A 60,948-nucleotide genomic window follows, 5' to 3' on the forward strand; every position below is an offset into this window, starting at 1 on the left:
TGAAGTGCTTGGTACCCAGTGAATTACTCTAATATAACTCGTATGATTAAATACAATGGCTTAAAACATCATAAACTATATGTCCATATCAGGATCACATATGTGAAGTGATCATAAAACTCTCCCCTGACACCACATTTCAAGGGAATCTACTTTCTCCCAGTCAGCTTTCTTCATTGTAACCCTTTCACACCCATTCATAGTAATGGAGAATGATATGGCCTAAATTTATCTTGATCTCCAGCAATGCATCCTTATACTTCAGGATCTTTTCTAGCTCCTTCAAGGCTGCCCTTCCCACTTCCTGGTTTCTTGGTTGCAGCGTCCCTTTTGGCTGATGATGGAGCCGAGGAATAGAAAAGGAATAGAACAATTTCAACAAACCTCCGCTAGTACAAAACAAAATATGTGTCAAACTTCAACAGTATCCCCCCAATATTGAGGAGTGTTAACCTGCAACTTTTGTTAGCACGGTTACATGCGATCCTCCTTATGTTTCACAAATATCTGCAGGGAGCAACCTAATAAGCTGGGTCATTAAGGAGACCATTCTGGCTTCGGCAGTCCTTTGACGTTGTCCTCTAGAAAGCGGAGAATGGCTACCGTGCCCTGGGCTACTGATAGTTTTCTTTCCGCTTACAAGTTCCTGATCTGATCAGCACCGCCGGTCCTTCCCTAGAAGCAGAGAATCATCTCTTCCCAGAACGGCCACAAAGAAAAGAGCTTTTGACTCCCTCCACGGCAATTTCCCATGGAATAAATGGAAAATAAATGGCACGGCCAGATCTCTGATAATGCTGGGGCCTTTTTAAACATTCCTCCTCGAGCTAATTATAACATGTTCTAACAGAAGGGAAATGAGCATCACCACTCTATTCAGACGCCCACTCAAAAGGGCTTTGTGAAAAGAATCTGCTTTTCCATTGGTGCAGCCCGTGTTCCTTTGCAAGCAAATGTTTGCCCCTGGTATCCGCTGTTGACTCTGGGACATCAGGTTGCAGGACCAGATTTCTCCATTGGCACCCATCCCTCTTCCTGCCAGGAGGGTGCCAGCCCTTGCATAGAGCACACCTGAGCAGGAGGTATAGAAAATGAGGATGAGAGGGGGATGGCCCAATGGGAAAGGTTGTGTGGAACTGAGGACACAAAGGAGGAGGAGGAGGAGGAAGAAGAAGAAGAAGAAGAAGAAGAAGAAGAAGAAGAAGAAGAAGAAGAAGAAGAAGAAGAAGAAGAGAAAAGAAAAGAAAAGAAAAAAAGAAAAAGAAAAGAAAAGAAAAGAAGAAGAAGAAGAAAGGAAGAAAAAGAAGAGAAGAAGAAGAGGAGGAGGAGGAGGAGGAGTTTGGATTTATATCCCCCCTTTCTCTCCTGTAAGGAGACTCAAAGGGGTTTACAATCTCCTTTCCCTTCCCCCTTCACCAAACACTGTGAGGTGGGTGGGGCTGAGAGCTCCAAAGAACTGGGACTAGCCCAAGGTCACCCAGCAGGAGTGTGGAAACACATCTGGTTCACCAAATAAGTCTCCACAACTCAAGTGGCAGAGTAGAGAATCAAACCCGGTTCTCCAGATTAGAGTGCACCTGCTCTTAACCACTACACCACGCAGGTCCACAAACAACCCCATCCCCAATGGGGAGATCTAAATCTCAGGGCTTTAAATTATAGGAGGGCACAATTTGGTTGAGCATGAAAAGAACCTAATGGAGAGCAGGGCTGGCAGCTTTTGGAAGGCACAAATCTGGCAAAAAAGTAGGGATTCAATTTCGTGTGCGTATAAAGTGTCAAAGTATAAAGTGTAGATTGCTTATGTTGACCTCTTAAGGTTTTCCAGATGTTGAGAGGTGGTTTGTCAAGGGGCAAAGAAATATTTGCCAGTTGTTCTTGGCATGCTAAAAGGCAGCCCCATAAAATTCTTGGCAACACCTCCGTTCTTCCAGGGTCTCTGTTGCATCTTTCAAGAGCCCCTGTCAAATACATCTGGAAAGTCTCATATTCATTTGCACCTGTCTGATGAATGTCCCTTGGAAGGGTGAAAAAGCTGCCGGCGCTTTCCCTCTGAGCTGCCTTGCTGTGACATTTTGGGGGGGCCACAGGCTGGGCATTGTGAGTCACAACTTGCCAGGAGGGGAATGAGTGAGAAACCAGTCTGACCTTAGCAGGCCTTGGGCACTAAGCATGGTGAACCTTGATTGCTACTTAGATGGGAGACCACCAAGGAAGTCCACGGCTACGGCAAACCACCTCTGAACAGCTCCTGCCTTGAAAACCCTACAGCACAGGTGTCAAACTCGCGGCCCTCCAGATGTTATGGACTACAGTTCCCATCATCCCCTGCCAGCATGATGGGAACTGTAGTCCATAACATCTGGAGGGCCGCGAGTTTGACACCTGTGCCCTACAGGGTCACCATAAGTTGGCGATGGCTTGAGGGTGCTCTTCATGAACCCTACGCATTGGTGGGATCCAAAAATTTTAGTAACAGGTTCCCTCGCCAGCCACCCCCCTCAGCAAAGGGGGCAGAGGCGTACCTAGGCAAACCAGAGCCCTGGGCAAAACCTGAGTTGGATGCCCTCCCATGGGCAGCCACCCCACCAATGCACTCCCCAAAAAAATATTTTTTGCACCAGGTCATTTCTAAATCATCATCACATTATAGAAAATGCCCCAACTCACAAATCTGAACACAGCAATGGTGAAACACACAGGTTCTTTGATAGAGACTGGTGAGATAAAAGGTACGAAAGGCTGAGAATCCATGAATTGCAGGACCTGGAAGGGATTAACCCAGTTCAGGGAGTTACATTATTAGTCGCAATTGCGATATGGGACCTTCACGTTCAAAGGCAGGATGCCTCTCGGGGAGGTGAGGGTGTGGAGACGGAAAAGCGGACCCAATTAGTAACCCCCTCTCGGCACACACAAATAATTAGTAACCCACTCTCGGGAACTGGTGAGAACCTGCTGGATCCCACCTCTGACCCTACGGCCACCACGGTCCTCCACGACTCCCTGGGAACAAAATTTAAGGCAGTCTAAATGTTTTTCCCCCGGGAACAAACATTTTTCAGGAAGAGCGGGGGAGCTCAGAGGAAGGAGACCGGTCAGCAGCAGCCAGAGACTGATCAGATTTATACCTTTGAAGAACATGAGGAAAAAAAGGCTCCTAAAAATCTGCTACTGCCTGTTCCATGGAGTGTGTGGGGTGGAGAAGCAAAACAAACAATTCACAATGCGCGAGTAGGAGGAAATGCCCTTTGCAGGCAGCTCCGCTCTGCCTGTTATCTTGAGAGGCTTTTTTTGTGAATGAGATTTATATAACCGGCTCCAGCTCTTTTATCTTGGATGTTTGTGTTTTCTTTGGTTCCCTGAGAAAGGGCCCGTTTGCGATGACAGTGGGGGCAATCAGTGATCTGTAGGGCACATGGCCAGCCCATGGGCCAACCCAAAAAACTCCTGGGACTTCTGCAACAAAGAATAGTCATGTGCAACTCTCCTCAGCACTCTTCCAACAAGACGGTGTTCCTTTTCTACAATGAGATCCAGAGGTGGGATCCAGCAGGTTCTCACAGGTTCCCGAGAGTAGGTTACTCATTATTTGTGTGTGCCGAGAGGGGGTTACTAATTGGTGATTTTGCCACGTGATTTTTGCCTTAGTTACACCCCTCCTCCGCTCCTCAGCAGTAGCGCGCAGAACTTGAAGCAGTCTAGCAGGAGGTGCACAGGCGTGCGTGGCAGCCTGCACCTGCGTGCATTTGTTTCCTTGCCACAGCCCCGCCCCAAAATGCCCGGCCACACACCCGTCGTGCCTCGCCCAGCCCCATTGGTGCTACGCCACTGTTTGAATCCCACCACCATGGGAACCTGTTACTAAAATTTTTGGATCCCACCACTGATGAGATCCTTTCCCCAAGGACTAAGATCACAAGGAGAGGCCCTCTTGACTGCCCCGTCAACCAAAGAAGCTCATTTGGTAGGTGTACAAGACGGAGTCTTTTTGGTGGCAGCCCCACCATTATGGAACCGCCTCCCCGGGCAGGTGTGCCCGGTCCCCTCGCTTTGAGCACAGGGGCCCCCCAAGGCTGTGTACTTTCACTACTTCTCTTCTCTCTGTGTACCAATGACTGCATCTCAAATGATCCATCTGTTAAAATACTGAAATTTGCAGATGATACAACAGTGATTGGTCTCATTCGAGACAATGATGAAACCGCATACAGACGGGAGGTTGAACAACTAGCCTCGTGGTGCCACTGGAACAATCTAGAACTGAACACACTTAAAACCGTAGAAATGGTGGTAGATTTCAGGAGAAAACCCTCCCATCTACCTCTGCAATGCACTGAACAACTTACAGTATCAACAGTAGAGACCTTTAAATTTCTAGGCTCCATCATATCTCATGACCTAAAATGGTCACCTAACATCAAAATGTCATCAAAAGCACAACAAAGAATGTTCTTTCTCGCCAACTCAGGAAGCTCAAAGAGCTGGGAGCTGCTGATACAGTTCTACAGAGGAATCATTGAGTGCCAATAGTACGCACCCTCTATAACTGTGTGGTTTGGTTCTGCAACCCAACAAGATCGACTACGAACTTCAGAGAATAATCAGAACTGCAGAAAAACACCGGTGCTAACCTGCCTTCCATTGAGGACCTGTAGCCATGCTGCGGGTCCAAGAACAATGAAAATATTTACTGACCCTCTGTTTCAACTCTTACCTCCTAGCATTAGCTACAGGCACTGCACACCAGACAACTAGACATAAAGAGCAGTTTTCCCGAATGCCATCACTCTGTTAAACAAAATAATTCCTCGATAATGTCAAACTATTATTTATTATATATTTGTTATATAATTACTGCGCACTACTTTCATCATTCCTATTACCCATCTCCACTCCCAATTATGACTTTGTATGACTATAGCCTGTGCTGACATTTCATTTTGTGATTTTATTTTATGTTTTTATTACTATTGATTGTTTCCTGATTGCTTACTAGACCTATATGACAATCATTAAGTGCTGTACCTTATGATTCTTGACAAATGTATTTTCTTTTATGTACACTGAGAGCATATGCACCGGAGACAAATTCCTTGTGTGTCCAATCACACTTGGCCAATAAAGATTCTATTCTATTCTATTCTTTTGATCTTTAGGAGGCAGCTAACAATGGTTTATATCATGATGGCCTTTGATTAGCCTGCTGACATAAGGATTGCCAACTTCTTGGTGGGGCAGGGATCTGCAATTTCAGCTGATCTCCGAAGGACAGAGATCCGTCTGCCTGAAGAAAATGGCTGCTCTTAGAGAGTGAACTCCAAAGAGTGTGGAAACGTCCTCTGCCGCCACTCAACCTGACCATTTCTCTGCAACCTACGCACCTTTAAGTGCCACACAAAACACAGGTGTTCTACAAGAGGAAACTAACAGCCAGTGGACTAAGACTCCAGCAACTGTTCTGAAAGGAAAGACCAAGAAAGTTACTAGGTCAATAATCAGCAGTTCGGGTGGTGGGATGGCGTTGCTAATAATGCTGTCTTTATCCACGCTTGCTTACAAGACAGCAATTCAACCACACAGCAGCGTAGACAGACCTGACACACAAATCAAAGAACGAAAACAGCAGGGGACCCCCTGCAAGGCCAAGGGAGTGAGGCATAATCTGGAACGCCCTGCTCGACAATCAAAGTCTTCCATGACTTTGCTCGATGGCCCTAGGCAAGCCAGACAATCTCAGCACCATATCTGCAAAATGAGGGATAATTATACTGGTTTATTTGACAGGGTCATTGTAAAGATAGCAACAAGATAATCAGCGTAAGGAGCTTTGAACGCATGAATGCACTGTGTTAAATGCTAAGAGTCATTTTATGTGCCCCAGAGGCAAAGGACTTGGGGAAAACCCACAAGCAGGGGTTCCGGTTAGATGTGCAATGTCATCTTCACAAATGAGAAGGCTGAAATCAGAAACTGCCCTGAGTTCTTAAAGGACAGTGAGAATAAAACAATAGGGGAGAAAATGCTTGCCACCTTGAGCATCTTGGAAGAAGAAAGAGAAAACAAATGCAAATGGGCACCCGTGTCAGAATGACGCAAGGATCCTTCCAAGGACAGAATGTCTTTGGTGATGTCTTGGAAACACCTGCCGGGTTTTTGCATTTCAATACTAAACAAACGGGCATACACCACTGCCTGGCTCCGCTCTTTCCCTCCCTCAGATTCTCTCAGACAATTGCTGGAGATTATTTTTGCTTCACCTGGCAGAGCCAGCAGTACCTGTAAGCAAAAGGTGAATCGGGTGGTGCACAAAGAGGACCAGTTCCAGCCTGCATCCTTTCACATCTGCAGTCAGCTCGCATCTTTCTCCTCTGTCAATATGATCACGCCTACTCTCTCTGCACTCTGTAGCAAGAGAATCCCTTTGCCACAATAAATGGTCAAGCATGGGATTTAAAATTCACTCTTTGCTCTTGCTCTGTCAGTTGTCCGCAAACCCAAGACGTAGTGGCTTAGAGCAGGTGCACTCTGATCTGGAGGAACCGGGTTTGATTCTCCAGCCTTTCCAAGCCACTTGAGTTCTGGAGGCTTATCTGGGGAATTCAGATTAGCCTGTGCACTCCCACACACGCCAGCTGGGTGACCTTGGGCTAGTCACAGCTTTTCGGAGCTCTCTCAGACTCACCTACCTCACAGGGTGTTTGTTGTGAGGGGAGAAGGGAAAGGAGATTGTAAGCCCCTTTGAGTCTCCTACAGGAGAGAAAGGGGGGATATAAATCCAAACTCCTCCTCCTCCCTCCCTCCTCCTCCTCCTTCTTACCTCTCTCTTCTTCCCTTCTTCCCTTCTTCTTCTTCTCCCTTCTTCTCTTCTTCTTCTTCCTTCTTCTTCTTCTTCTTCTTCTTCTTCTTCTTCTTCTTCTTCTTCTTCTTCTTCTTCTTCTTCTTCTTCTTCTTCTTCTTCTTCTTCTTCTTCTTCTTCTTCTTCTTCTTCTTCTTCTTCTTCTTTCCTCGAAAACCCCACTGGGTCACAGTAAGTTGGCTGCTACTTGATGTCAAAAATAAAATGAAACATCCTGCAAACATAAAACCAGTGCAGACAGAGAGGAGGAAGGCTATCCGTCATCTCTTTCTTCTGGCAGCAGGTTTATGCAGAGGCACAAATGGAATTCCATGGTGCAGTGGTTAAGAGCAGGTGGACTCTCATCTGGAGAACCAGGTTTGATTCCCCACTCCTCCATCTGAGTGGCGGAGGCTTATCTGGTGAACCAGATGTGTTTCCGCGCTCCTCCATTCCTGCTGGGTGACCTTGGGCTAGTCCCAGTTCTCTCTGAACTCTCTCAGCCCTACCTGCCTCGCAAGGGGTCTGTTGTGGGGAGAGGAAGTGGTTATGAGCAGCAGACTCTAATCCAGAGAACTGGGTTTGCTTCCCCACTCCTCCGTGACTTTGGGCCAGTCACAGTTCTCTCAGAACTCTCTCAGCCCCACCTGCCTCACAAGGGGTCTGTTGTGGGGAGGGAAAGGACTTTTTATGCCCCTTTGAGACTTCTTATAGGAAGAGAAAAACAAGAGTATGAAAACCAACTCTTCTTCACCTTCTAAACATGGAGACCCCCAGCAATTCTTTAACTCTGCCTTGTTCGCATTGGTCCAAATCACTCGTCTTCTATTGCTAGCAGGTTTCTGTCTCTCATCTGACTTCCCTCGCTTGGGATTCCCCACTATCCCGCTCTCCCCCTACTCATTTTGAGCCTCAGGCCAGACAAGATGCATACAACATCCCCAGTCCAGAACTCCACACAAGCAAGCTCTTACAGTCCTATTGTCATTCAGGATGGAGACGAACCAGCTAGAAAGCAGCCCGGAGGCCTTGCGCGATATTCCTAGTAATTATCTAGTAGCCTCAGGCCGCGCCCAGTTCTTCTCCAGCCATTGCTGTACCTTTCCTTCCACATCCTTTCCAGCAGCTGCCCTTTGATGATTCGCTAGTATTTGATCTCCAAAGATCTCAAGGATAGGAGACAGTTTTGAAGAACAGGCCAAAATGGGGCTGGATCTGACCTGTGACTAATCTGTGTGAAGTTTTACAGACATATCTCTTTAAATAGAAGACGAAGATGATGAAGAAGAAGTCGAGGAGTAGTAGTTCAGATTTATACCCACCTTTCTCTCCCATAAGGAGACTCAAGGTGGCGTACAAGCTGCTTTCCCTTCTTCGCCCCACAACAGACACCTTGTGAGGCAGGTGGGGCTGAGAGAGTTCAGAGAGAACAGCCCAAGGTCACCCAGCAGGAATGTAGGAGTGCAGAAACACATCTGGTTCACTAGAGAAGCCTCCACCACTCAGGTGGAGGAGTGGGGAATCAAACCCGGTTCTCCAGATTAGAATCTACCTGTTCTTAACCACTACACTACAGCAGTGGCGTAGGAGGTTAAGAGCTCATGAATCTAATCTGGAGGAACCGGGTTTGATTTACAGCTCTGCCGCCTGAGCTGTGGAGGCTTATCTGGGGAATTCAGATTAGCCTGTACACTCCCACACACACCAGCTGGGTGACCTTGGGCTAGTCACAGCTTCTCGGAGCTCTCTCAGCCCCACCTACCTCACAGGGTGTTTGTTGTGAGGGGGGAAGGGCAAGGAGATTGTAAGCCTCTTTGAGTCTCCTGCAGGAGGGAAAGGGGGGATGTAAACCCAAACTCCTCTTCTTCTTCTTCTTCTACGTCACACTGGCTCTCAATAGTTTTGCTACAACATGTCAGAGAATTTCAGAAAAAGCTTGTTATAGTGTTGGGGATGGTGGACAACGACATCAAGTCACAGTCAACTTAACGGAAGGTTGTAGAGCTGTCAAAGCAAGAGACTTAGAGGTGGTTTGCCATCGCCAGCCATTGTAGATCAACCTTAGATTACCTTCAGGTTTTCTGTCCTCATACTAACCTAGGGCCGGCCCTGCTTCGTTTCCAGGATCTGCCAAGTTCAGGCTAGCCTGGGCCATTCAGGTCAAGACAGGTGGGAGAGATCATCGTTAAGCTGCCGTTGACATATGGCAAACCCCTAGGGTTTTTTAGGCAAGAAACTTTAGAAATGGCTTGGCGTTGCCAGTGTGTGTGTAGCTGCCCTGGATTGCCTTGGTGACCTCACATCCAAAAACCAGGGCAGATCAGCTTAGCTTCTGAAATCTAATATGATTGGGCTATCTTAGCTGCTCTGGTCAGGGGGCGAGTGTATACAGGTAACCACTTTATCTGCATCAAGTCCAGTAGCACCTAAGAGACAGACCTGGGCATTATATGGCCTGCGGGCCACATCCGGCCTGCCGGATGACTCCTTGACTGGCCCCTGGTTCTGCTGGGGAGCTTAGGCGCCTTTGAGCCCCACAGAAGCCGGGTTGCCTTGGCTGCCGGCTTCTGCAGGGTTTCTCTAAAAAAGCCAGCCTGCCTTGCTGGGGGCCGAGAAGCCTTTGAAAGCCCACAGAGCGGTTGCCTTGGCTGCGGCTCTGCGAAAACTCAAAAGCGCCGCCCCTACTACCCTGGCCCGGCCCTCCACAATATTTTCTGTTTCTTATGCGGCCCCATGGAAAAAATAATTGCCCACCCCTGACCTAAGAAATTCACAAGATCTTTGGGGTACATACAATTTCCAGATAGCTCAAAAGATTATACCTCCAAAATCTTGTTGGTCTTTACTGTGAGTTGAGATTTCTCTATTGTAGATCAACAGTTACCAGTGGTGGGATCCAAAAAATTTTAGTAACAGGTTCCCATGGTGGTGGGATTCAAACTGTGGTGTAGCGCCAATGTGGCTGGGCACGGCAGGGGCATGGCTGGGTATCTCTAAAAGGGCATTCCTGGGTTGGCTGTAAGTAAGGACGAGCCGCCATGCCAGTCCTAGCAGGAACAAATGCACGCAAGAGGTTTAGGCTGCCACGACGCCGTGCACCTCCTGCTAGACTGTTTCCAGTTCTGCTTACTGCTGAGAGGAGGGGCGAATCCAAGGCAAAAAATCACGGCAAAAATCACTAATTAGAAACCCTCCTCGCACACAATAATAATAAATAATTAGTAAATCTACCTTTCGAACCTGTGAGAACCTGGGTTGATCCCCACCTCTGACAGTTACCCTGTGAAGTATACTTGATCTGTTCCTCATCTGATGTATTTTGGCCTTCCCAGCCTCTTTTTTTCTTAGAATCATAGAGTTGGGAGAGATCCCAAGGGCCATCCAGTCCAACCCCCTGCCATGCAGGAACACACAATCAAAGCACTCCTGACAGATGGCCATCCAGCCTCTGTTTAAAAACCTTCAAAGGAGGAGACTCCACCACTCTCTGCGACAGTGAGTTCCACTGTCGAACAGCCCTGACGGTCAGGAAGTTCTTCTTCCTAATGTTTAGGTGGAATCTCTTTTCCTGCACCTTGAATCCATTACTCTGTGTCCTAGTCTCTAAGGCAGTAGGAAGAAAAGCTTGCTCCCTCTTCGACATGACATCCCTTCAAATATTTAAACATAGCTATGATGCCCCCCCCCCTTAACCTTTGCTTCTCCAGATTAAACATCTCCAGCCTCTCTTCGTAGGGCATGGATTCCAGACCTTTTACCATTTTGGTTGCCCTCCTCTGCACGTTCCAACTTGACAATATCTTCCTTAAATTGCGGTGCCTAGAACTGAACACAGTGCTCTAGGTGAGGTCTGACCAATGCATAGAAGAGTGGTTGGATACATACTTGTGGCTGGCCAGAAAAGGTAATGAGGTTATATTGTTGTGGTTTCTCCAGGTTTGTGTATCTGTGGTCTGGTAGTTTTGATCATTCTGGCCGTGAAAGCCTTCGACAACACATTATACGAAGTGTAGCTTTGCCGGCTCAAGAGCCAAGGCCCCAAAGTGGCCGAATTCAGCTACGAACTAAATGCCGCTCTGGCAGAAAGATAAGAGTTGCCGGCTGGATGCTGTAATATATTTGGCACATGAGAAAAAGGCCTGAGGGGGGTGAGGGCAGGGCAGGGCCCTGTGTTCTGAAGATGCTGTTCCCAGGCCCATTAGAAGAACCAAATGGTTCAGCGTCTGCTGCCAACTTCAGGAATAGTCAGTAATGTTTCTTCCTTATCGCATCAGATGGTTGCTTACCACAAAGGTTTGGGGGTGTGGGAACAAGATTTGCACATTTCTTTGCCGAACAGATAGAGTTCAAGACAAACGAATAGCGAATCTAGGATTCGGCAGAGCGCCAGGTAAGTGCGCGGCAGGATTTGGCTGGGACAGGCCTGAAAAGAATTTCCAGGTGCCCTCACCTGCCTCGGCAGCCCTTTCCCTACACCTTGAGGTGAGAACAGCTGTTTTGGCATAAACAAACAGCAGCCAGTACTGGAACTAAATGAGGCAGGGAGACCAGGTTCGCTCTGGTTTGCTTCTCTGGATTAAAAGACCAATTCTTTCTTGAGGCAGAGGGAGGGGTGAGCGAGCCATGCAAGAGCACCCATCCGTCCCACTCAACCTGTTTCTCAACCCCCTTTGATAGATGTGACATTCCGATCTTTGGCCAAGAACACTCTGCGATGGGGCAAAAGACCAGACAGGCGCCAAAACAAAGTCTTTGCAAATCAAAGAGAATTTTCCAGCCCAGGCCTAGTATTTGACACCCCGTTCTAGTGGCAGAAACATACTTCTGTGGAACCATATGAAGAAATTCCTGCCTCTTGTTCGCAGGACAGCCACAGTATCCACATAGTACTGTCCACGTGTGAGAAACCACTACAGAGGACCTCCGGAAGAACTGGTTGACCACTGTGTGAGACAGGATGCTCGACTAGATCTGATAGGAGGCGACCCTTTATATTATATCAGATAGTTAGTGTACCATACTCCCATCAGTCCCTGCCAGCATGCTGGCAGGGGCTGATGGGAATTGTAGTACATAACATCTGGAGTGCCAAAGGGTCGCCACCACTGGACTAGATGGACCACTGGCTTGACTCAGAAGGCTCCTCTGACATTCTTAGCATTTCCAAAGCCCTTTTTATTGCATTCACATGTTTAAGGGTCCTTCTAAGCAAAGAACACATAAAGTTTGGGATTGGATTTGTCATGTGCTCTTTTTACTAGTGAGACAGAACTTAGCGGTGGCCCAGCAGGCTAGAACAGCAAACCTAACAGAACTGAAAGGCTACTTGGGAAAGCAGCAGAAACACAAAGCAGAATTTAAAATGAAAAGACTTCAAGGCAAAAGAACCAGCAACAGCAAAGTTGTAATTCAGAATACTTTGCTCAAAATAAAAAACAGGAACATACAAAATGCAATGGAAAATGGTTAACCACCAGCAAAGGAAAGGCGGGGTGGGGGGGTGGGGAAGAATACAGGAATATAACTATTTAGGAGCAACAACAGAAGAGTACATTGCATTTATACATCATTTTACATAGCAGAATTGACCAAGCTCATGACACCCCCCTCCCCCCCCCCCACAATGAAATAAACAAAGATACAAAGGCACAGATCTTGAAAATCAACATTGTGGTTACAAATGCAAACAACATAAAATTTTGAACTTTCGGTATAGAAACATTAAGGGGGTTAAGCCATTTAACATTTATGTAAAAGTTAAATTAATATCTATTTTTTTCCAAGTTCGACAAAAAAAATTAAACTTTTCGTATGTTAAAAATTAATTTAAAAAACTATGTTAAACTAAACAATAGGATTCTTCTCCCTAAAAAGTCACCCTCTTGGTTCAGAGACCTTATATAAGATCCACGCAATGGGCTTTTCATACCCATTCTGAGAGTTCAAGATAGTATCCCTTCCCCATTGCTGACTTTTGGACAGGAAAGGAAGGACACGCCCCTTCTGTACTTTGGGGAACACACTGAGATGTAGCCTTCAAAGAACTGTTGAAGGCTCTCATGGCAGGAATCACTTAGCTGTTGTGGGTTTTTTATGGACTGTGTGGTTGTGGTCTGGTAGTTGTTGCTCCAACGGTTTGCCCACATCTACGTTTGGAGCAAAAACTACCAAACCAGGGTCCCATGGCCCAGAAAACCCAGAACAACCTCCTAAGAATTGTTGGGAGATGTTCCAAGGACTAGTTCTACTGGTGGAACCCCATCATTTTGAGGGAATACATTCTTGGAGCATCATGCATACAGGAGATCCATGTTCACTTTGGATGGGAGTGTTCAGTGTACACAAACAAGGATCCCCTACTGTATGTGCAAAGCACCAAGATCTCATAAAATATGGCCGCTACTATACACAGGGAATTTGGGTACACCCTAGAAAAGCAATGGGCTTCAGCAAGGTTATATCAGCATAACGAGACACTGAATTCCTCCCATGTACCCCTTGGGTTTCTTCAGGCCTGGGATAAATTATAATTTCAAGATCTAAGGGTATCTTCCACTGCCAAGATTTGCAAAACCTCTTCTTCTTCTTCTGGAGTAGGTACGCCTTAGAGTCATTTCCAGAGACTTACCGAAAATGACTAGGCTAATAAAAGTTAAGGATTCCAAATATATACAACAGACCAGAAAGACTTGAGTAACTGCTCCAGACAAGGGAATTAAGGGCCACCTCTGCTTGGGCGCCTTCGTTAATAAAACTTAAACAAGAACTCCATAGAGAAGTTATCCCCCCCCCCTTTCTGTCCAATTAACATGGTTCTGCAACTTATTAGCCTTCTCGTTTGATGTTATTAGGAGGAGAAAAAGAAAACAATTGCACAAGACTGGTTGCGTGTGTGCGTGTGTCTTAAGTGCCGCCAAGCGGCTCTGACTCCTGGCACTCTTATGAATCAGTGTCCTCCAAAATGTCCCATCATTAACCACCTTGTTCAGGTCTTGGAAACTGACGGCCGTGGCTTCCTTTATAGACTTGCTAGGGAACAGTAATACTAAACAAATGTTAACAATATTCCACTGTAGCCCAAAAACAGATGTAGAAGTTTCCAAAAAGAGAGAAAGCGAGAAAGACACACTGCTTGGAAGAGTAATGGCAAGTCTGCTAAGGGGAATTTTGACAAACCGAATGGGAAAGTATTGTCGAAGGCTTTCACGGCCAGAATCATGAGGGCAGTGGTGGCGAACCTATGGCACGGGTGCCAGAGGTGGCACTCAGAGCCCTCTCTGGGGGCACGTGCAAACAGATTTCATCATGGGGGGGGGAGAATCCCCCCCCCACACATCTAGGCTGGCCTGGGCCACTGGGCTCGATTATTAGCATTAAACCTAAGACCTAGTTTTGGGGAAGCAGTGTAAGTAATTCTGTTAAGTGCTGTTAAACCCCACTGATTCTCATGCAAAGAACTAAAGCGCGATCCTTTACTTGGGAGTAAGCTTGGTTGCTGGCAGTGGGACTTGCTTCTGAGTAAACCCTCCTAGGGTTGTGATTCACCCGTTCAAAGAGTTGCATGGTTGCTTCAAAGCAAAGATAACGACTACCACCAAGCTTACTCCTGAGTAACGCATATCTCAGAGCCAACCGTTTTTTCTAAACTAAAATCTCAGTATTCAGGTTAAATTGGCACTTTGCGATAAATAAGTGGGTTTTGGGTTGCAATTTGGGCACTCGGTCTCAAAAAGGTTAGCCATCACTGCATTAGGGTGTTGTGGGTTTTCTGGGTTGTATGGCCGTGTTGCAGTAGCATTTTCTCCTGACGTTCTGCCTGAATCTGCGGCTGGCTTCTTCAGAGGATCTGCTGTTAACTACCTTGCTCAGGTCTTGCAAACTGACGGCCGTAGATTTGCTGATTTATCTTCAGAGGATCTCCAAAGATGCCAGCCACAGAGCAGGCAAAACCATCAGGAGAAAATGCTACTGGAACGCGGCCATAAAACCCGGAAAACCCACAACACCCTGAATGGGAAAGGTGTCTCAACAGCACTCATCAGTAATAGACCAAATCTGGATCCCCTTGCCTCCTTCTAAAAGGACACATCTTGAAAGTTCTACGCTGCCATCAACCAACATTAATGTCCCTCCATTCAGCCTCTTACAGTGGTCCTGTTCCTCCCCAATTTAAGTGTTTGGAAGTATCAACTGTGACTTGGGTGCTGTGTGGTTTCCGGGCTGTATGGCCGTGTTCTAGCAGCATTCTCTCCTGACGTTTTGCCTGCATCTGTGGCTGGCATCTTCAGAGGATCTGGGAATTGTAGTCCATAACGTCTTCATGATCCTCTGAAGATGCCAGCCACAGATGCAGGCGAAACGTCAGGAGAGAATGCTGCTAGAACACGGCCATACAGCCCGGAAACCACACAGCACCCAAGTGATTCCGGCCATGAAAGCCTTCGACAATACAAATCAACTGTGACTATTCTTCCGTTTTTTTGTTTGTTTGTTTATAATGGGTATCAGGCAAAATCCAAAAAACCACATGGGATTTCTGTTCCTATCCATCCATTCTCCGGTCCAATCACAACGCAGGGCCTTCATGCTTCAATGAAGGAGAAGAGGAGCTATTAAGAAAATGTTTCTTTATTTTACAGACGAACAGTGTCGGACACAGTCACTTCAATGACACATTATGATCGGTTCTCTGAGCTTCAGCCCTAAAAACTAGCCTTATGTCTCCAAAACAGACCTGGCAGGTCTTGCAATTACGAGAAGTGCTACAGAAATGTGAAATCCACCACAGAGGTAACAACTCTTTCTCCCCCCGCCCCGCCGCCCGTCTTTCAGAAATATCTCAAGTCAACGGCAATTCATTTCCTAGAATTTAGAATACAAACCACCAGAAATGGTTTTGTAACACAGAACACAGTTAGAACATCTGCTACAAAGCCACCCACAGAAATATTAAACAGGTCGTCATGAAGAAATACATCATAATAATAATCTGCATCTGTGAATCACCCCCCCCCAATAATTATCTACCATTTTTACCATCACAAACAGGCAACAAATAGTCTATAAACTGTCTCTTTGTTCTGCTTTAGCACAAATCATTGGCTTGGAAAGGACAGTTACCACGCTTTTCAGCACAGCAAGAGAGTCTTTTACGAGAAACAAGGAAAGCTTCTGGAATCTATGGCAAGAGAAAGGTTTAGACACATCTTCCTACCCCCCACCCCACCAATAAGGGGAAAAAAGGTTATTGCTGCCCCAAGCAAAATAAAGGAAAAGGAAAAAACAAACAGTGCTTGAGGCAAAAAAGATTTATATCTTCTACAGACAATATTTTTCCCTCCAGCATCAATGTTTTTTGCTTTTCCTTCATCCTGCCAAAAAAACAACTGGATGTCCTCAAAACATTAGGAACAGGTATTTGTGAGCCACCAACTGTTTTGAAATACCTAATCTCCGTGGGCATCAACTCACCCCATTGTTCTTTTCTGGGGCACAAGTTGAACATGGTGCTGCCCAAAGCGAAAGGAACAGCCCACCCATACAGGCCTTTGCAATCATACTGCTTCTCATTTAAACTGGACTGTGACCCAGGTAGGTAGAGGATGCTTGATGCTCCGGCATCAAAGGAGGGAGTTTCTTGTGCAGATTTTTCCCTTGGACTAAACTGACAAGCCAACTGCAAAGGAAATTCAAAACAAGAATACAGAGACCTCTTGGATGGGTCTAGGACCGTGGTGGCGAACCTTTGGCACTCCAATTGGCCATGCTGGCAGGGGCTGATGGGAATTGTAGTCCATAACGTCTGGAGTGCCAAAGGTTCGCCACCACTGGTCTAGGAAGATGGAAATGGTGGACCTAGCAGAAATCAAGAGGTCTTCCACTGTCAGCATGAGCTGTCCCTGAATGTATTGCCTTGAAAATGCGAGGCAATTCCAGTCTTGCCTGCAGGAGGAGGGATTCTCTCATTTGAGAACATGCCCAAGGGCTCCCCAAGATAAATCCTTTCTCTGAAGCCGCAAGATCACAGCTGCTCAAAAAGATCTAGTCCTTGTCTCCAATGTTAAAATGGAGATATTTCATTACTAAACTTTATTGTTAAAATTTAACTGACAGCAACAGGAGGACACATTTTAAGCAGGTGCTCAACCACTGATGGCTAATTGAATTGATAAAATGTACCAAAAGCTGATCCTTTTTTCTGAAAAGTACCCCAAAGTTAAAAATAAATAAATAAATAACGTGCTCGTTGTGCAAAAGGACTGATGCGTTGGCTTTTGTTTTGGACATCTGGGCTTATTCAAAGGAAAAAAAAGTTACTTTAAAGGGCGAGATATTATTCCCTCTTCCGTAATGATACAAGCTGTTAATATGACAGCGGAATAATACATTCTTCCTTACAAAGTCATCAAGGGCTTCCAGGATACTGGAATGACTGGATTTGTTGAGGGCTCCACAAATCTAGCTAAGAAAGAAACATGGACGCTCAACAAAATTTTCCCAAGGGCCAACTGTTGGCTTACATTTATTTCTAAGGAAAAGGTGAAACTTACAACTCAAGGCATGTCTACCCTATAATATTTAAGCCTTTTCTCAAACCCCATGGTTCTCAACCACAGTAGTCCAGGACTTGTAATTCTGTGAAGGGCCTGGATAGGAGACACACCGTTCTCTGCCTTTACAGAACTACAACTCCCAGGATGCTTTGTAGGGTCAACGTTCTGTAGGGAGCCAACGCTCCTTTAGGTTGGCTGTTGTTAGCCAGAATGTGAGCAGGCAGAAAGGAAAACACTCGGAGCTCTTTCTGAAGTGGAAGAGTTATGGCCCATGGCAGCTACTTCCTTCTCAATTGCCCTGTGATCTTTGGTATTCCAAAAGACCACATTCTGAATGAAAACAAAAGTTATCTTGCCAACACCAACTAATAACCCAACCACCATATGGATATTGATGGGATAAAACCACTGTGCGGCTGCTCTTGTGTTTCAAAAACACAGCCTTGTTGAGATGACCCAAGAATCAGGATTCACAGAACTTTGCGGGGTCATGAGCTTTGGAAGTATTACATTCTGGATGGCAGGACTTCCCAAGGGCAGTTTAAATCCCACCCCGAGGTGAGTCAGGATTTTGGGACGAAAAATTCAAGCGTCCCCCCCCCCCACGTCCCCCCATCTCCCAGGAACGACGAAGCAAAAATGTTACAATGCAGATGCACGCAAATAGCAATTCATAGGAAATGCAGATTTCTCCCCAACTCTAACCTATGTGGTCCCAAGTTCCATGGCAATAAGTAGTACAGCACCAGGGTAGTTACCAAGAAGAGTAAAAAGAAGAAAGATTGCAGCATACATTCCAAGACTTATCTTCTTGCTTATAAGCACCCACAGTGAGCCCGAGGCAAAACTTGTGCCGTGCCACACTCTTTTGCTTCCCTCACCCATGGAAGCCTTCTGGGTTGACCAGCACACAAAACCGCCAGAGCGAGTCTATCGATGGGACATTAGTCACAGTGAGAAAGCAAACGGCACACGGATTGGATTTCTCTTTTGGCGCTGGAGAAAGGCCAACGCCAGCCTGCACACCATGCCTGCCGGCGCACGAAAACTCACTGCTCGGGGCTGGTCTTTGTGCGTTTGGAGCAAGTCGGGTGGAACGTGCTTTTCTGCCGGCGCACCAGCATCAACTGGAGTTGCTCAAAACGGTCGCTAACGTCACAGACAGGACGACATATAAAACATTTATTGCAAGATGATAGCAAAGCAAAACTACATGGCAGTCTCAAGGAAAGGAAGCTTAAAAAATAAAAAAGAGATCTCTAAATATTATTATTATTAATAATAACAATAAAAATAATAAGTTCATGTTGGAGTAGCCAACTCTGTCTGGACTGATATCGGAGCTGGTCCGCAATGAAAAGTCACATTTTATTTTATTTCGCAGGTCCCTGTCCGTTAGTGTTCAGGAGTGTGACATTTAGGAAAACCTTTGCCCCCGATGAAACCAGCAGCACGGGATCTTTTTTTAAATTTCAGCAGAGATTGAGGCCTCCGTGGAATGCTGGCAGCTCTTAGAACCTCGTTTTCCTGGGATGGACAAACTAATTCACTAGCAAAATGAAGAACCGAGAATTGACTCCAATGAGCGCAGCCACTCATGTAAACGTTAACAGAACCGTCTCCGACTGGGCTCCTTGGTTCGACGAGCAACTGAGACATTCTGAAGCTCTTCTCTTCCCACGATATTGAAATTTATACTCAGAACTCTCCTTCTCTGCAGCTGGGGATTGGAAGCAAGGAACGGCGGTGGAAGCAGGGCATGCGGGCTGCGGGATTCCGGGGGGCGGTTTCCTTGGAGGCCCAACGGCTTGGATTTTTAACGAGGAATCAGAAATACTCGGGTTTTTCAAAACTAAAAATTGTGCGCTGCCTTCGAGCCGTACACGCTGACGTTTTTCTTGCTCTTAAGACTCTTGGGGGACGACTTCCATCAGTTTCTGGAACATGACTGTTGTAGAGTCTGTTAAAGGAAAAGGGGGAAGAAGGAAAGGGTTGGGGTTTTTTTTTTGAGAACCATGGGTGTCTCAGGAACACTCCATTCATAAAACAGTTCTTATCAACAAAGTTTGTTGCTGCTTCCTCTCTCTCACCAGCCCCTTTAAATCATCTACATTTATACAACATGGTAACATAAGCCCCTCCCCTCCACCTTAAAAGGTCCAGCTTTGGTTGCCCCTGCCCCATCTGAGGCTACTAGTGATCACTACTGCACAGAGGATTATCGGCTGCCCTCTCCCCTCCTTGGAAGAAACCTCATAAATCTCCCGGCTTCCAAAAGAAAGCTCCAAAATATTTCTCCTGGAGAGACCCGTCTCATCCAGCACACTCTCTTTTTGAACTGTTACCATCCGGCAGACGATACAGGTCTATCAAAACTAGGACAAACAGGCTCAGAGACAGCTTCTACTCTAGAGCTGTGGCTATGCTAAACTCTGCGGCTTCGTGTTGATGTGTTTGGGGCTGTGTAGGGATGGGTGGAGGAAGGGGAAAGTGAGGATGGGGTATGAGTCTGAAGTGGTGTGCATCGAGGAATGCTGCTGTAAATTTTCGTTGTGCGTGCACAATGACAATAAAATGCTTATGCTTATGCTAGATGGGTGGCAACCCAAGAACTAACGTGGCACCAAAACTTTGCAATTCCCTCCCCAGGAAGATTCGTCTGTCTCTCTCTGTTGATGTCTTGGTTTTGTCTGGCATACCTTCCTTCCTGGTCCGCCTTCCTGGTGTTGCTGCTCTTCATTCGTGTTTTTATCAAATTATTTTATAATTTTGAATTGTTTTTTAATTGCTGAAACGCTTTCACATTCTTACATTTCCCGCCTCGGAGACCCCGACTGGGTAGAAAGGTGGCATAAAAATGTTTTAAATAAATAAAATGAAAACCGAGCTGAGAATGTATCCCTCTTTTCGGGCCTCTGGTTATTCTGGTTTTTCAGGCTGACGGGTGTTGTTTCAAGATGTTTGCACAACTTGTTTAATCTGACCTGCTGCTCATAGCCAAGAAGCCTGTGTCCCCTTTCAGCTTTTTGCAAAGAATGCCTTCTCTCCAGCTGAAAGACAGCACAGCCAACCACAGCTGCCCCTGGGCCACCGGGCTGGGGTAGTAAGGCACACGAGCAGTTAAGAGGATCGCAGGTTTCAAGCGAAGACATTAAAAAGACATTTGACACTCCGTTTCCTTGAAAACTGTAACCTCTGCAGAAGCAAGCCTGCGAACAGGATACAATGGGCTGTATAATTTGTTACCCAGCGGCTGTGAAAATGGGCTATTTCTAGGAACTGAGACTAATAACTTGGAACGGGGAGGAAGGAAACAGAGAAGCCCCAGTGTTCTCAAAAGAAGCTCTTGATTGCCCCATCCCTAAAAAGCCGAGAAGTGTGGGCTCTCCCGTTGGCCTGCATTTCTAGGTCAGCCGCTTCTTACTGTCTTGGACAAGCTGGAGGCAAACGAGGAAACCGTCCAGGGAGGCTTTTATGATTCTGCTGTTCAAACAGAAGCCGAGTTTGCAAGGCTACAGAGAAACCACCTGGGCCGCCAGCCGCAAATGCTCTAAAGGGTCTGCTCTGGGATAGACACAGGCCCCTTCTGCACAGGAAACTCAAACAGGTTATCTGAACCCGTGTTGCCTCTCTGTCGCTGTTTGCACGGCAGGTGGAGGGGCCATCCGGGATTGCTGGGATTCCGGCATCAAGATGCAGATTGGTTTGCACAAGAAGAAGAAGAAGAGTTTGGATTTATATCCCCCCTTTCTCTCCTGTAGGAGACTCAAAGGGGCTTACAATCTCCTTGCTTTTCCCCCCTCACAACAAACACCCTGTGAGGTAGGTGGGGCTGAGAGAGCTCCAAGAAGCTGTGACTAGCCCAAGGTCACCCAGCTGGCGTGTGTGGGAGTGTACAGGCTAATCTGAATTCCCCAGATAAGCCTCCACAGCTCAGGTGGCAGAGCTGGGAATCAAACCCGGTTCCTCCAGATTAGATACACGAGCTCTTAACCACCTACGCCACTGCTGCTCCTGTGTTTCCCTGCAAACCGTGCGTCTGAGAATCCCCCTGCCTGAAAATCCACACGCTTACTTGCTGACACAAAATGGCGGCCGCCAACAGAATCCACTCTGATGGTGGCTGCCTGGAGAATTCACCATAACGGTGGACCAGGGCAGGGGAACAGAACACCTCCTGCTTGCCGTAGTTCGCACAGGCAAGCAGGAAGCGTCTGAAACCTGGGTTAAAGGGAAAAAGCCACTACTGGAGCAACTTTCATTTAACCCGGGCTCAGCCAACTATAGTGGGCTAGAAGTGTTTGGGGAGCAAGTTCTGTGAAAACCCCCCCCCCCCCCCCACAACACTTTTTCTACACCCCTGAATCTGTTCTATGTGGCCTGTGCGGAATCACTCACAGATAACAAACTGGGTCGCGTTGCCCCCATCTTGAATGTCTGACCCAATGCTGGAGACCTGGTTAAAAACACAAACTCCCCCCCTTGGAAACTGAGAATGAAAATGACCTCCTGTGCCCCCTCACCCCCCCCCCCCAAACAACAACATCTGGCCCACCACCAGCTGTACTCACATATCAACTGCAGAAGCCACTTGGGTTTATTTTGCCACCAGACGCCGATGTAGTAAACGGGGACCCCGCTGAGGATGATGGCGAAGCCGATGCCACACTCCTTGGGAGTCATCCAGAAGGAGACGACGATGAGGAAGACGCAGGCCAGGATGAAGAAGACAGGCAAGGAGAGGTTGACCTGCGTGTCGGAAACCAGCGAGGGACAGAAAGCGGTGAGAGTTAGCCTTCCTGGCTAAGATCAAGGGTAGATGAAGGTCAGTCTTGGAGAGACCTTACCCCACCCCCCACACACACAACAGGGCCCCCATGCTATTTCACATGGTATTCTGGAATCCATGCCCTATGAAGAGAGGCTGAGGGCGCTGGGGATGTTTAGTCTGCAGAAGTGAAGGTTAAGGGGGGGGGGGGGGGAACCAGGATAGCCATGTTTAAATATTTGTAGGGATGTCATGCCGAAGAGGGAGCAAGCTTGTTTTCTGCTGCCTCAGAGACCAGGAGTCATGGGTTCAAGGTGCAGGAAAAGAGATTCCACCTAAACATCAGGAAGAACTTCCTGACCGTCGGGGCTGTTCGACAGTGGAATTCACCGCCTCGGAGAGTGGTGGAGTCTCCTTCTTTGGAGGTTTTTAAAGAGAGGCTGGAGGAACATATGTAGGAGGTGCTTTGATGGTGTGTTCCTGCATGGCAGGGGGTTGGACTGGATGGCCCTTGGAGATCTCTTCCAGCTCTACGATTCTACCCCCCAGGGCTCCCTCCACGATTACCTTTATGGGCCGCTCCAGCTCCGGCTTCTTGTACCGCAAGAGTTACACAGCATCCTCGGTGAGTATTGGCCAGCCACTGCACAGCGTTTTCAGTTGGAAGAAGCTGGGAAGAAGCTGGATGACGGCCCGAAGATGTCGCTGAGAAGGCGCATTATTGCAGCAGCCGCCACAATGATGCACTGTGGGAGGCAGGAGGGGACAGAGAGGCAACAGCTGAGCAACTTGTTGTGACGTGAACACTGGGAGCCGGAGTGGCGCGGGGGTTGCGCGCACCGGGCCTGGATCCGGGAGATTCAGTTCTGGATGCCTGGGATGGCTTGGGGCTAGTCACGTACTCTCGGCCTAGCCTACCTCACAGGCTTGTTGTGAAGGAAAAAAATGGGGAGAGAGAAGAATGCAGGAAGCCTCTTTTGGTGCCCACTGGGAGAAAGGTGGGGTATAAAATACATAAATATTCAAACGCGATGAATGGCACGCACTTGATGAACGTAATTAGCGCAAGGCAGGTCACGGTCATTTTCAATCTAAAAGGCAACCCTCGGAAAGGAGGTGCTCTTATTTTAAAAGGCTTTAACTTCTGGACATGCGGACAGAGACCACTTTGGCCCCAACCGCTGGAGCAGGGGTCTGCAACTTGCGGCTCTCCAGATGTCCATGGACTACAATTCCCATCAGCCCCTGTTAGCATGGCCAATTGGCAGGGGCTGATGGGATTTGTAGTCCATGAGCATCTGGAGAGCCGCAGGTTGCAGACCCCTGCACTAGAGGGAAAGAAGGGGGGGCTCTTCAATGCTTTCAAAGGTGTGCTTAGAAATGGAGGAAGGAGGTGCTGCAGTTTAAAACTCCTCTGGGGTCCTTTAAAATTCCCTATGGATAACTGGATCTTGTCAGATCTCAGAAGTGCGGCAGGGTCGGCCCCAGTCAGTATTCGAATGGGTGACCACCAAGGAAGTCCTGGGCTGTAGTGACAAACCACCTCTCTGAATGTCTTCTCTTTTGCCTTGAAGCAGCCCTATAGTGGTGGCGGTCTTGAGCATCTCCAGATGTTATGGACTACAATTCCCATCAGCCCTTGCCAGCACAACCAATTGGCCGTGCTGGCAGGGGCTGATGGGAATTGTAGTCCATAACATCTGGAGTGCCAAATGTTCGCCACCACGGCCCTACGAGGTTGGTATGAAGTGCAGCGCCAGAGGGCCCCTTCTACACAATAAGTGAACATCACAAATTCCCAAAGAGAAAGGTCTGGGCGCCTCCAGCAAGTTTTCGCCCTTACCGTGGAAGAATGAGCTTGGGAGGGGAGCGGAGTGAAGAGCCGGGGGTGGATCATGGACAGGAGGGAGGGCAGGTGCCCTTCGCGGGCCCCGACGAAGAAGAGTCTGGAGGAAGAGAGGAAGAATCTCCGCATCACTGAACTGCCAAGCGGCCGTCCGCCGATGCAAGCGTGCTTTCAGCACCAAGTGTCAACACCGGGGAGAGCGTTGTTAAGAGTCGGACTAGTTCTGGTTCAAAGAGAAATAAGGCGGCCTCTGCCCGTTGCCAGAAGGAGTCTGCCCCACCGTGACGTCCTCACACAGCCTGAGTGAACGTTCTCCGCATCTTGTGAGGAAGGGATTCCAAGACAGAGTATCATGTGTGAACACAATCCAGAGGGCAGGCACACTAACCTGGATAGCTTTAAAAGGGGCTTGGATAGATTTATGAAGTCGATTTATGGCTACCAATCTTGATCCTCCTTGATCTGAGATTGCAAATGCCTTAGCAGACCAGGTGCTCAGGAGCAACAGCCGCAGAAGGCCATTGCGTTCACCTCCTGCACGTGAGCTCCCAAAGGCACCTGGTGGGCCACTGCGAGTAGCAGCGGGCTGGACTAGATGGACTCTGGTCTGATCCAGCAGGCTGTTTCTTATTTACTGCTCCACCCCTTTCTTGCAGAAGGTCCCCTCACAGTTGGATCCAGATCTCACTCTCTCCCCAGCCCCCTTTCAAGCATACTTTGCAAATAAGGTGTTTACGCTAAACTGTAAGTGCTTTGGAAACCCACCTCCAGTTGAAAAGCAGCATCAAATCTTTACGAATCGGAACAATTTGCGATTCCGCTCTCCAATTGCCCCAAGAAATTCTGATGTTCCCCAACCCCCCGGCCGTGGGAGAAACCTACCTAGACGAGGTGAAAAGGGATCCGTTGACGGACCCAAAGCATGACAAACCGACGAAGACGGGGATGATCCAAGCCATGACTCCCAAGTGGTAGTTACCGAAATCCTACGGGCAAAATACAAGGGGAACAGCCTGTCAGTTCTCCCAAAAATAATGTCTGTGAGGAAAAATGGAAATGTGACAGGGTGGGAGCCAATGGGTGCTGACAATGCATGATTTGAAAGCCTGCGTGATCCAGAACTTGACTGTGGAGCCACAAGTTCCGGCCCCGCTGTAGCAACCATTCCCTTGAAGGACACCACTGATCAAGCCATTATCAACTTTGGCTGCTGAGCTGCAAACCCTGAAATGCAGCGATCGCAGGGTTGTTGTGAGGGTGAACCTGATTACGTAGCTCTGTGCAAAAAGAAACAGCTACGCAGTGGCGTAGGAGGTTAAGAGCTCGTATATCTAATCTGGAGGAACCAGGTTTGATTCCCAGCTCTGCCACCTGAGCTGTGGAGACTTATCTGGGGAATTCAGATTAGCCTGTACACTCCCACACACACCAGCTGGGTGACCTTGGGCTAGTCACAGCTTCTCGGAGCTCTCTCAGCCCCACCTACCTCACAGGGTGTTTGTTGTGAGGGGGGAAGGGCAAGGAGATTGTAAGCCCCTTTGAGTCTCCTGCAGGAGAGAAAGGGGGGATATAAATCCAAACTCTTCTTATTCTTCCCCGAGGAGTTCAAGACTGTGCTGGTGGGATCCCCCCCCCCCCTCCAAATTTGGTCTCACCATGGCCCCAAACCAAATTAGTTTCACAAACTATACAAAACTGAATTAGTCAAGAGGGTTTTTCCACACAGGTACTAAGGCACGCTGTACTAAATGATCCACAAAGTTACCTGGATAAATTTTTAGGGACTGGAGTCTCTGCTATGTAATTTTGCATTGTTTAATCTGTTAACACTTATGCTTCGCTTCAGTTCTGGTTTTTTTGTTCTTCTGGCTGGTTCTACAACCCTGGCGCTACTGCATCATTCGCTGAATAATGTATCCTGTCTGTGTAACTTGCCTTCAGTCCTAGTAAGAAAGGCCAACTATAAAGAACAACATAAAATATATAAATAAATGAACAGATAAATAAATAATTTTGGCAGGGGAGCGGGCCTTCCCCTTAACATGGATATGGACCAGCGACTCCACGGCTCAAAGAATATATCCTACCTGTTATAAAAAACTGTATGTATAAAATAAAAGCTGTTGCCAATGCGAAGTTTAAAATTACAAGCCATACAGAAGGAAAGGATATGTACTGTCCTCAGCTTCCACGGCCGGAGTCACTGGGGTGCTGTGTGGTTTACGGGCTGTATGGCCGTGTTCCAGTAGAATTTTTGCCTGTCATTTCGCCTGCATCTGTGGCTGGCATCTTCAGAGGATCTGATGGTAAGTTTTGACCTCACAGTATATATACTCCACTTGCTTTCCATTCCTACCATCAGATCCTCTGAAGATGCCAGCCACAGATGCAGGCGAAACGTCAGGAGAGAATTCACTGGAACACGGCCATACAGCCCGGAAACCCCACAGCACCCCAAGGAAAGGATACTTTCAACACCAGGCAGTGCAAAAGAAAAAGTAAATGGGACCTCTCAAACCAATACTGACAGATTGCTCATTCGGTGAGGCGTTGCTCTGGCAACTGATCACGAGATTACCCAGCCGGTGGCGCATTCGTCCCCAGAGAGGGGTCTGCAGACAAAGCCTCCCTTGTTATCTGTTCTCGCTGCCCCGCGTGGCCCCTCCCAGGGAAACAGGATCAGCTGGGGGTGAATGGTAGAGATGGAGCCCCGAGATAGATGCTCCGGCAATCACTGCCTGACAGGTGGCATCATTTCCGGATGATTCATCTTACCACGGCCACCGCTTCTGACGCCAGCATCTCATCGACCGACAGGGTGGTGAAATAAGCCAGGTTGGTCAGGACGTAAACCAAGGTAACGATAGGCAGAGAGATCATGATGGCCAGGGGCAGGTTTCTGCGGAAGGGAAACACAAAAGGTGTGTTAGCACACCTGGACACCGCAGGTGTTTTCACAAGAGATGCTGAAGATCTCCCTCCCTGTCTGTTTATTCCCACCGTGCCTCTCCCCCCCCCCCCCCCCGCCCTGCCCCCAGAACAAACTTCAGCAATGCTTTCATCCAGACAAGCTAGATCTCATCAGATCTCGGCGAGGAGATCACCAAGGAAATCCAGAGTTGCATAAACCCTACAGTCTCCATACGTTGGCTGTGACTTGACAGCACATCCCACAACTGGCAACAAGTATTCTAAAGAAAGCGCCCCAAAACGAAAACCATGACATATTTGGCCTTGCTGTGGCTTGTTTTGGGATCCATTAATTCGCAGTCCTCAACAGGGAAGCTTCAAGGGGAGAGTACAAGGTGAGATTGCTGAATTTGAGTTCATTCACAAATTCAGAACAATGGATCACCCACAGTTGAATAGGGACATTGGATTCTAACCTCACTACAGATGCTAATTTTCTTCCCCTAAGCTTTTCTCATCCGCTCTAAAGCACCTAATTATGTTCTGTGTTGTACCTCTGCATGCTGTGGCTCTTCTGTGCAACACCCCTCTCACATTCAGAATGAGATTTAAGTACTCAGAGAACTTCATTCTCATGTGCATCTGATTGACAGGGCTTGGACTCTTGACAGCTCAAACCCTCAAAACCTTGTTGGTCTCCAGCGTGGTGTTAAAAGCAGGTGCACTCTAATCTGGAGAACCGGGTTTGATTCCCCGCTCTGCCACTTGAGCTGTGGAGGCTTATCTGGTGAACCAGACTAGCTTGTGCACTCCAACACATGCCAGCTGGATGACCTTGGGCTAGTTCTTGGGAGCTCTCTCAGCCCCACCTACCTCATAGGGTGTTTGTTGTGGGGGGAGGGGGAAGGGAAAGGTGACAGTAAGCCCCTTTGAGTCTCCTTTGAGGGGGAAATAAATTTCCCTTTTGAGGGGGAAATAAATTCAAACTCTTATTATTATTGTATTGTCGAAGGCTTTCACGGCCGGAATCACTGGGGTGGTGTGTGGTTTCCGGGCTGTATGGCCGTGTTCTAGCAGCATTCTCTGAAGATGCCAGCCACAGATGCAGCTGAAACGTCAGGAGAGAATGCTGCTAGAACACGGCCATACAGCCCGGAAACCACACAGCACCCCTCTTATTATTATTATTCTTACGACGTAATTGTCAAGCGTGAAACCAACCCGGATACAGGAATAATTCTTCATGCCAGAAGGCGAGGGAGAGAAAATGGGAGGGAATTAAAGAGACATGTTAAGGGCCTCTCGACCCCTTGGCTGGCAGGGACTGCTTTAACTCTGGAATAGATTAATTAAAAGGGATTAATTCGAAGGATTCGTGATTGCCCTGTGCCAGTCAGGAGCAGGGTGGTGGTGGTGAAGGGGATTAAATGTTGCAAAGCCACCCAGCTCCAGATTAAGAACATGTCCCATTTATCGTACAGAAAGAAGACGGTTTTGACACAAGGGGCTGCCCCGGTCAACTGCAGCCCACAGGAAATCAAACAAACCAATTCTAAAAGACCGAACAAAAGGCAGGTCTGCCTCTCCCAGCAACACAATAAACTGGGTGGGATTGAGGGGGGAAGATCTTCCTGATGTCGTGCGGGACCATAAGAGGCTGACACACTGTTGTGTTCACAAATTAATGGCAGTCGCAGCAAACATTCTTGGTAAGTAATGAAGTACACTGGAATATTTGTAGCCAGGCCAAACTCTCTGGGGAACAAGGACTGCTCTGCCTCTATTCCGTGGATTGGGGGGGAGGGGGGGGCTGGCTTTGATTCCTGCCAAGTCTTGTTAAGCCACGCAACTGCTAAAATGCACCGGACTACTACTAGAAGGCAGGGTTTGAGCAAAGCGATCAAACTGCAAGATGGTAAATCTGCTCCCAAGAAAGCTCCGTTTTTAATTCCGAGGTGCAAATCAGATAATCAGTTTTGTTCAGTAGATCAGACGAAGGCATTTCGAAACCAGTCGGTGTGCTGAATCCATGGCATGGCCAGAGGGTCCCGTCCCCCCGACCCCCACCCCCAGTTTGTCAATAGGCTACTTCAGGGCAAAACCTACCTGTACGGGTTGATCATCTCTTCAGTAACGAAATTCAAATAATTCCTGCAATTTTTACAACAAAGATCGAAAGGTAATTGGGGTGACACACTTGCACAACAACACAATCTATTCATAAGCACACTTTAGTTAGGATAAAACAGAGGAAAAAACCACTTTGGGGAGAAAAGAGTGGTGTAAAATAATTTTTTTAAAAAAAAGATTAGGAAGACTAGTAAGAAAATAATGCCCACAGAAGAAGAGTTTAGATTTTTTTGCTTGCTTTTCTCAACCATAAGGAGTTTCATAAGCATAAGCATTTTATTGTCATTGTGCACACACAACGAAATTTACAGCAGCATTCCTCAATGCACACAATGTCAGACTCATACCCTATCCTTCCTTTCCCCTTCCTCCACCCATCCTTACCCAGCCCCAAACACATCAACACGAAGCCACGGAGTTCAGCATATTCAGCCTTAATACAGCAATCCTTAGGAGTAGAAGCTGTCTCTAAGCCCTCTTTTGTCCCTAGTTTCTGATATGACCTGTATCATTCCGGCACGATACGGTTAAAAACAGTTCAAAAGAGAGTGTGCTGGATGAGACGGGTCTCTCAGGATATTTTGGGCTTTCTTTAGGCTTCAGGAATTATAGAGTTCTTGCAAGGAGGGGAGAGGACAGCCGATCATCCTCTGTGCAGTAGTGATCACCCTTTGGAGCTTCTTCTCATCTCAGCCACTGGAGCAACCGGAGAAACCATTCACAGATGCAGTACGGTGGTTAAGCCTCTCCCCATATAGCACAGTGGTAAAAGCGGCACTGTTTTAAGGAACATTTCAGTTGTTGTTTCCTTAAAAGTCTCAAAACTTACAAGCTCCTTTCCGTTCCTCTCCCCACAACAGACACCCTGTGAGGCAGGTGGGGCCTACTAACCCACCTATTTAACTGGAGATGCTGGGGACTGAAGCTGGGACCTTCTGAATGCCAAGAGGTTCTTCTGCAACTGAGCCACAGCCCCTTTCCAAATCTACCAGGACGGGGAGGAAAGAGGGCACACAACATTCCTCTAACACAAACTTTTGCTCTTACCAGCCTCCGTAAGCAAAAAGGCCACTGTACAGGGCCAAGACTATTTTCCCGACTTCAAGGTTCGTGCCCTCAAAGGAGTGATCGATGCTGAGGTTTGTGACGTCATCTGCAGGGGATAAAACAGAAAAGACAAGGAATTCAGATACAAGGAACCCAAGCCCGGGTCCTTTCCAGGTCTCACGTGGCAGGCACGTCTGCACGAAAAGGGGTGTGATACAGTTCACAGTTCCCCCCAGTGAGTGGGATTTTCCAGTGAAATTTTACAGCGACCTCCCAGAATGGCAGCTTCCATGACCCTTGGCCAAAGGTCCCCGGAGAACCCCACTGAGAAGAAGAAGCCGCCACAGACCCCCCCAATGAAAAGACCAGTTCAAGCGTCAACATGTAGCTTCGTGCAAATTCGCTTCTGCCTAATTTGAGGAACGACCACGAAACACTCACCAAGGTTTAATGAAGCCACGCATGTCTAAACACTGAAAATGAAAAATGCAAACGTGTTCCGTGTTCACCCGTGTGTGATTGTTGCTTTTTGTTTCAGAAGGGAGGGCAGAATTGCTTTCAGCATTGCTGAGAACCAACCCTAAGAGTTTCAGAAAGAAAATCTCACACGGACCATTTCTACTTGAAGGCTCAGAGATAGGACTCTTCTGTTCTTCGGTGGACACCCTCAAATCCGCACGTCCCTCTGAATTGTGGGAAGGGCTTGACCACTTGGGCTTCCTGCTATTTATTTGCTTTTGAAGGAAAACAGTCCAAGAATTGGAGAGGGGGGGAGAGAGAGAAAGGGTGGAGGGGGGCCCTTCAATTGTACATTTCTTAAAGATGCTTCCAAATGAATTCAATGTTTATTTGAGTTGCAAAACACCCAGGAGAAATTCTGCTTCATGCCTTTTGATTTGAAGGCCAAGCCGAGATGCTGGAAAAGGGCAGGAAGAGGCCAAATCTCATTTCCTAGAAAGATCAGGGCCAGAGGGGCAGGAAGAGACCAGAGAAGGTCTCTGGCAGCCATCTGACCTCCCGGCTGCCACCCTTGTGATGTGCCTCAAGGTGGTAAGAGCCAGAATAGCCCGGTCACACGGGTGTTTCGGCTTTGGTGGGGCTTCGCCCATCATCCATTCTCGGCTTGATATTCCAGCCATTCACAGCAACGAAAGAACTGGGAGAAGGAACTCCCAAGAAAAGACACTTTCTTCCAACAACCGCAAAACCCTACATCTTCCTGAAACAGAAATGCCGTGGAAGCATTCGTGCCAGTTTGCTTCCAAAGAATGCTTTGTCAAAGGAGACAAAGGCAAACTCTATGCTGGGGATAATTAGGAAAGGAATTGATAATAAAACTGCAAAGATTGTCATGGCTCCTTACATATATAAAAGCCGCATTGGTTAGCGACCGCACTTGGAGGTCGCTATGTTCCAGTTCTGGTCGCCAAGCATCATCGAAAAAAAAAAAGGATATCTTGGAAGAGAATAGAAAAAGTGCTGAGAGGAAGGGAACCCAACGAGGGATGATTGAAGAGTTGGAGCACCTTCCTTATGAGGAGAGGCTGCAGCGTTTGGGACTCTCTTTAGTTTGGAGAGGAGGACGGCATTTGAGGGGATATGATTGAAATACAACAGTAAATTATGCATGGGGTAGAAAATGTCGACAGAGAGAAATTTTTCTCTCTTTCTCACAATACTAGAACCAGGGGGCATACATTGAAAATGCTGGGGGGAGGAATTAGGACTAATAAAAGGAAACATTTCTTCACGCAACGTGTGATTGGTGTTTGGAATATGCTGCCACAGGAGGTGGTGATGGCCACTAACCTGGATAGCTTTAAAAGGGGCTTGGACAGATTTATGGAGGAGAAGTCGATCTATGGCTACCAACCTTGATCCTCCTTGATCTGAGATTGCAAATTCCTTAACAGTCCAGGTGCTCGGGAGCAACAGCCGCAGAAGGCCATTGCTTTCACATCCTGCATGTGAGCTCCCAATGACACCTGGTGGGTCACTGCGAGTAGCAGAGAGCTGGACTAGATGGACTCTGGTCTAATCCAGCTGGCTTGTTCTTATGTTCTTAGAGACACCACAAATTGAAGGGCAAGAGGACCTTCAAAAAGAAAACCTGCTTCCCTTCTAAATCGCTCTGTTCTTCAAGTCACAGGACTCCCTTTCCTGATTGGAGCCTTTTCAGGCATTTTTAATATCCACACACACACAGATCTACCATCTTACTAGGTAATTTTTGAACTGATGAACGTGTTGTGCTCGTAATTCTTTTAGATTCCTGCTCGGCTCCAGATTTCCACAACCCAAATCCCCTAGGGCGTCATTTAATGAACGTTCCATTTTGTGGGATGTCCCGACTGTAAGAAAGGCGGACCATAAATAACCTAAATAAATGAATACAGTAGATATACGACCTAGACAACGAACACACCAGACTAGGCAAGACCATTCCAACATGCCAAGACCCAGTTTACATACCATGCTGGCAGGGACAAACTCTGGCCTGGGGCACTTGGCAGCTGCGCACATTCTCGTTTGAACTGGCTGCTGATCAATGAATGCCAGTGCCGAGGAGTCCCACAGGCAAATTGCCTTGGCCTCATCCAGCATCCTGCTTAAATCAAGCCCTGTGGGCCGCAACACATCCAGTTCAACTCACACACCCACACCCACACCAAGATATGCCACGCGCCGTCGTGTTCTTTCTACCTGTTGCATCCAACGTTTACCTGCTGGCCAGGTGGCTCATATTGTTGCCCTCCCTGGCCTGGCAGAGAAGATGCTGTTCACATCAAAGGTGAATAAAATCAATGACTTTTATTTTTTTTAAGTCCGATTTTTTAATTTAAATTGATCTAAATTGATTTTTTTTAACAATCAAATCAATTTAAAAAAAATAAAAAACTTTTTTTGATGAAAAATCTATCTGAATACTGTTTAAGCAGGTTTGTATATGAGATGCATTACAGTCCAAAGGTTGTTCATCGTGAAATAAGGACTCGTTTTTTATTATGTCGCACGAGACTGTATATTCATGCAAAGTTTAATTATTTAATTAATCCCATTGATCCGTTCACGATGTCAAACTCTTTGGGAGGTTTCTGTAAGGTTATTACGGGCAATTTTTCCATCTAGAGGATAGTATGTCAGATGCTTGGTTTTATTTGCTGTTCTCCAAATTATGAATTTGTGTCTGCAGAGAGATGGCATCTCTCTTCTTCACACTAAAAATGTTATTAAAAACATACAGAGTTGATGAAAAGACCTTAATTCCATTGTTCCTTCATAAATCTACGTACACAGAATCAACCCCCTTACCTCTGAAGTGCTAAGTTTCAAGAAGTTCAATGAATAGAAGATTGTTTGGAGTGGAACAGATCTGCATAAGGAGCTAAGTGTGAGGAGGGTGGGGCAAGCAGTAAAATTTAAAGTGAAGCCTTTGGAGCAGAATACTCCACAGGTCTTGGGATTTGTTATTGTGCATACCAAGGAGTTTTTTTCATATTATTTTTCTCCCTATGGAGGAGAGAAAAATCTATATATAATGAAACAGGCTTGCAAAACGGAATGGACCCAGTTCCCGGGACTGTTTTAGCTAAATTAAGAAGCTGGCTAAGGGGCCATGCAAAATGCAAACACTGCAACAAAGAAATGCAAGGCCTGGTGGCCAGAATGAGACTGAAGATAATTCACCACGCAACAATTTCATAATTATCGATGGATTTCTAACACTAGCCTTCACTTAGAAAGGGGGAAGAATTAGGACTAATCAAAGGAAACACTTCTTCACGCAACGTGTGATTGGTGTTCGGAATGTGCTGCCATAGGAGGTGGTGATGGCCACTAACCTGGATAGCTTTAAAAGGGGCTTGGACAGATTTATGGAGGAGAAGTCGATCCATGGCTACCAATCTTGATCCTCTTTGATCTGAGATTGCAAATGCCTTAGCAGACCAGGTGATCGGGAGCAACAGCCACAGAAGGCCATTGCTTTCACATCCTGCACGTGAGCTCCCAAAGGCACCTGGTGGGCCACTGTGAGTAGCAGAGAGCTGGACTAGATGGACTCTGGTCTGATCCAGCTGGCTTGTTCTTATGTTCTTATGTTCTCATAATTTAAATCAGGTCCTAAATCACATCCACCCTGACCTTGCCCAAGACCCAGGCAGGTGTTAGCGACTCAGCCATTCTGTTGTTCGAGAAAAACCCGAGACTGTAGAACAGTATGGCACCAGGTAGATGTAAGCCCGCCCCCACCCACCTGCTGCTCCCCAAAACGGTCCTCTCTATTTATACTCCACCGCACCCTACCCCATTCCTAATTAATGCCTGCCTCCTCCTCAATTCCGGCCGTTCGCCAAACGTGCCCTCGGGACACAGCGGCAGCTGCCCCAGTGGGCCGACACTCCCCACGCCGTGGCGCCAACCTCAAATGACTCCTCAGCCGAGCTCAGCTCTAAAATTAACCAAATTAAAAGTAACATGTATTGACGCTAAGCACCCCCCTGGCCTCCTGTCCGCAGCTTTTAAGGAGCCAAATCCCGAGTAAGGCAGACTTGCCTTCTTTCCAACAGTCTGGGAGGGGGGGGTGGCCAGAACAGAGGAATGGCTTTGTTATATGGTGAGAACCCTTAATTTTTTCCAGCTCGTACAAGTCCCAGACCAAGCAGTGCTGGATAATCTGCAGAAATAAGTCATTAACTGCGATTATTAAAAGGTGGCTAAATGGCAAACATGCAGCGACTAGAGGCCGGCCACTTCAATCACAGTGGGGAGAGAGACAAACCCAGGCTCTAAGGAGCGCTGGGCGGTTTGGCAGCTCCTAAAACGGCTGCATCCTAGCAGCAAAGCAGGTCGGAGCCTGAATGGTTCCCAAAATCCCGGCATGCTCATTCTGGCTCTTTGGAGGAAGGAGAGGATCTGAGAATTATGAACTAGTAGCCATCTTGGCATCTGTCGAAGGCACTCTGGCTTTCGGAAGTCAAATGCAGCTAGGCAGCAATACTGACTTCCACGCGCGATTCTGTGAGTCACAGCTCACTTCTTTGGGTATCCCAAAAGTTTATATTGAAATCAATGCTGGTTTCTCTTTTAGGTGCTGCTGGACTTCTGCTTGACTTTCTTAGGGCAGACTAACACAGCCACCCCACTGCCACGGGAGACCAAAGAAAGCAATTCTTGGCCACAGAACGGCTGCACTGGTTGGAATTCACACACATGGATGAGTAATTGTGCCTCTCTATTCTGCATTGGTTAGACCTCACCTGGAATATTGTGCACACTTCTGGGCAGCGCAATTCAAGAAGGATATTGACAAGCTGGAACGGGGCCAGAGGAGGGCAACCAAAATGGTCCAAGGTCTGGAATCCATGCCCTATGACAGTGATGGTGAACCTTTTTAAGACCAAGTGCCCAAATTGCAACCCAAACCCCAGTTATTTGTTGCAAAGTGCCAACCCGGCAATTTAACCTGAATGCTGAGGTTTTAGTTTAGAAAAAAAAAGCAGTTGTAACTCCCCTCTTCCCTCCGCCCCTTACTCCGCTCGGAAAGCAGGGGCAGCCTGCTCTAGCCTTGCAGCTTCCAGAATCTCTGCGTTGCAATCAGCTTCCTGTGCCTCTCTAGGGATCTCTGCCCTCCTCTCGTTTCCCCCCTCGGGCAGAAGCTTCACCCGAAGTACAGGTGTGCATCAGGCCCGCCATGGCGAAGTATTCCCCTCCCACAAGGTCACCACGGTGCGCGCATACACATGGATTCTCAGTGGGCCGGCCCAGGCCAGCCCTAGATGTGTGTATGTGCGTGTGCGGGGGTGACTTTCCTCCCCCCACATGATGAACTCTGTGTGTTCGATGCCCACAGAGAGGAGCTCTGGAAAAGTGCCACGATCTGGCACCGATGCCATAGGTTACGCCAGCTTCACTGCCCTACGAGGAGAGGGGAGCTGGGGATGTTTAGTTGGTCGTGAAGAGAAGATGAAGCGCAATGATAGCCACATTTAAGATGGATATCTGAAGGACGCCACGTCATGTGGCCGAAGGGAGCAATCTTGTTTTCCTGCTGCTCCATGAGAGACTCAGGACATGCCCGGAGGTAAATGGGTTTAAAGAGTGAAGGAGGAAAGAGATTCCACTCTAAGCGTTTAGTGCAGTTGTGGTGGCTGGCATCTTCAGAGGATCCTCTGAAGATGCCAGCCACACATGCAGGCGAAATGTCAGGAGAAAATGCTACTGGAACACGGCCATACAACCTGGAAAACCCACAACACCCCAGTGATTCTGGCCACGAAAGCCTTCGACAACTTTCCCTTATCTTCCTTTGCCCCCTGACAATGCTGTCCACAACTCACGCCCCTCCACAGAGGATAACAGAGACTAAGATGCAGGCCCCCAGAGAAGGAAGACGAATCCTTGGGAGGGGAAGGCAGGAAGCAGCCAAATGAACACCCCAGTCTAAACACAGACTGAAAAAGTACCAGGCTTATGCAACTGTGGAGACGGGGTGGGAGGGCGGGGAGACATCAGAAGGACTTGCCTCCCCCACCCCAGAGGAGGAGGGCTGAGCAAAGTTTGTTATGAAACATACATGAAAACTGCTATTATTAATTGCTAAAGATCAGAAACACAACAGGGGGTGGCCGGCTGCCAGAGTTCCTCCTTCCCCGCTGGGCTAAAAACGCATTATTAACTCAGGCTGAAGAGTCAACAGGGTTCGCCCAAATCCCGGGCCTGGGAAAAGGGCTCCGGCCTTCCGGTCCCAACTCCCCGCCAAAACCATAACTTGAAGTGTTCTCACGAGCGAAGCCGGGCGAGCCCCACCTCGGTAGCCACATCAAGCCCAAAGAGATTTCTGCTCTTGATAGCTGGTCCCACGACTCGCCTCCAGGTAGAGAGCATCCCGCCTGCTTTCTCTGCCCCGGCAGCATTCCTCGGCCGGCCCAATTACCTCGCCCCTGCTTGAGAAGGTACGCCTGCCGGTTCCCACGCTGCATAGTTCCCTTTGAGCAGGGGCCTCCCAGCAATGTGACTTACTTCCCCCATAAGCCTATTACCTTGGGGCTGCTCAGACTGTTTAACCTGAGAATGCAGAAAGGCATAGCTAAAGGATGTTAAAAAAAAAAAAAAAACCGCAGTGAAAGCCACCCGGGAGGCCCTGCGGATGGGCCAAACGAGCACTAATTAAAGCTTGGCTCGCAACACAGCCAGGAATATCAGCACAGAGCGACACGACTCTTGCACGACTTGGAAGCCGGCAGAACCGAATCGTTGCGCCTGCTCGTTTCCTGCAGGACGCCGCAAAAAGTGTTGTGAACGGCGGCTTAATTCACACGATCGCGAGAAAAACTGCCGCTTTGTCTTTGCAGTGGCCGGGCCTCCGGGGAAGCAAGCAGTAAGGGGCGCACTCGAGAAAGAAAATGTTGTAACTGCAAGTGCGGTCCCAACAGGTAATGCTCCCAGCCTGCAAAAATTGTGCCGAAGAGTTTTCACGGCCGGAATCACTTGGGTGCTGTGTGGTTTCCGGGCTGTATGGCCGTGTCCTAGCAGAATTCTCTCCTGACGTTTCGCCTGCATCTGTGGCTGGCATCTTCAGATCCACCCAAATTGTGCCGAAGAGTTAAGCGGGAAAATGAAAAGGTCAGCTCCAAGTGTGTTGCTGGAGTGGAAAGCATAAATTCCACGCTTGGGATTATAAGGAAATGGACAAAAATAAAAGAGCGAAGAGTGACAACAATATTACACAGATGTGTGGCAAGGCTCTGCCCGGTTCTGGCTGCCCCATTTCAGAAAGGATATTACAGTAGATCCGGAAGAGATGTGGAACATGTGATCCGAGCGATCAAAGAGTGGATCCTTCTCTCGGAGGAAGGGCTGTCCAAGTGATACAGGAATCACATTCAGTCAGTTCACGATTCATTTTTTCTACCTGCACTGAGTAATTCTCACACCCCATTCAACACACGTCATGCTGACTGAGCAACTGAAATCACACATTTCCCCAGGTACCGGCCCTCAGTTTAATTCGCAAAATGAAGACAAGTTGGCTCTTTCTTACACACAGACACACACATGTGATTGAGGATGCCTTCACTGTAACAGCGCTACTGTAGTTCCCCTTTTGTGTTTTGGAAAAGAACATAACAATGTGGCTGCTGTGTGTGTTCTGGGGTATGTCACCGTGGCCTGGTGGTTTTAGTTCCTGACATTTGACACACACACACCCCCCTGTGGCTGACCTTTTCAGAGGTACGTCATGGTAAGATCTGCTTCCCTCAGTGGCAAAGTGTGGAGAAACGGAATGACGAAGGTTTTATAAAATCCTGCCCAGTGTGGAGGAAGTGGATAATGTTTTCCTCCTCCTCCCGAAGCAACAGAACTCACAGGCAGTAAATTCAAAACAGACAGGTGTACTTCCTTGTGGCATACGGAACAAATTTATGGCATTCCCTGGCACCAGACAGTGGGGATACGCCCGGTTAGCTCCGATGGCTCTAAAGGGATGTGGCAGAAATCCTATCAGCAACCATAACAGCTAAAAATAGAACTTCCACCTTAAGAGGCAATGGGGGTCTCCAGCAAACAGTGTTCAGCGGAGCACTGAGCGAGGAATTCATGTCTGGTCACCTGAGAGTCTATAACCATGGGGGGGGGGGGGCGGGGGAGGCACCAAATGGTTTTCCCCACCTCCCTTCTTCAACAACGTCATCCCAGTTAGAAAATCTGCAACAAAGACTTGCGTCCCTTTTGTGCCAGCCAAAGAATTAGCAGAACAAGTCTGCAAAGGCCAGGGGCAGAGAGAGAAGAAAAGAGGAAGCCATTAAAAAAAAAAAAAGAGAGAGAGAGAGAGAGAGCGAGAGCGAGAGAGAGAGCGAGAGAGAGAGAAATCCCGAATACAATAAAGATATGGGTGCAGTCAGCCAAGAACTTTGCCTGCCAACTGGATCAGACAAGGCGGCCCTTTTCCTGGGGGGAATAATCGCTTCTCTTGCAAGAGTGAGCAAGGTCAGGCATTTTTTTGAGTGGGCAGGGGTAGCTGGCCTGCCCAAGCCGCTAACAGCTTGGGCAGGCGTTAGTTTTTAGGTGCACAGATCAGATCAGCAGCACCGAGGGGCACGCAGAGGGGACGGCTGGTGAACACAGTTTTTACAAAGGCAACTGAATCCTCCCCCTATCGATTAAGGACATTCAGGCTGCAGGATTAATCCTCTTGGTATTTCACCGCCGACGGATGAATTGGCCACTCCTGGACATGTCTGTCAAGATGGCCAAATCAATAAAAGAAGCAGAAATGACATTCGGTGTGAGTTCAGGGCCTGTACCTTCCCTGGAAAACGGCTGACATTAAGTGCATCTGCAGTGTCCTTAAATGACCCCACATCTGCTTAGCAGCAATCCCAGCCGTAATGCAGACCCGGCGAGGGGGAGGGGGCAGAGGGAAGCCCCGCCGGAGCTCAGATTGCAGACAGCAAAGAATTCAGTGTATCCCAGTGATTCTTAAATTACATTACTATCATGTGCTTCTAGTGGGGGCTAGGTTTGAGAAGTGTTCAGAAAACCACAGCAGGATCAAAACACGGCAGCCGGATTACTGACTGGGATTAGCCACAAGGAACACCGAATGGTTTGGAACCTCCTCAGCAGTTTCCAGGCATGACTGGGACTGGGACTGACCTCTGAAAGCTCCAACTGGTCTGAGCCCACCTTTCATCAAAGGCTGCCCTCTTCCAATCGAACCAGTTTGTCCGAAAACTGTACCGTCGAAGGCTTCCACAGCTGGAATTAATTGGCTGCTGTGGGATTTCCAGGCTGGTAACAGCCGCAGTCTGGTAGTTTTTGCTCCTAACGTTTGCCCGCATCTATGGCTGGCATCTTCAGAGGCAAGTCACGGAAAGAAGAGAACCTCTACACAAGCCAGGAATTGGAAGAGGAGAAACCAGAAAGCCCCTGGACTGGGTTAAGAATGCTTTCTCATTTCATTCCCCAAACAGAGGGCCTCTATCGTTGTTTTCCGCTTCCTTCAAAAGCTCCCACACACTTTTTTCTCTGCTTCTTCATCAGCAAAAGAAAACTGCTGAGCACAGATTTGCCCATCAGCGGGACAGTCCCGGCATTTTCGGTCACGAGGCCGCGTCATTAGGACGGAACCCAAACAATTAACAAAAGTTGGCTTTATTCTTCCAAGGGGGGGCGGGGGGCGGTGGGAAGAAGCTGAAAGAGAAAGGCAGAACTCGGAGCTCACAAAAGTTGCCCAAGAGCCAGAATTTGGGCACAAGGACTGGACTTTTGCAAGGGTCCCTCGTACGAGACCCGATCCTTGGGCAGCAGAGTAAAGAGAACGGCAGGGGCTCCACCTCAGTGCTAGGATTGGGGCCCTGCTGCCGCCTGGACAGAAGAGGGAAGCCACTGACTGCCTCGTTTGGAGGGCTTGCCATGAACAACCACCTGCCACTCTGGGAATGAGACACAGAATGTACCTGCCAGGTATATATACTCCACTCGCTTTACTACCATCAGATCCTCTGAAGATGCCACAGATGCGGGCGAAACGTCAGGAGAAAATGCTACTGGAACACAGTCACACAACCCGGAAAACCCACAACACCCCAGTCCAGTGGTGGGATCCAAAAATGTTAGTAACAGGTTCCCATGGTGGTGGGATTCACACAGTGGCATAGCACCAATGGGGCTGGGCGGGGCACGACAGGGGCGTGGCTGGGCATTCCAGGGGCAGGGCATTCATGGGCGGGGCTGTAGCAAGGACGCAGCCGCTGCGCCGGTCCTTGGGCGGGAAACGAATGCACGCAGGCGCAGGCTGCCACGCACACCAGTGCACCTCCTGCTAGACTGATTCAAGTTCTGCGCGCTGCTGCTGAGAGGAGGGGCGTAACTAAGGCAAAAATCACGTGGCAAAATCACCAAGTAGTAACCCCCTCTCGGCACACACAAATAATTAGTAACCTACTCTCGAGAACCTGTGGGAACCTGCTGGATCCCACCTCTCCCCCAGTCCTGATTGTTTGCAGCTCATTACAAAACGCTTCTGCTCTTCAGGGACTAGAGTAAGAAACAAGGGGGAAATGAAGTGACCAATGATTAAAAAGAAGAATAGATAATCAAGCATTTCTCCCCCCCCCCCCCCCTTGCAGTGTTCTACAATTCCTGTTCCCGTGCTTGTTTGAGATACCAGTGCAGAAGTGTTCAACTTTCCCCACAGGCCAGGAGGGGGCGAAATCACATCAAGTCTAGCGTCTGCGCAGCCCACCTCTGTCGCTGCTGCTCATTTCCTCCCCTCCGTCTTCTGGGAATATCTAGCAGGTGGGGATGGGGGAGGGCGCGCAGGCATGCTAGTTCACAGCGTGAGGAAGCAGGCGGAGGGGTGTGGGGGGGGGGAAGGGCATGTGATCTGCTCCCAGACAGCCACGTGCTGTTGGAAAAACTGTGGCTTGGTGCTGAAAGGTCCTGAACTCACGTCTTCCAAGCTGAACGAACCCAAGGATGATGATCAAGGTGAGCGCCAGGAGCTTGGCGGCCGCAAAGGCGTCTTGCACGCGGGTGGCAGCCTTCACGCTGTAGCAGTTCACTGCCGTGAGCAACACTGGAACAGACCAAAAAAAGACAGGATTAGCGGATCGTTGCAGAAGAGATCTTGCAGAAGAGAGTTCTTTACCCAGGCAGGCCTGGCCAAAAAGGAACCCCGCCGTGTGACCTGGCGCAAAACGCCACACAAAATGCCCGTGATACTAAATGCCCGCTCCCCCACCCAAAAGGGTGCACCACTCCAGCCCGCGAGTCCCCAGCTGTTTTGAGCCTGCGGGTGACTTTGGAATTCTGATACAGCCACAGGAAGCACAAAATGTGTGTGTATGTTCTACACAATTTTGTTGTTTTAATTTATTTATTGCTGTTAACTGCTGTTGTGTTTTGATGGGTTAAGTTTTTATGCTGTATTAAATTGCTGTTGGAAACAGCCATGTTGTGAGCCGCCTGGAGCCCTTTGGGGATGAGGCAGCCTATAAATTTAACTAACTAATTAACTAATTAATTAATTAAATGGCTGCCGTCGCTTACCTTCAGTCACACTGTTAGACTGACAGCAGTGGCTGAAGCGGCGTTTCAAAAAATCTGCAATCAAATCTCCAGTGGCCAAACAGAAGCCTGGCTGTGCAACAGTCACACCTGTGGCCGCCCCCCCCCCCCCACTTCCTAAAAACACTCGGCAGGTACTAGAAAGGTGTGGATAGGTCCCAAGGGCATCACAATGGGAACCCCTGCTGAAGTCAAACAGGTGTGCCCTGAGAATCTTACACAGGTTATGTGCCCAGCAGCCTGTAGCTGCAGCAATTCTGCTCTGGAGTTCGAGATAGGTACCCGACTCGCTGCCCTGAACTGGCCCCATCTCACCACATCTGGGAAGCTAAGCAAGGTCACCCCTAGTTAGGATATTTGGACAGGAGACCACAAGGAAGCCCAGGGTCCCCACGCAGAGACAGGCCACCTTTATGTATCTCTTTCCCTGAAAGCCCTACAGGGTCACCATAAGTCAGCTGCGAATTGCACTTTCAACCACCATATCCTATGAACCACCACTGTTCTACGCGCGCACAGCTTCTCCACCTGCGCAGCCGCATGGAAGGCATGAAGGTTTCCCTGTTAACAGAACTGAAGAAGAGCTGGTTTTTATACCCTGCATTTCTCGACCTTTAAGGAGTATCAAAGCAGCTTACAATCACCTTCCCTTCCTTTCCCACCAGGTATCCTGTGAGATACGTGGAGCTGAAGAACTGGGACTAGCCTGATGCCACCCAGCAGGGATCAGCCGCAGGGGCGGGGAAACAAACCCAGCACATCAGATGAAGGGTCTGTTGCTCATGTGGAGGACTGGGGAACCAAACCCAGTTGTCCAGATTAGAGTCTGCCACTCTTAACCCTCCACCTTGCGGGACTGCAGCCTTCTCTTCCATCTGCTCACCCGTGGAAGATACAGAAATAAAGACACTCTCTGTCCAGTCCTGGGGCTGGGGGGTGCCAACTGATGTAGGTTTTATTTAGTAACGTTTCAAATCTGCAGATGGTTCACATTTAAACAATACACGAATAAAACAGATTCTGTTAAAAATGCAATACTTGGGAGTCATTTGGACAGACCTCCGACCAGTGGTGGGATCCAAAAATTTTAATAACAGGTTTTCTTTCTTTTTTTTTAGAACTAGCCTGCTGGATCAGACCAGAGTCCATCTAGTCCAGCACACTGCAGCCTCTCCTCATAAGGAAGGTGCTCCAATCCTTCAATCATCCTCGTTGCCCTTCTCTGCACTTTTTCTATCTCTTCGAAGAAGAACCGCTTCTCTTGACCCTTGCGTGAAGAAGTGTTTCCTTTTATTAGTCCTAATTCTTCCCCCCAGCATTTTCAATGTATGCCCCCTGGTTCTGGTATTGTGAGAAAGAGAAAAATTTCTCTTTTGTCAACATTTTCTAACCCATGCATAATTTTATAGACTTCAATCATATCCCCCCTCAGACGTCTCCTCTCCAAACTAAAGAGTCCCAAACGCTGCAGCCTCTCCTCATAAGGAAGGTGCTCCAATCCCTCAATCATCCTTGTTGCCCTTCTCTGCACTTTTTCTATCTCTTCGATATCCTTTTTGAGATGTGGCGACCAGAACTGAACACAGTACTCCAAGTGCGGTCGCACCATGGCTTTACAGAAGGGCACGACAAACCTTGCAGTTTTATTATCAACTCCTTTCCTAATTATCCCCAGCATATAGTGTGCCTTTTTCACAGCTGCCATGCATTGAGTTGACATTCCCATGGAACTATCAACTAAGACGCCCAAATCCCTTTCCTGGTCTGTGACTGATAGCACTGACCCTTGTAGCGTGTATGTGAAGTTTGGATTTTTTGCCCCTATGTGCATCACTTTGCATTTTGCTGCATTGAACTGCATTTGCCATTTCTGAGCCCACTCATCTAATTTATCAAGGTCCGCTTGGAGCTCTTCGCAATCCTTTGTGGTTCCGATGGTGGTGGGATTCAAACAGTTGCGTCGCCACACACACACACCTCCAGTCCCTATTGGGTAGGGAGGTTGCTTTAGTAACCCCTTCTCGGCACTCAGAAAAAAATTGGTAACCACTTCTAGAGAAGTGGTGAGAACTGGTTGGATCCCACCTCTGCCTCCGACTTAGTAACACATTTCAGAAAGATTATTTAAAATTGGGGGGTGGACTTTCTTTGCTGGAATCAGGCTGCCAGCTTGCTCTCCTTTTCTCCCCAGGGTGGGGGGGGGAGATTAAAACTGGGGGACGTGGGGTTGCTTCAGCCCTCTTTTTTGCATGGCTGGGGAGTGGAGCACACAGAGGTGAGATCCAGCAGGTCCTCACAGGTTCCCGAGAGTAGGTTACTAATTATTTGTGTGTGCCGAGAGGGGGTTACTAATGGGTGATTTTGCCACGTGATTCTTGCCTTAGTTACGCCCCTCCTCTCAGCAGTAGCGCGCAGAACTTGAAGCAGTCTAGCAGGAGGTGCACCGGCGTGCGTGGCAGCCTGCGCCTGCGTGCATTCGTTTCCCGCCCAAGGACCGGCAAAGCCGCTGTGTCCTTGCCACAGCCCCGCCCAGCAATGCCCGGCCACACCCCCGTTGTGCCCTGTCCAGCCCCACTGGCGCTACGCCACTGTTTGAATCCCACCACCATGGGAACCTGTTACTAAAATTACTGGGAGCACACTATCGCTGGTGGGAATTGATGGGAAAGTACACCTGCCTCTGTGACTCATTCTGAGCAAAGCTCCCCGCCCCCGCCCCCCCTTTCTCTACTGGGCCCCCTCGAAGAAGCTTTTTTCTCAAAGCGATTCAAGCGAATGAATGAAAGGCGCCGATTTTCTGCCCGGCTCCCTGGTGACTCAAAGCGAGGCCAGGCAATAAAGGCGGGGGTTGCATCATTCAGCCGCACGCTCTGCCGGCAGGCGTTCCCCAACCGGCGTGGGGCGGCAGCAGCAGACAGGCAGCGAGCTCTTTGAAAATGCCAGGTGGCAGCTCGTTTGCAGAAGGAAGTGCCTGCCCCGCACAACCAGCGCCGGCAATATAAACAAAAATCTGCATGCCTGGAACCGCCACCTCTCCCTGAAAAAAAATCTGCATCGCTTGCTGGAGACTCGCCGGCTGGTTTTATGTTGCATCATTCGTTTAATTTTGAAAAGTTCACAGGCAGGGACTCAACAGGCAAATGAGATGAACGAGCCGTCGACAACCGAATGCCAAAGCTAAGCAAAGCAAGCATTGGCTCACGAAAACTCGTGACGGAATAAGTTTCGCCTGCCATTTAGGTGCCGCTGGACTCTTGCTCCTTTCTGTGTCCACTTGGGACGCTTCTGGGGCTCATCCATTTTTCCTGGGGGTGGGAGGCAGGATTCAATCAACACTTGAACGTGAGGATCTCAGAGCATAGTGTCTCGATTGAGGGTTGTAACTGCACCTCTCTATTCTGCATTGGTTAGACCTCACATGGAATACTGCGTACAGTTCTGGGGAGTACAATTCAAGAAGGATATTGGCAAGTTGGAACGGGTCCAGAGGACGGCAATCAAAATGGTAAAAGGTGTGGAATCCATGCCCTATGAGGAGGAGAGACGAAGAAGAAGAAGAAGAAGAAGAAGAAGAAGAAGAAGAAGAAGAAGAAGAAGAGGAGGAGGAGGAGGAGGAGGAGGGAGGGAGGGAGGGAGGAGGGAGGGATTTGGATTTATATTGCGCCCTTTCTCTCCTGTAGGAGACTCAAAGGGGCTTCATAATCTCCAGGTCGCGGCCCTTCCCCCTCACAACAAACACCCTGTGAGGTGGGTGGGGCTGAGAGAGCTCCAAGAAGCTGTGACTAGCCCAAGGTCACCCAGCTGGCGAGTGTGGGAATGTACAGGCTAACCTGAATTCCCCAGATAAGCCTCCACAGCTCAGGGGGCAGAGCTGCCAATCAAACCCGGTTAGATACACGAGCTCTTAACCTCCTACGCCACTGCTGCTCACTCCGCACATGCAGTATAATGCACTTTCAAACTGCTTTCAGTGCCCTTCGAAGCTGTGCGGAATAGCAAAATCCACTTGCAAACAGTTGTGAAAGTGGTTTCAAAACGCATTATTTTGCGTGTGCGGAAGGGGCCTTAGGGACCTGGAGGGTCCTGGGTTCCATTTCTGTCCCCAAGACTCTGCAGAGCTCCTGCACCCAAAGTCCTTGCAATCAGATGCTTGGGAGGAGGAGGAGGCAGAAAGAAGTACTAACTCTTCCCTATTTTTTAATGACATTATTCAGAGTCTGCCTCTCCCCCTGAGATTCAAGGTAGATTATGTGGTGCTCATCACATTCCACGCTGCCTGTGGAAAACAGCAGCAAAAGAGGAGGCAGAGGACCTGGGGAGTGACAACATGCTGTGTGGGGAAGGCTGATAACACACACAAACGCACACACACCTCTTTCAGTGCAGACGCTTGCTAGAATTTTTAGCTGCAAGCCTTAAGGGTCATAAGCAGACCCCTCTTTGTCCAAGTCTGAGAGCTGATAAAATGAATGTATGGAAACCTCAAGGAAGGTCACAGTTCTCTCTGAACTCGCTCAGCCCCACCTACCTCACAAGGGGTGTCTGTTGTGGGGAGAGGAAGGGAAAGGAGCTTGTCAGCCACCTTGAGTCTCCTTACAGGAGAGAAAGGTGGGGTATAAATCCAAACTCTTCTTCTTTTTTATGTGACGCAAGAACCTCGCGGGGGACTCCCAGTTTGTTTTCAAGGGCAGCCAGTAGTCGGAGACTATGGCGGTGCCGTCGAAACCTAGCAGAATCCCAAGGGCAAGATAATCAGTATCAGCACAGACCAAACCACCGGCAGGCCACACTGCAAGGGGTTGGGTGGCCGCCTAGCAGGAACGCAAATACGCCTTGCTTGTAGAAGGGGGCTGCCCAGGAAACGCCTCGGCCAGCCACACGGCACGGCAGAGAGGCTGGTGGAAGAAGCAGCCCAACTTGGTGTGAAGCTGTGGCATATATGCTTGGCCACAGCTCAGGAGGGGAGCCCCCCACCCCCACCCCCCGCCGGTGTATGCAGATTGTCCCAGGAGCAGCAGTGGCGTAGGAGGTTAAGAGCTCGTGTATCTAATCTAGAGGAACCGGGTTTGATTCCCAGCTCTGCCGCCTGAGCTGTGGAGGCTTATCTAGGGAATTCAGATTAGCCTGGGCACTCTAACACACGCCAGCTGGGTGACCTTGGGCTAGTCACAGCTTCTCGGAGCTCTCTCAGCCCCACCCACCTCACAGGGTGTTTGTTGTGAGGGGGGAAGGGCAAGGAGTTTGTCAGCCCCTGCAGGAGAGAAAGGGGGGATATAAATCCAAACTCTTCTTCTTCTTCAACCCCCACAACCCAGCACCTCAAATTGAAGTGTTTTGCACTTGGAAAGATCTTTGCCTGCTGAGGGCCCTGCAAGGCGGCTGCAGGCTGGAGCGACCTGTTTTGAGCTAGCCAAAGCAAGAGTCTCCGTAGGAACAAAACCACTTAACAGGCGCTCCCACAAAGCAGACCGCCGAATGGCTCGACTTCAGCTCCCTCCAACGCAAGAGGCTGTCACCCCGAAGTCACCGTTTCCCCGAAGCGACTGCACGCCTTTGCATTATTTAATAGCTGTGGGGTTGCAGGGCAGGCAGAATTAAGCCAGAGCAAGGTGTCGCCCTCCCACAACTGCTTCTCGTATTAACGCAGGGTGTTGTGTTTCCAAGAGGCACAGGTTCTTTTCCGCTAAGGGATTCGAAGGCAATAAGGACACCCCTGGCGGGTGAAGAGAAACAGTTTGATCGACATCTCCACAGTAATGAGATATCAACAAGTCACAAGGATAAGCGTGGAATAAATCAGAGAATATACCCATGCCCCTTCTGCTACACTGCAGGGATCTGCAACCTGAGGCTCTCCAGATGTTCATGAACTACAATTCCCATCAGCCCTGCCACCATGGCCAATTGGCCATGGTGAAATTAAAACTATGAAATTAGAATTTGAAGGACATTTCAAGAGGCATAAGAACAAACCAATTGCAGAGCGTTGTCCTCCCTGATTGTAACCATTATTATACTTTGAAAAACCATGACCTGCCTTTAACAGCCATGAAGTTTAACGAGGCCAGTTGGTTTAATTATCTAGAATCTGGCTAGCTGTTATATTTATATTTAGATTACATTGCCGTGCCGTTCTAACTTATGTTTATATATATTACTCCAAATGGGAGAATGTAAACAATTTTTCCAAAACATTTGGTTACTGTTTGTAAAATTATAAAATTACTTTGGTTACTTAAAAGTAAATTGCTACTCCAGTGGGAGAACTAATTTTTTTGAAGTCATTATTGTAACCTGTTGGTACAAGTTTTCTTCATTTTCACTTTGGTGCGTACCTTCCCCTCTTGCTTAGCATGGAACAATTGGCCATGGTGGCAGGGGCTGATGGGAATTGTAGCCCATGAACATCTGGAGAGCCGCAGGTTGCAGACCCCTGCACAGGAACCTCAAACAATGTCAGCAGGTAGATTCCAGGTGTTGGCCAATGTGTTCAGGGCTGTTCTACAGTCTAGCCGGAGTCAATATGAGCCCTTCGGGGATAGGGCGGGGTATAAATATAAAGTGAAATGAAATGTTCACACCTGGGGTCTGCCCAATGTCATTCTTTGGGGTGCCTGCAGTTCATCTCTGCCTGGCTCACATCTGCAATACACCCTCGGATCTCTGCCAAAGGAGGCCCGCCGTCCCCTTCGCTCATTAATACCTTCCGATCGAAAACTGACATGTCCCTGAGAAACCAGAGTTGAGCATCATGTCAGAACCAGACAGAACTTCAACCTGGGGTTCGTTTCTGACCTAGAAAACCAGGATTCTCTGCCACAGCTTTGCAGGGGGGAATCATTTCAGCGTTATGCTCAGGTCCAGCCGAACGCAACAGACACCTGCAAATGCAGGTATGCTGCAGTCCCCACGACTCCACAAGGATGGCAGAAGGCTCCTTCGTTTGCAGGGGGTGCACAACGGAGAAGCCAGCAAGAAGTCCGGGGGGGGGGGGCAGAAGTCCTGCCAGGAGGGCACCACTCATTAACAGAGGAAGTAATTAGGGAAGGGAAACGATGATTCTAAAAAGTAGGAAAGCCAGCCTCAGCCCTAGCATTTTATTCCGCCGCCTGGAATGATCACGCTGGACAAAACCTATTAAACTTAAGAGGCAAGAAGGGACTGGAAGTTGATGATGGAAGAGCAAAGGAAGTAAAAAACAACAACACATTATCCAAAACACACAGAGATCCGCATGCACGGGAGCAGGAGAAGGTGCGTCAATTACACAAGGCGAATTTGCATCCATTAGACAAGGTCGAGCGAGGGGAATTCTGGGAGGCCCGTCTTCCGAGAGCAGAGACGGCCAGCGCAGGGCCGCCCCGTGGCTTTACATCCTCACAATCAACCCACCTCTGCACAAAGCTACGCAGAAAGTTTTAAGCATCCTGTTCCCAGCCAGACTGAGCAGGCTGCGTCCTGGGAGCAGTGGCCAGAGCACGCTTTCTCCGAGAGTTCCTCGGCAGAAAACAAAACAGGAGAAAGGAGAGGGCGGCTTCCGTGCCCTGAGCTGGGGAAGGATTGGGTCTGGTTCAGTAGAAGACCAGCTTTGAGCTTCATGCGCTCAATCATGTGTTCAAACAATCAAGAGCAACCTGTCGGTGAAGAAAGCAGTCAGCCAGCTGTCTGCAGTGGCAGGAAGGCAGGGATACAACCCCAGGATAGCAGGCGGATGTGTGTGTGTGTGGGGGTGGGAGACTTGAAGTGCTGATATTCTGATGGGGGGGTTGGGGGTGGGGAATCGCACTTGCTCAGCAGCTGGCAGATCTCTGCTCAACCCCCCACCCCCAAATATGGCCAGCGCTGCGTCACCGCCGCTCCATGGAAACAGACAAATATTTACAAACTCCGGCGGAGGGGTGGCACAGCCCCGTCACCAGTGCAAAGAAAACAAGGGAGATTCTGGGTGCAATTCAAACTGCAGCCATCAAGAAAGGGCACGAAAGGGTAACTAAAAGGACCACTAAGACATCTGGGAAAGTGAGAAATGGGCCCAGGTGCGAAGCCTGCGGAAGGAAGCAGCCACAGATTCCCTCGAAAAGCCTGTCACGCCAGGGCAGGGTTTAGAGGGCGCTCGGGGGCGGAGGCGTCAGCGTTTCAGGGGGAGGCGTGTCGGAGGCAGGAGCCTGTGACGAGGGGGTGACAGCTCCTCTCAACAGTCCCTGCAGCCATGAAAAGACCGGCTGAGCTTGCCCATGCAGGTCTTTACCGCCACTGTGCCGGCCCTGGAAGATCGGCAGGATTTCCAAATATAAACATGCACGCCTGACATTTATTACGGCCCACTCATCTGGCCCGGAGGAGGGGGGAAGAGAGGGACTGAGGCTGCAGACCCTAAGTGGACAACTCCACGCGGAAACAAACATTTCTCCAGCCGCCCCTGATGGGACAGAAATCGCCTCTCTCGACGATCCAACCAGCAGCAAAGAATTCTGGGCAGGGGGAACCCAGCAGGGACCCAGGACAGCTAGCCGGTACAGCGCAAGGTGGAGCGGACCGGTGCCGAGGGCCAGGTCGGCGGTCAGACCTGCACTCCAGACTCGGCAATGAGCCGGCTTCGCTTTGGCCCCTTCCACACATGCAGAACAAGGCACTTCCGATGCATTTCGAAGCTGGGCGGAAAAGCAAAATCCACTTGCAAGCAATTGCGAACGTGGATGGAAAGTGCGTTATCCTGCGTGTAGGGAAGCAGGCTTTGAGTCTTCGCTCGAGAACCCCGTGGATTCCACAGAGCGGGAAAGTCCTGCTCGCCCACCTCAAAAGGAAGATTCAAAGCTCTCCTGCAGCCCAAGTTTAAATAGCAAGATCCTTTGCTCCTTCCCTTTCCCCGGTGCTCAAGTTATATTCATGTTAGTCCAGAATACGCCCACTCGCCTGGTTTGGTCAGCGACTGGAGGTCAAAACGCAGACCCTGGCCCAGGAAAAGCAGCCATTGGGCGCATCAACCCTCTGCCCCCACCCCCCAAGTGGGGCTCCATTTCCCCAAGCAGCTGCCTCCGTTCTTACAAATGCCCAGACCGGGGCGGGGGGAGTAACCAAGCTATGCAAGACATCCACGGGGAAAGAAAGGCAAAATAGCAGCAAAGTCACGTGAGCAGCCTTCCAAACGCGCCTCCTATTGATTCTCGCTGCAAGCCAGAAGCGACTCGGGACCGCAGGGGGTTGCCTGGCAACTACACATGAGACCACCCACCCCCCAACCTGGTTTCCTATTTCCTGGGCCTTGCAGTGCCTAGAATGAAAACAGTGGCAATGGAGAAAAAAAGCCACCAGCAACCCTATATTTTTTTGGAGGGTGGGGAGGAATAGCTCAATGCACGCACAATTCCAAGTGGCAGAGCTGGGAGACCCCCCAGAGAGCCCTCGTCCGTTGGAGACTCCCAAAAACGTGCACCCTGCGAGGGAAACGGTGTTCCTAACTTCTAGGGTGCATCGACAGTGCTCCATGCTAAGACTGGCCCTTCTTCCCAACTGGGAAAAGGTTGCTTTCCTTCGCCTGCACAATTACAGCATGCCAGCCTCCATGGTATGGTATGCCGAATGCATCGAAGGGAGTTCCTCCTAAGTAAACACACCCGGGAGCAGAGTGTTCACATACGCCCAATTCCACCACCTTGTTCCATCTCTTTTAAAAGCCCCTGAAAGCTTCTATCAGGCTGTGCCAGCCAGCGAGGGAACAAGTAATGGTAGGTTTGGGGGTAATCCCTTTAAGAACCAACTTGTTCGCAGCCGGCTGAGAGATTTCATTGTTAACACCTTGGCTCTGCCAAGCATGTATGGGGGGAGGCGGGGTGTGTGTGTGTGTGCGTGCGCGCAGGAAAACACATCAAAAGGCCCCAATTAGGCAGGAAACCAAGAAGAAAGCTAGTCGATGCAGAGCTGTGTACAATAATCTTCCTAAGCTAATGAAACGTGTGTACAGGGACTTCTAAACTCAAAGCTTAAAACAAAAAGGGGTGGGTGGGGGGGAATAGTCAGCAACTAGGAGAAAGTTAAATGTGCCACTCCCAAAATGACACAAATCCCTTCTGCTACTCCCCAAAAGTCAGCTTGCAGTTTAGAAGAGAAGAAGAGTTTTGGATTTATATCCCCCTTTCTCTCCTGCAGGAGACTCAAAGGGGCTTACAATCTCCTTGCCCTTCCCCCCTCACAACAAACACCCTGTGAGGTGGGCGGGGCTGAGAGAGCTCCGAGAAGCTGTGACTAGCCCAAGGTCACCCAGCTGGCATGTGTGGGAGTGCACAGGCTAATCTGAATTCCCCAGATCAGCCTCCACAGCTCAGGCGGCAGAGCGGGGAATCAAACCCGGTTCCTCCAGATTAGATACACGAGCTCTTAACCTCGAATGCCACTGCTGCTCCTAAAAGTTTACTTATGGTATCTGCAGCGGGGTGTGTGTGTTCTAGTCTGGATGGAAACCCCCCCCCCCCGAATCTATTTCTAACTACCTGTGGGGCAAAGGAGTTTTGGCAACACTGCCAAGATAAACTATTGGGGAGAGAGTTGGACTATAAGGCAGGCTATTTGTCAGTGACGTACCACCACAAAGCGGTGCTCGGAGGAGCAAGCCCTGGGTGCTGCACCCAGCTTCCACCCAAACTCCCCACCTCCTGCAAAAAGAACCCCAACCTTTTCCATTGTCCGAGTGGCCACTGTGGCCTCAGATGGAGGAAAAGGTTGGAGGGGTGGAGCAGTGTGGTGGTGGGGGGGAGACATACAAAAAGGGACGGGCCACAGAAAAACAAGGGTGTGTGTGGGGTCAAGTCGGATTTGCAAGTAGCCAACTGGCAGGCAGAAGCGGCTACGGAGAGGGGGAGACACAGGGGCCAAAAGCCCCCCACCCCGTGTGTACGAGGCTAATGGGGTGTGGGTCAAATGACCCCCTAGATATGCCGCTGCTATTTTCACTGTGTCGGCCTGAGCAGGGCATGAAACTTAACCCCTGCATCAGTTTCTTAAACCCGCTCAGCAGCTCCAATGCAAAATAACTCCTGGGGAGTTTTCGACCCCGCCCCCGAGTATTCTTGCTCTAGAACTCTGTGCAATAAAATAAAGAGAAAATCGGGGGGGGGGGGTTGGCCTGGCCGAAACAACCCCCTTCAAAATAACCACCACCCTGTTCTTCTTCCAAGGCACGAAAGAAGGCATAACGACTTCCAGAAGTAGCACAGAGAAGCAGAAGGTGCCTATTTTAAATAATGTCCTCCTCCTTCCATTTTTATCCGCAACAATCCTGCAAGGGAGGCCAGGGAGAAAAGGAGGGGAGAGAGAAAGGGAGAGCCCGGCAAGTGACTGGCCCGTCAATAAAAATGACAGATATCGCACCACCTGGCTTCCAATTTCAGAAAGGATCACGTTACTTTCCACAGCAAAAATCTCCCCCACTGCTAGAGCGTCAACATGCCCACCCTGCGGCTTGCTGCCGTTTGCACGAACCTAAAACTTCAAACTTGGAAAGAATCCCAATCGACAAACATCGAGGGTTTGCGTGAGTCAGGGGGTTGGGAAGAGACCGGGCTCCGTGACTGTATTTATTGTAGTTGCCTGAGAAGTTCCAGACGGCGGCTGAGCAGCACACGGTCCAGATATTTCGCAATCCAAAGCGGCATCCGCCGTTTCCAGACAAGCCTGTTTCTCGGGAGTTGCCCATCCCAAATGGCAGAACGAGGAAGCTCGTTCACCCGCGTGGCCCTCCTCCAGGAACACCCCGAGTTATGTCTTTCGGTCTCCTGCAGGCCCGGTGTGTGAAGCCACAACCCAAGATCCATGCACAGACCTTCCTTGGAATCTGCAAACTCCACCCCTTTCTGTCGGAATGGTACCAGAACAGGGGCACATAGCCAAAAATATCTTGAACTATTAACCGAACCCCAACAGAGATGGATTATTACAAGGGCCAGATGCAATACTTTCCCATCGGCCATTACAAAGGGTCACTATCTATCTATCCCTCTCCAGGATCAGGACTGTCCACACTATAAAAACCAAGTGGAGACTCCTGCTCACATTATACTTGACTGTCCAAGATATGTGGGTATTAGGAATTTCTCTCCTGGGCTGGTCTTGAACAAATCTGAAAGAGACTCTGACAACTCTGTTGTGGAGCTTTTGTTAAATAATACAGAGGCTGTGCTCTTGGAAAGAGTAGCAAAATTTCTTTTACAAGTGACAGAACTTTCTAAGTAATGTCCAATTCTAGATACAGTTTTTTGCTGGCCTAATGGACGTAATAATAAAACTGACTGACGAGATACAGTTTATCTGTCTGTGTTTTGAATGTACTTTTGATTTGTACTTCGGAAATGTCTGTAACGCTCTGGAGCCTATTTTAATATGCCTAATAAAGGTTGTTGTATTGAATCTGCAAACTGCAACCACAGGGGATCCAGAGCAAGAGAGGAGAAAGGGAACGGAGAACATGACAGTGCCACACAACAGGTCCTCGTCCGCATGTTCTCCCCCACAAGGCAAAGACCAAACACCCTCAGAGCTACAGATAGACTAACACCTGCTCCGTTAGTACCACGGGTCTGTGGAATCTCTGACCGCTTTCCTCTAAAAGGAAACACAAACGGTGCAATAACTCTGAAGGGACCGATGGAAGAGCTTTTGTCCAGTTTTAAACTACAAGCTGATTTGCCTCTTCTCTTTCTGACCAGTTGGGAAAAAACACAGATTTTTCCCCACCCAAGCAAAAAAGAAAAAGTGGTGCTGAAATTCTCGATGATGACCTGAGTGATGATTTAGCCTCCCACACCTCGAGCCTGGTCCCACCTGCCAGACCTCATCACATCCTGAATTAAACGTCCCACCACCAGCAGCACCCACCCACTGGCTTCCGGAATGGCAGGACAGTTCCGAGACCCAGGCTAAGTTAGACCAGCCAGACTGCAGAAAGAGCCTAGAAACTGAAACGTGAGAAGCCCCCAAGAAGAGAAAAGGCGGGGGGGGGGGGCAGGCACAGTAAAACTTCATCCAGGCAACAAGAAGAAGAAGAAGAAGGAGGAGGAGGAGGAGGAGGAGGAGGAGTTTGGATTTATATCCCCCCTTTCTCTCCTGCAGGAGACTCAAAGGGGCTGACAATCTCCTTGCCCTTCCCCCCTCACAACAAACACCCTGTGAGGTGGGTGGGGCTGAGAGAGCTCCGAGACGCTGTGACTAGCCCAAGGTCACCCACTGGCGTGTGTGGGAGTGTACAGGTTAATCTGAATTCCCCAGATAAGCCTCCACAGCTCAGGCGGCAGAGCTGGGAATCAAACCCGGTTCCTCCAGATTAGATACACGAGCTCTCAACCTCCTACGCCACTGCTGCTCCTGAAGGGCCAGAAGCAGTGGTGGGATTCATCCGGTTCGCACCACTTCGGCAGAACTGGTTGTTAAAACGGTGCTTGTAAACAACCAGTTGTTCAATTATTTGAATCACACCACCGGAACCGGTTGTTATATTATTTGAATCCCACCGCTGGCCAGAAGACATATTCGGTGCCCAAACTCTTTGCCCCGGGTGCAGCTCAGTGATGGGAATTATCACAAGGAACTGTACCCAGCGACAATCCCTCACAGGAGAGCACAACAGAGGCAGGTCAAAGAAAAGGAGTTTGGGTTTATGCCCCACCTTCCTTTCCTGTAAGGAGACTCAAGGTGGCTGACAAGCTCCTTTCCCTTCCTCTCCCCACAACAGGCACCTTGTGAGGAAGGTGGGACTGAGAGAGTTCAGAGAGAACTATGCCGAGACCAAGGTCACCCAGCAGGAATGTAGGAATGGGGAAACACATCTGGTTTACCAGATAAGCCTCTGCCACTCAGGGGGACGAGTGGGGAATCAAACAGCTCTCCTCTAGCTCTTTTTCAGATAAACAGGCCACAGGGCGCAAAGCCACAGAAAGGACACTATGTGGGCATCTGGCCAGAGCTGGTCCAATTCTATCCACAACACTGGACTTTAGCACACGCAGACGCTGAGGCCCCCCCCCCCCCCCGCAACTGAGTCCCTTTGAAACTCATATGATTGAAAACCTCAGATCCAGAATCTTTGAATTTATTCCAGCGTTTGTACCTCAACCTCATCCAAAGCCTCTTTGGGCTGCAGAGAGATCAGCTAAGAAAAAGCCAAGAGACTTCAGATGACTGAAAGGTCGAAGGTCGTTGGGTAGGGCGGCTTGACCGGGATTTCTCTCCCACCAAGACGGCTCCGCAATGTAGCCTGGCATTCTTTGTCTGGAGAAACCAGGTCGACTGATCTCTATGATACCGCCCCCTCCCCCCCCCAACACACACATTCTTGCTGTTTTCAACTCTGGGCTTCAAACACCCTGCAACAGTTCATGCAGACAGACAGCCAATACTTTCATTAATCTTTAAGGGGTTATTTGAGACTTATCGCGGCCACAGGCAAGCTGGGTGTCAGGGAAAGTGGACCTGATCCTCAGAGCCAGGCACGCGCCTCTCACAAGGGCACTCCCAAACACTGCGACACTCCCCAGACGCGCGGAGGCCTTTCTTCCCAGCATCCCACGTGGGGGTAGAGATGCCGGGTGCCGAGGATCTAAGGAAGCCTGGCTTGCCTGAATGAATGAAGCAGAACTCCAGAGAGCGCGCGAGGGTACTCCTTGAAAAGAACGCCCAGCGGTTTCTCTCTCGGCTGCCAAAAAGGTCTCAAAATAGGTAGGTCAGGTCCTGGATCCTTCACCTGCCCTCCGGTTGATCCTCTTTCCAGGGATCAAACGCAGCCTTTGCAACCACGTGAGATCTACTACTCTAACGCACACGTGGTTTGCACACGGCCACTGCTGGAGCGTCACAAACCCCCTTCCCTGCACGCCCGTGGCGGGAAGAGGCGTCCCTTTTTGTCGGTCTAGGCCAGATGGAAGCTTTTATGAGCCGCTTCTCCTGGAAACGCCCTCTCCTTCCTTCCCAGACCTCCGCGCCCCGGCCAGGCCCCACCTTGGCAGGGATAGCATCATGCCTGCCGGGACCAAAAGCAAACATCTCATTCATTCTTCCTAACTCCACGTGGAGATCTGCGGTGGTCTGCCTCTGCACAGAGACCCTGGCGTTGGACTCTCATCCAAGATCTGACTCGGGCTGTTTAGCTTCAGAGATCGGGCTAGTCTGGGGCACCCAGGCCAGAGATGACAAGAGGTGGTCTCTCCTCGCTGCCCCTCTGTCTGCCGTAACCCTGGACTGCCCTGACGTCTCCATCCAAGAACTGACCTGGGTTGACCCTGCTTAGCTTCTCAGATAGGACATGATCACGCTACCATGTTTCCCCCAAAATAAGACAGTGTCTTATATTAATTTTTGCTCCCAAAGATGCGCTATGTCTTATTTTCAGGGGATGTCTTATTTTTCCACTCCACAGCTGCATGCTCTGGTGTTCTGGTCGACAGGCATGCTTCCAAACAAAAACTTTGCTACGTCTTACTTTTGGGGGATGTTTTATATTGAGCAGTTCAGCAAAACCTCTACTATGTCTTATTCTCAGGGGATGTCTTATATTCAGGGAAACAGGGTAGCTTGGACAATGTAAACCAGGGGGCAACCAATGTAGGGCAGCGCTGTAGTGTTCCCAAGGCAAGGGATGACCAGAGGTGGTTTGCTGTTGTCTGCCTCTGCACAGAGACTCTGGAGTCGTCTCCAAGATCTGACCCAGGAAGACCCTGCTGACAGGTTTTTGAGATGGGGCTAGTCGGGGGCATCTAGATAGGGGGGCAGGCACAGATGAGCTTCTCAGAGGGGGCTAGCCTGAGAGCACCCAGGTCAGGGCAGAGGCGAGCAGAAATGGTCTGCCACCATCCCAGATCTGGGCACTCTGCACATGGCCAGAGGGTGTATGGTCTGCTACCGCCAGCCTCTCTGCAGCCACCCTGGCCTCCTCCCCTGTTGATCTGGCCTCCCAGATCTGGGGCCGGGGCAGGACGCTCTGCACATGGCCAGAGGGTGTAGATGGTTTGCCACCGCCAGCCTCCCCTGCAGCCCTCCTGGCCTCCCAGATCTGGGTCCCCGAGCCGGGCGCTCTGCACACGGGCAGAGGGGCGCGTGTCTACTCACGGACGCAGAGGCAGGCGACGAGCTTGGCGGCCTGGTCGGGCACGAGGCAGGTGGGGAAGAAGGGCTTGAGCAGGTAGGTGGCGAAGACGAAGGCGACGATGTACTGCGAGGAGGGCCGGATGATGAGCAGCTCGATCCAGAGCTTCAGGAAGGCGGGCAGCGCGCCGTAGACCTCCAGCACGTAGGCGTAGTCGCCGCCGGACTTGGAGATGGTGGTGCCCAGCTCGGCGTAGCAGAGCGCGCCCACGATGGAGAAGAGCCCGCAGGCCGCCCACACCACCAGCGACAGCCCCGCCGAGCCCGCCTCGCGCAGCACCCCCGTCGGCGTCACGAAGATGCCCGAGCCGATGATGGTGCCCACGATCAGCGCCACGCCGTTGCCCAGCGTGATGGTCCGCTTCAGCGCCACCTCCGACTGCGCCGGGCCGGCCCCGGGCGCGCAGCCGTTCTCCGCCGCCGGCCCCGCCGCCGCTCCTGCCCCCAGCATCTGCTCCTCCTCCGGCCCCGGAGAGCCGGCCGAGCCGCGCTTCTTCACCCCCGCGCCGCCCGACATGGCCGGCCGGGCAGGGAGACAGAGGGAAGGAGCAGCGGCGGCGGCAGCAGCAGCAGGAGGAGGAAGCCGCCGTGCGCCCTCGTGCGCCTTTACGCGCCCGCTGGGGTGTCCGCCGGTCCCCGGCCGCAGCGAGCGAGCGAGCGAGCGAGCGAGCGATCAGGCCCCGCAACCGTCCCGCCGGCCCCCGCCTCGTGCGCTCCCCAACCGGCGCCCGGCTCGCCGCCACAGCGCCTTTATATCGCGGGAGGGCCGCCCCGCGCCGCCCGGCCCCGCCCGACCACGTGCGCGCCGCCCGGCTCGTCCCCAAGCCCGGCTGGCTGGCTGGCAAGCAAGCAAGGAAGGAAGGGCAGGCGCGCCGCGGGGACGCCGCCGCCGCCGCCGCCACTGGGGGGCTTGCGAGCCGCACCGACACCGCGCGGTCCCGGTTCACACGTGCACGGCGGGAGGAGGGCGCCAAGGAGACCGTTTGGATCGCGCCTTTTTTGGGAAAGGGGAGGGAGCGAGCCTCGCCTTCTGGGCACCAGCGGTTGCCATCTCCGTGGCGGGTGAATTCCTGGAGATTTGGGGGTGGAGTCTGGGCAGGGCCCATAACCCCCCCCCCCCTCCCTGTTTGGTGATTATTATTATTTTACATGTGTAGCCCGTCTATTTGCGGCGTAATAACGTCCCCTCTCTAATCTCCCCTCTCGTCCACCAAGACAACTAGACATAAGAACAGTTTTTTCCCGAATGCCATCACTCTGTTAAACAAATAATTCCCTCGATAATGTCAAACTATTTATTATATATTTATTATATAATTACTGCACTACTTTTTTCATCATTCCTATTACCCATCTCCTCCCAATTATGACTGTATGACTATAGCCTGTGCTGACATTTCATTTTATTTTATGATTTTTACATTTTATGTTTTTATTACTATTGATTGTTTCCTGATTGCTTACTAGACCTATATGACAATCATTAAGTGCTGTACCTTATGATTCTTGACAAATGTATTTTCTTTTATGTACACTGAGAGCATATGCACCGGAGACAAATTCCTTGTGTGTCCAATCACACTTGGCCAATAAAGATTCTATTCTATTCTATTCTATCTGGAGAACCGGGTTTGATTCCTCGCTTTGCCACTTGAGCTGTGGAGGGTTATCTGGTGAACCAGATTAGCTTGTACACTCCAACACAGGCCAGCTGGGTGGCCTTGGGCTAGTCACAGTTCTTCGGATTTCTCTCAGCCCCATCCACAGGGTGTTTGTTATGGGGGGGGGAGGGAAAGGAGATTGGAAGCCCCTTTGAGTCTCCTTACAGGAGAGAAGGGGGTATAAATCCAAACTCTTCTCTTAAATAAAAGCATCATGAATACAAATATCTGTTCTCTCCAGGGGGACCGGTCTCTGTCGCCTGGCCATTTCCGGGAGATCTTTGGGCCTCACCTGCAGATTGGCATCTGTACAGCAAGGTAATGCAATGCCCCAGGCCTCCCTGCAAGCAGAAATTAGCCCAGAAGGAAGAAGCCGAGTTGGATCCTTTCTTCCTGATGCACATTTTTTTATTTGTAGAAGGAGCAGATTCAAACATGGGGATACCTCCCTTGCGGACCCAGGTGACCTGTCTGCCACATCATGTGGCTCTATGCATAGTAAAGCTTTGCTTAGGAGCTGCCTTTCTACCTGCAAGGTGCTCTCCACCCTACTTTTCTGCCTGCGAGGTGCTCTTACATGATGGGGAGGGTGGGGAAGCACGTGCAAGCAGGAAAATCATGTCTTCTGTAAAATAAAGGCACGTATGAAGCCCGCCGTCACTTACAAAGGATAACCGTGCCACCGTTTGTGAAATGCCTGTTCAAATCACACAGCTGATTCTTGAATACACCCAAATGTTCCCTGTTCCTCAGAAGTTTTGGGCACATCAAACGGGTCGGGTTTGCCATCTCTGCTAAAAACAGACAATGCCTGTTTTTATTCTTTAATCACTGTATGGATACCCTCTGTGGATAACAATATGCCTGGTGCTTCTTCATGTTCAAAGTGTGACTCACAACCCCTTGGAAAGGGCTTTGCCGTCCCTCCTGAGATGTGCGGCTGGATTTCCAAAACCAAGTCCCCTAAATACATTCACTGCGTCATATGAGAAACGGAC

General features: G+C 49.4%; 1 protein-coding gene across 1 annotated transcript; it reads right to left on the reverse strand.

Moving 5' to 3' along the window:
- Nucleotides 1-15,450: 15,450 nt before the first annotated feature.
- On the reverse strand, nt 15,451-58,935 carry SLC7A5 (solute carrier family 7 member 5). Its single transcript, XM_048515305.1, has 10 exons — nt 58,254-58,935; nt 41,548-41,673; nt 30,093-30,198; nt 29,022-29,066; nt 26,781-26,904; nt 24,888-24,991; nt 24,003-24,105; nt 22,727-22,905; nt 21,963-22,140; nt 15,451-19,351 (listed from the first exon to the last, which is right to left on the reverse strand). The coding sequence occupies exons 1-8, from the start codon at nt 58,804-58,806 to the stop codon at nt 22,816-22,818; spliced, it is 1,251 nt and encodes a 416-aa protein (XP_048371262.1). The 5' UTR covers nt 58,807-58,935; the 3' UTR covers nt 15,451-19,351; nt 21,963-22,140; nt 22,727-22,815.
- Between the last annotated feature and the right edge of the window lie 2,013 nt (nt 58,936-60,948).

This window comes from Sphaerodactylus townsendi, linkage group LG14 (genome assembly GCF_021028975.2).
Source record: "Sphaerodactylus townsendi isolate TG3544 linkage group LG14, MPM_Stown_v2.3, whole genome shotgun sequence".
NCBI classification, from domain to species: Eukaryota; Metazoa; Chordata; class Lepidosauria; order Squamata; family Sphaerodactylidae; genus Sphaerodactylus; species Sphaerodactylus townsendi.

Bases quoted from the DNA above. Each gene is read 5' to 3' on its own strand.
- SLC7A5 (XM_048515305.1), bottom strand. From the start codon at position 58,806: ATGTCGGGCGGCGCGGGGGTGAAGAAGCGCGGCTCGGCCGGCTCTCCG. The intron at 41,674-58,253 runs GTGAGTAGACAC...GGTCTGTTCCAG, and splicing joins CGTCGCCTGCCTCTGCGTCC to TGTTGCTCACGGCAGTGAAC. The intron at 29,067-30,092 runs GTAAGAGCAAAA...TAAAAATTGCAG, and splicing joins CTTTTTGCTTACGGAGGCTG to GAATTATTTGAATTTCGTTA.